At 38.2% G+C, this 72,089-nt stretch overlaps 1 protein-coding gene across 1 annotated transcript; it reads left to right on the top strand.

Moving 5' to 3' along the window:
• Positions 1 to 30,336: 30,336 nt before the first annotated feature.
• On the top strand, positions 30,337 to 43,448 carry GJA1 (gap junction protein alpha 1). Its single transcript, XM_043889950.1, has 2 exons — positions 30,337 to 30,533; positions 40,538 to 43,448. The coding sequence occupies exon 2, from the start codon at positions 40,554 to 40,556 to the stop codon at positions 41,700 to 41,702; it is 1,149 nt and encodes a 382-aa protein (XP_043745885.1). The 5' UTR covers positions 30,337 to 30,533; positions 40,538 to 40,553; the 3' UTR covers positions 41,703 to 43,448.
• The last annotated feature ends 28,641 nt before the right edge of the window (positions 43,449 to 72,089 follow it).

Below are 72,089 nucleotides of genomic sequence, written 5' to 3'. Positions count from 1 at the left end.
TTTCTAAGACCATTCTCCAGTAACAGTAACAAGAGATTGTGGGATAAATGGCTAATTTTAGGACTGGCGCAGGCAATATAAAACATGGAGTGGGTTTCTTGTAGTGTCAGGAAGTAAGGAAGTGCTCAAAATGAAACAAAAATCTGCAATAATACGGGTATGTCAAAGGAACACAGAAGCCAACGATAAGAGATCCTAATGGTCAAAACTGGCGCAATATGAACAACAACATAAAATAACGGATTATAATCCAATGTAAAATAAATAAATGTTTGTGGGTCCATAATAATATAAATTAATGATTGAATAAATAAATACACGGGGGACAAAAGACAAATCTCTCAGGCAGAATTCCAAATAATTCATATAGATCCTCTGCGCTCAAGGAGGGAGAACATGACTGCCACCTGAGTGTGACTGTGCATAGCGACATCCTTCCAAAAATTATAGTACAGAAAGAGAAAGAAAAGAGTGACTTTACTGTGTCGAAACCTGATAGACACTGACTCAGCTGGGTAATCAAGGTCAACATCCATAGTTTGTCACATCGATGGTACGTAATCTTGAAACGCTGTTATGAAAACAACACTTTAACTCTGTGGTCTTCCTCTCAAAAACTACATATCTGTCTAATAGTGAGAGAAACATGAGAGAGGCCATAATTGAGAAACATTCTACAAAATGCCTAAACAGTACTCTTTAAAACTGTCAGGGTCACCAGAAACAAATCTGAGAAAATGCCACAGCCAAGAAGAGCTTAATTAAATCTGACAACTAAATGTAATGTGGTACCCTGAGTGAGACCCTGGAACAATAGAGGGATATTTGATAAAAACAAAGAAAATTTGAATGAAGATTTTACATGTATATATAGACTTTTAGCTAGTAAAGAATCTGCCTGCAATGCAGGAGGCCTGGGTTCCATCTCTGCGTTGGGAACATCCTCTAGAGGAGGGCATGGCAACCCACTCCAGTATTCTTGCCTGGAGAATCCCCATTGACAGAGGAGCCTAGCAGGCTACAGTCCTTGGGGTCACAAAGAGTCGGACATGACTGAGTGACTAAGCATAGCACAGCATAGACTTTTTAAATAGTAATATATCAATACTGTTTCATTAGTTGTAACACATGCATCATACTAATGGAAAGATGTTAATAATGGGGGAGGACTTCCCTGGTGGTCTGGTGGCTAAAAATCCACCTGCCAATACAAGGAACACTGGTCTGATCCTTGGTCCAAAAAGATCCCACATGCCACAGAGCAACAAAGCCTGTGAGCCACAACTACCGAGCCCAGAAACTGCAATTACTGAACCTATGCACCGCAACTATTGAAGCCTATGACCCCAGCCCGTGCTCTGCAATAAGAGAAGGCACTACAGTGAGAAACTCATGCACCACAGCTAGAGAAAGCCCAAATGCAGCAATGAAGCCCTAGCAGAGCCAAAAATAAATAAATAAATTTTTAATTGCAAAAAAGAGAGGAAGCTAATTACTTTAACCATTATTCTCTCTGCGTGCTTTCAAGTAATTTGATTTCTATTCAGTGCAGGCCATCAACAAAGCTGTGGGGTCTTGTTATTAATACTTTGTAGTTTAGAACCTGTTAGGTATATTCTTTCCTCATCCTTCTCACAATGATCTGTGTGATAGATGATACAGACAAGGAACTGTGGTTCAAAGAATTAAAGTTATTTCTCTAAGGTCGTATAACTGTAACATAAGGAGCAGGAATTCAAAGCTGAGTCTTCCAACTGAAAATTCCTTTCCACTTGTATTCCTTCCCAAATTTATCTGATTTCCAGCAGGACAGTGACTCCCTAACCTTAACTCTGACCTAGCAAATTATTCATACTCCTTCTTCATCACCAGAAAGTAGTTTGTCAAGAATCACTGTCAAAAATTCTTAATCTGGTGAATTACATTGTCCTCCTAAATTTCACTCCATTCCAAATTATTCAGACACAGCTCCCATGGCCTATAGGCCTGAGATTCTGAAATTTTCTGTAATGTCTGATAGACCTTTTTGATCCATCACATTTAGTTACATCAATCTTACCATCTTGAAGAACACATTGTAAAGAAAATAATGCAGTGTGATTAATATGAACAGATGTGACATGGCCCAATTAAGTTTCAGTCTAAGGACCCAAGGAGAAAAACACCTGGTGCTCTGTAAGGTTCACTGAACAAAGACTCCATGGTAACAGAGTAAAGACAGTTTATAGGCTTTGTTTTCCCAAATGGGAGAGAGAAGAAACACAATATATGTAAATAATGTAATGTGTGTTTATCCACTCTGTGTAGGCAGAAAACTTCCTCTGTCTGAAATCTAATATTTCCCATTTCATTCCCGAGCCAAGTTTAACTTACCAATGCTAATCCACAGGGGAAAACATAATGTGTTTTTGGAATTGATTTATTATTATCATTATACATATGGATGAGAGAACTTCAAAATAATTCAACATATTACTTTCAGAAAAATAAAGAATTTTAATAGATTTGAAATGTAAATGATATTTTATCAAGAATATTCTTGCATCATTTTAGACGGTGAATTCTTAAAATGTGTTTACCAAAGATTGTGATCATTTCTTTGAAGGTCATCTGATCTGTTTAGTTTTACTTTATAATCTTTTTATTTTTTAGTATGTGGAATCATACCACCCCAATCAGGGATTGAACCTGTGCCCTCTGCAGTGGAAATTTGGAGTCTTAACCACTGAAATGACAGGGAAGTCCTGAGTTTTACTTTATAATTTAAGTCTATATAAAACAAAGATCAAAATAAACTGCGAAGTGCGTTCTTCAGAGTTTCTTTTTTTCATTATATATTGAGAGATGTAACATTTGTATATTTGTATATCTTGGTAGAATAATAACTTATAATGAACCCAATGCTTTTAAAGCATATCTTTACTATCTTTGTTACTGAACACAAGTTAATGTGTCTGATACATGTGCTTGCGTGTGCTCAGTTGCTCAGTCATGCCTGACTCTTTGAAACTACTGACTCTTTGAAACTACTGACTCTTTGAAACTACAGTCCACCAAGCTCCTCTGTCCATGGGATTTTCCAGACAAGAATTCTGGAGTTGACATTTCCTCTGCTAGTGGATCTTCCTGACCCAAGGATCAAACCTGTGTCTTCTTCGTGGCAGGTAAATTGTTTAACACTGAGCCACCTGGGAATCCTGTCCAATACACAGTGAGGCCAAATAAACCAAAACATCAGAGTCTGGAGCAGAATAAGGTTTATCATGAGGACCAAGAAAGGAGAACAAGTGGGTCATGCTCAAAACCCCCAAATTTCCCGATGGTTTGAGGGGAGGTTTTTATGGGCAAGATTTGGGGTGAAGGCTGCAGGGTACATGACTTCTTCTGCTTGGTTGGTGGTGAGGTAACAGGGCCCCTTTTTAATGTTTCTCTCCTTCTTATCTCCATTTCTTTTTCTATCTTGCTTTCCTCTCTTCCCCTCCCCATGCCCCATGCTTTCTTTTACAAAGAGAAGCTGTGAAACTGAGAAGGACCCTGTGGGGCTCCCAGGCACAAACATCTTTGTGTATCTCCCATTTCTTGTTTGTAGGAAATAGGCTTCATTTAACCTCCTTGACCTTCCCTGAGTTCCAAAAGGCAGGTTGAGATGGTTTCTAATCAGGGAAGGGAGGGAATGCAGAAAGAAGGGAGGAGTCATCAAGAATTAATAGTGCAAGCTTGGGGCAGGATCCTGCTTCCTCTTCAAGGAATATCAGTCACTCAGTCATGTCTGACTCTTTACGACCCCATGGACTGCAGCACACAAGATTTCACTGTCCGTCACCAATTGCCGGAGCTTGCTCAAACTCATGTCCTTTGAGTCAGTGTTGCCATCCACCCATCTCATCCTCTGTCATCCCCTTCTCCTCCTGCCTTCAATCTTTCCCAGCATCAGGGTCTTTTCTAATGAGTCAGTTCTTCGAATCAGAAAGTATGAGCAAAGTATTGGAGCTTCAGCTTCATATCAATCCTTCCAATGAATATTCAGGATTGATTTCTGTTAGGATGGACTGGTTGGATCTCCCTGCAGTCCAAGGGACTCTCAAGAGTCTTCTCTAACACCACAGTTCAAAAGCATCAATTCTTTGGTGCTTAGCTTTCTTTATAGTCCAACTCTCACATCCATACATGACCACTGGAAAAACCATAGTCTTGACTGGATGGACCTTTGTTGGCAAAGTAATGTCTCTGCTATTTAGTAGGCTGTTTAGGTTGGTATATAGCTTTTCTTCCAAGGAGCAAGTGTCATTTTATTTCATGGCTGCAGTCACCACCTGCAGTAATTTTAGAGCCCAAGAAAATAAAGGAATATATGTAACAGGAAATATGTGTTACATCATCTTTGAGTTCTTCTGTAGGAACTCTGGCCCCCACCCAGGTGGAAAATGGTAGCTTCAGGTTGAGTACAGCATTCCTGGGGCACGGGAGACATGGGTTCAATCCCTGGTCCAGGAAGATTCCACATGCCACAAAGCAATTAAGTCCATGTGCTACAACTACTGAGTCCAAGCACTAGAGCCCACGAGCCAAAACTACTGAGCCTGTTTGCCTCAACTACTGAAGCCCGTGCACCTATAGCCTGTGCTCTGCATCTGGAGAAGCCATGGCAACTGGCCCACGTATCACAGTTCAAGCATCACCCCCCCCCCACCGCCCCCGTTGGGTAACAGCAACGAAAGGCCCAGCACAACAGCAACAACAACAACAAAACTTCTTCTCCCCCCGAACCGTTGGGGAGTTTGGGGTTTTTGAGCATGAGCCGCCTGTTCTCCCTGCTTGTCCCTGTAATAAACATTTCTTTGCTCCAAACTCTGATGTTTTGGTTTGTTTCGTCTCACTGTACATTTGGCACATGAACTGAGCTTGTGTTTGGTAACACTCGTGTAACATGGATGTACCTAGAGATTATCATACTCAGTGAAATAAGCCAGACAGAGGAAATCATATATGTATGGCTCATATGTGGAATCTAAAGAGAAAAAAAGAAAAAATACAAGTGAACTTATTTACATGACAGAAATAGACACACAGACATAGAAAGCAAACTTAGGGTTACCAAAGGTGAAGAACGGAGGGATGAATTAGAAGGTTGGGATTAACATATACACACTACTATATATAAAGTGGGTAACCAACAAAGACCTACTTCATAGCACAGGGAACTATACTCGATATTTTGTAATAACCTATAAGGGAAAGAACCTGAAAAAAAAACTTTGTGTGTGTGTTTGTGTGCATGTGTTTGTGTAACTGAATCACTGTGCTGTAGGCCTGAAACTAACACATTATAAATCCATTTTGTCTGTGTGTGTGTCTGTTAGTTGATCAGTTGTGTCCAACTCTTTGCAACCCCATGAACTGTAGCCTACTAGGCTTCTCTGTCCATCAAATTCTCCAGGCAAGAATACTGGATCGGATTGCCATTCCCTTCTCCAGAGGGTCTTCCCGACCCAGGGACTGAACCCTGGTCTCCTGCATCGCAGGCAGATTCTTTACCATTTGAGTTACAGGCTTCAGTTAAAAAAAAAAAGAAGAAAAAAGAAAGGGACTTCCCTGATGATATAGGGATAAGAGTCTGCCTGCCGATGCAGGGGACAAGAGTTCAATCACTAGTCGGGGAAGATTCCACATGTCTTAGACCAATTAATCCTGAGAGTCGCAACTTCTGAAGCCCATGCCCTAGAGTCTGCTCTCTGCAAAAAGAAAAGCCAATCCATGGCAATGAGAAGCCCATGTACCACAACGAAGAGCAGACCCCTCTGGTTGCAACTAGAGAAAGCCTGTGTGCAGACTCAGCACAGCAAAAAATTTTATAAAGAAAGAAGGGAAAGGAAGTAAAAAGAGAAAGAAAGGAAGGAAGGAAGGAAGAAAGGTAGAAAGGAAGGAAGAAAGGAAGGCGGGAAGAAAAGGAACCCTTAGGATTCCAGTACTTGACTCTCAGCAGCTGCTTCCTGGGAAGCCTACAGCCAAAGATGAAACTGTTCAGAGTGCTCCATGTCAAGGTAGTTCTGTGACGTTGGACATGTGACTGGATTCCTAAACCTGAGATTTCTTATTTTTATACCTGAGATAATTACAGTCATATATCTCTTGGAGTGATTTGTGAGAATTAAATTAGGCAATTCTAAGGTTAAATTGAAGAAAGTGGGGAAAACCACTAGACCATTCAGGTATGACCTAAATCAAGTCCCATATGATTATACAGTGGAAGTGAGAAATAGATTTAAGGGACAAGATCTGATAGACAGAGTGCCCGATGAACTACGGATGGAGATTCGTGACATTGTACAGGAGACAGGAATCAAGACCATCCCTAAGAAAAAGAAATGCAAAAAAGCAAAATGACTGTCTGAGGAGGCCTTACAAATAGCTGTGAAAAGAAGGGAAGCAACAAGCAAAGGAGAAAAGGAAAGATATACCCATTTGAATGTAGAGTTCCAAAGAATACCAAGGAGAGATAAGAAAGCCTTCCTCAGCGATCGAGGCAAAGAAATAGAGGAAAACAATAGAGTGGGAAAGACTAGAGATCACTTCAATAAAATTAGAGATACCAAGGGAATATTTCATGCAAAGATGGGCTCGATAAAGGACAGAAATGGTAGGGACCTAACAGAAGCAGAGGCTATTAAGAAGGGGTGGCAAGAATACACAGAAGAACTCTACAAAAAAGATCTTCACAACCCAGATAATCCCGATGGTGTGATCACTCACACTCACCTAGAGCCAGACATCCTGGAATGTGAAGTCAAGTGGGCCTTAGGAAGCATCACTACAAAAAAAGCTAGTGGAGGTGATGGAATTCCAGTTGAGCTATTTCAAATCCTGAAAGATGATGCTGTGAAAGTGCTGCACTCAATATGTCAGCAAATTTGGAAAACTCAGCAGTGGCTACAGGACCGGAAAAGGTCAGTTTTCATTGCAATACCAAAGAAAGGCAATCCCAAAGAATGCTCAAACTACCACACAATTGCACTCATCTCACATGCTAGTAAAGTGATGCTCAAAATTCTCCAAGCCAGGCTTCAGCAATACTTGAACCGTGAACTTCCAGATGTTCAAGCTGGTTTTAGAAAAGGCAGAGGAACCAGAGATCAAACTGCCAACATCCGTTGGTTCACTGAAAAAGCAAGAGAGTTCCAGAAAAACATCTATTTCAGCTTTATTGACTATGCCAAAGGCTTTGACTGTGTGGATCACAATAAACTGTGGAAAATTCTGAAAGAGATGGGAATACCAGACCACCTGACATGCCTCTTGAGAAACCTGTATGCAGGTCAGGAAGCAACAGTTAGAACTGGACATGGAACAACAGACTGGTTCCAAATAGGAAAAGGAGTACGTCAAGGCTGCATGTTGTCACCCTGCTTATTTAACTTACATGCAGAGTACATCATGAGAAATGCAGGGCTGGAGGAAGCACAAGCTGGAATCAAGATTGCCGGGAGAAATATCAATAACCTCAGATATGCAGATGACACCACATTTATGGCAGAATGTGAAGAGGAACTAAAGAGCCTCTTGATGAAAGTGAAAGAGGAGAGTGAAAATGTTGGCTTAAAGCTCAACATTCAGAAAACTAAGATCATGGCATCCGGTCCCATCACTTCATGGCAGATAGATGGGGAAACAGTGGAAACAGTGGCTGACTTTATTTTTTGAGGCTCCAAAATCACTGGAGATGGTGATTGCAGCCATGAAATTAAAAGACGCTTACTCCTTGGAAGGAAAGTTATGACCAACCTAGACAGCATATTAAAAATCAGAGACCTTACTTTGTCAACAAAGGTCTGTCTAGTCAAGGCTATGGTTTTTCCAGTGGTCATGTATGGATGGGAGAGTTGGACTAAAGAGAAAGCTGAGTGCCAAAGAATTGATGCTTTTGAACTGTGGTGTTGGAGAAGACTCCTGAGAGTCCATTGGACTGCAAGGAGATCCAATCTGTCCATCCTAAAGGAGAACAGTCCTGGGTGTTCATTGGAAGGACTGATGCTGAAGCTGAAACTCCAATACAGTGGCCACCTGATTCGAAGAGCTGACTCATTGGAAAAGACCCTGATGCTGGGAAAGATTGAGGGCAGGAGGAGAAGGGGATGACAGAGGATGAGATGGTTGGATGGCATCACTGACTCAATGGACATGGGTTTGGGTGGACACTGGGAGTTGGTGATAGACAGGGAAGCCTGGCGTACTGAGGTTCATGGGGTGGCAAAGAGTCAGACACGACTGAGCGACTGAACTGAACTGAACTGAAGGTGCTTATGTGGGGCTTCCCAGGGGCCACTAGTGGTAAAGGATCCTCCTGTCGCTGAAGGAGATGCAAGAGACTCAGGTTCAATCCCTGGGTTGCCTGGAGGAGAAAATGGCAACCCACTCCAGTATTCTTGCCTGGGAAATCCAGGAACAGAGGAGCCTGGCAGGCTACAGTACATGAGGTCACAACAAAGCAGACACAACTGAGCATCTGAGCACAAAGTGATTACATACTTGGTAGTGATAGCAATAATTAATAGTAGGAGTACAAAGTCAACGTGTCAGTTTCTTTTCTTCATTAATTAAGGAACTGACAATTTAGCCTTTTTGTCGAAGCAACAGTTTTATCTCCTGATTTGGTCTCATTTCTCTTCATTAACACCCAAGAAAGGAGATCAAGATGGCAGCATCAGGTGGTAGGGGAGTTTGGAGATGGGTAAGTGTATGTTTGTAAGACTGAGTCACTCTCCTGTGCATCTGAAACTCTCACGACATTGTTAACCAGCTATGCTCCAATACAAAATAAAACGTTTTCAGAGAGAGAGAGAAGATGACGGGTGCTGGTTTCCTTTTTTCCCTTCTCTCATTTAAGTGTATATTACAAAGCATTCAGCATGGTGCCACATCCTATGAGAACTAAACAAAGAATAGAACAATTTATGGGGAGAGGAAAATTGGGATGGAGAGGCTTTATAATCAAGTGACAAAACATTATGTCCGGTATCCCAGAGCCTTCACAGCAATCGTTTCCGAACTGTCAAGCTCCTAGCCTCTCTTCCTGAGATATACCTACTTCAGCCATGCGGGAAGGCTTTCCATACCCCAGACTTTCTAGTCTCTGTGCTTTTGATCTCTCTTCTCTACCTATCAAAATTCTACTCACTCTTCCAGAACTATCTCAAATGTTACCTCCTCTGGGAACCGTTCCCTGGTTATGCTGGGTGAGATTAATTACCACTTCTCTCTGGTTCCACAGCTTGCTTATAACACTAGAGTAGCCCCAACACTTCCTGAAGATGGGATCTTGTCTTATTAATGTATTTATCTTTAGCAAGAAAATTCAGTTAATTTTTATAGAAGAATAAAAAGTAAAGATCTATGTATTATAGTAAGCATCCTATAGTCACATTGTTCTTAAATTTATTCAAGTGATATTTTATGGATGTTGAGTGCTTAAAAGGTATTTATTCCACTTTGCCTGCATAGCACCCACTTTTTAAGATTGCTTCATGTAGGCAAAGTCACTAACAAGATACAGAGATGTGTGGAGAGAGCACTGAAATGGAAGATTGGAAACCTGGTTAACCTGGTTCCATTCCCACTTTGCCACTCGCTAACTGTATCACCCTGAGAAGATCATGTCTTCGGGCCACAAGCAATTCATTTGTAAAGTAAGAAGTTAAGCTAGATGATTTCTAAGATCCTTTGCAGCTGTCATATTCTACCATTCTACAAATACAAGTCCTGAGGTCTTTCATTACATTGCTTTCACCCAAGGACTTATTGATAATACTGAATTTAAATAAAAGTTTAAAACAAGATGAGGGTGGTGACTTCAAAACAACGGGACAGTACTTAGCTGTGGGACTTCTTGGCAGTCCAGAGGTTAAGACTCCACGCTTCCACTGCAGGGGACACGTGTTTCATCCCTGGCCAGGGAATTAAGATCATGGTGCAGCCAAAAAAGAAGAGTTATCTGTGATTAGGATGCTGTGACATTCTTTTTTTATTTTTCTGAAAAAATGTGGGAAAGATATCAGTGCTGACATGTGGTCCTGATAGCTCTGAGTATGCAATCCATGAACCTTAGATCATGTTTCCTAGAAGAAGAGCCAGAAATGGAGATTCCTGTTCAAATGACTTGCTGGAGGAGTGTTCTCAGAAGGTGAGGGGGTGGGGGGTAGATTTTTTATTTCTTAGTAGTTAAAACTCAGAGCCCCTGGAGGATAGGTACTTCATCTAACAAAAGTAATCTAGGCAACCACAGGCACCATCCTATGATTAAATTCCTTTAAATCTAAGTTATCCTTTCTGCAAAGGGAGAACTGAATGGATAGCTGTCCACCAAAGGGAGGGCCTAAGCCTACCAGGAGAAACAATAACTGACCTGTTGATGTCAAGAACCAGGACACATGGATAATACCTTTGATAAAAACAGAGCTCTTGGCAGTATATGAACCTCTATATAACAGAAAAGAACACACGGGGCTTTGGATTCATTTGCTCTACAAGTTTGGTACTTCCTCCTGCGTAATGTCTTTTTCCTCTTGACTAAACTTCTCAGGTTATTTTTGGACTGGAGAATTCAAAGGACTGTATAGTCCATGGGGTCACAAAAAGTCAGACACGACTAAGCGACTTTCACTTTCACTTGCATGCTTGCAAGTAAAGAAGTTATTGCCAGCCTACTGGGATGTGCAGAGTGTTCACTACAACTGTCAGTATAAGCTAGGTCCTGTGTGTCAAGAATGTGTCTAATAGATAGGCAAAGTCCTATTTAAATCACCTCCTTCCTGAAAGAGACAGTCTGCAAAGGATGACTCCAGGGCTTCTAGCCCTGGAGAATAGTACTAGCAAGTGAGACAGAAAATACTGGAAAAGAAAGCTTGTAGGACAAGCATTTGAATTTGTTCAAAGAACTTAGTCCTTAACTGTGCATACAGATGTCTCTTAAGAGTTCTCCCCTTGTGGAAGGCTTTGCCTCTTTTTTGTTGTTGTTTGCTTTGGCTTTGCTTCTTGAATCTGATAACTCCTTCTTGCCTAACATCATCTCTGTAACTCCTCTGGATTCAACTCTTACTCTTTTCTCCCTAATTGCAAAGTTTCAAACTGTTTCTTGCATTCTCAGCCACTCTGATGGGTGTTACAATATGTGCTGTCCTTTATCCATATGTCTTTTAAGAACAGAGACCAACCTCATTTTTCCATGCATAGCCTTGAATTGAGGAACCCCAACCAAGAAAAAGCCCAGATTTCCCAGTCACCAGGGAGAAGAAATATTTTATCTTTGAGGACTCAAGTCTTCAGGAAATTTTGGATCTCTAAGACAGTGGTTCTCAATTAGGGGCAATTTTGCCCCAGGGACATCTGGCAATGTCTGTACATTTTTGATTTTCACAGTTGGGAAAAGAGTGCTACTGGCGTCTAGCAGGTAGAGGCTGGGTCTCCCTGGGGACTCAGCAGTAAAGAATCTTCCTGCAATGCAGGAGACACGAGTTCAATCCCTGGGTCAGGATGATGCCCTAGAGAAGGAAATAACAAATGCCTGGGAAATCCCTTGAACGAGGGGAATGGTGGGCTATAGTCCATGGGGTCGCAAGGGTCGGCAACGACTTAAGCGACTAAACAACAACAGGAAGAGGCCAGGGATGCTGCGAAGCATCTTATGATGCACAGGACAAGCCCTAAGAATGAAGAATTGTCTAGTCTAAACTGTTAACAGTACAGAAGATCAAATCTAGAATACTAAGCATATTAGCCTCTCTCACTTCAAGGTTCCACAACTTGGCTCTTCTCTTTACTGGAATTGCAAAATCATCTCTTGCAGATAACAAGAAGACATCTGTTTTTATCAACAAAGGGCTCCCCAGTTTCTTGCTCAGGCTACTTCAGCTGCCCATGCAGGAGGTGGCCGAGGATTTCCTTAGTGGCCTTGCTGCTGCTCTCCGGTCTGATCCCTCCCTCTAGCGGTAAGCATTGAAAATGCAGCTCAGTTCAGTTCAATCGCGTCGGACCGACTCTGCGACCCCACAGACTGCACACGCCAGGTCTTCCTGTTCATCAGCAACTCCCAGAGTTTACTCAAACTCATGTCCATTGAGTAGGTGATGCCATCCAACCATCTCATCCTCTGTCGTCCCCTTCTCCTCCAACCTTCAATCTTTCCCAGCATCAGGGTCTTTTCAAATGAGTCACCTCTTCTCATCAGCTGGCCAAAGTACTGGAGTTTCAGCTTCAGCGTCAGTCCTTCCAATGAATATTCAGGACTGATTTCCTTTAGGATGGACTGCTTGGATCTCCTTGCAGTCCAAGGGACTCTCAAGAGTCTTCTCCAACACCACAGTTCAAAAGCATCAATTCTTTGGCACTCAGCTTTCTTTGTGGTCCAACTCTCACATGCATATGTGACTACTGGAAAACCCATAGTTTTGACTAGATGGGCCTTTGTTGGCAAAGTAATGTCTCTGCTTTTTAATATGCTGTCTAGGTTGGTCATAACTTTTCTTCAGCTGGAAGGACAGAATTCCCCAATTGCTGGCATCAATGCAAGAAGAGTGGTATTGGGAATTAGTTTAAGATATTTTCATAGATTGTGGCGCTAGTGGTAAAGAATCTGCCTGCCAATGCTGGAGACATAAGAGACATGGGTTCGATCCCTGGGTCATGAAGATTCCTTGGAGGAGGGCATAGCAACCCACTCCAGTATTCTTGTCTGGAGAATCCCATGGACAGAGGAGCCTGGCGGGCTACAGTCCATAGCGTTGTGAAGAGTCGGACACAACTAAAGAGACTTAGTGTGCACATTTAATAGACTGGAATCCCCATGCCTTCAACTTCCAAAAACAAACAAATTTTTTTAGGCCTCACGGAGGGGCATGCGAGATGTTAAGTTCTCCAATCAGGGATCCAAGCTGTGCCCCCCTGCATTGGGAGAATGGAATCTTAACCACTGGACTGACAGGGAAGTCCCAAGAATATATATTTTAAAAACACACCAGAACTTAAAAAAAAAAAAAACACCATGAGATCAGCTTGAAAAAAATTTATTTATTCAGTTACAGTGTAAAAATTGTTCATTTTTTATGATGAACCCCTTGGATTCAGAGCACGAATATGAGCTCAGACATTTAGTAACTGTATGATCTTGGTCAAGTAACTTTTCAAAGCCTCAGTTTCTTCATTTGTTAAAAAAGAAAGAAAGAAAGAAAAAAAGTTCCTTTTCCTGTGTAATAGTACCTATCCTATATGGTTTAGTTACAAGTGAGTGAACTGTTGTGTGTGAATCACTAAGAATGGTGTTTGGCATTCAATAAATGGCAGATATAATGCACATTAAGTTATTTGGACAGGCAGCATTTGTCACTTTCTTGCTTTGCATTATGTGGGAAAAATAAGACGTATACAGTGCCTCCCCTCTGGCCTGCTCAAAAACTACCCCCGGCCATTGTAACACAAAGGTGCCTGGTTGTGACATTATAGAAACATCCCACGGTTACTGTTAGCAATCCCATTGGAGGTCTCAAGCTGGAAACCTATGCCTATTATCTTTTTCTTGTGAGATTGGCCACAGCAGTCTCCTTGGAGGTTTTGGATGCACAGCCTCCCCAAATAATGTCCTCTCATGATCTGAAATTTCCGGGTGTGCAAGCCGTAAAATCCGACCAGAAGATCCTTTAGTCAGACAACTTTGTAACCTTTTATTCCCTTTGAGCCAGCAGGTGGAATGAAAATTATTCATAAGTAAATGTGTTGTTGTTGTTCAGTCACCAAGTCGTGTCCAACTCTTTGCAACATCATGGACTGCAGCAGGCCAGACTTCCATGTTCTTTACTCTCTTCCAGAGTTTGCTCAAGCTCATGTCCATTGATTCGGTGATGCCGTCCAACCATCTCATCCTCTGTTGCCGCCTTCTCTCCTGCCCTCAATCTTTCCCAGCATCAAGGTATTTTCTAATGAGTCAGCTCTTTGCATCAGGTGGCCAAAATATTGGAGTTCCAGCTTCAGCAACAGTCCTTCCAATGAATATTCAGACTTGATTTCCTTTAGGACTGACTGGTTTGATCTTCTTGCAGTCCAAGGGACTGTGAAGAGTCTTCTTCAGCACCATAATTTGAAAGCATCATTTCTTTGGCACTCAGCCTTCTTTACGGTCCAACTCTCATATCCGTACATGACTACTAGAACTATAGCTTTGACTAGCTGTACCTTTGTCAGCAAAGTAATATCTCTGCATTTTAATACACTGTCTAGGTTTGTCATAGCTTTTCTTCCAAGGAGCAAGAGTCTTTTAACTTCGTGTGTAGAAAATAAATTAACTCTGAATATATTTAACATATAATGTATATATGCATTAGTAATACATTTAAACATTAATAATACAATATAATAACTCCAAAATCTTGCAGAAAGACCATTTACACAATAAATGAATTCTATGATTGCAACTGAATGCTACTATGCATAATCATAATCTCTTTACACACAGTAACTTTGACAAAATTGCTGACATTCATGTAACTATTTACTTAAAGCAAAGAATAATTAGTATCTTGTAATCACAGCAAAAATCTGTTCACTGACCTATGATAATTTAAAGGCTTTCTTACCTTTCCAATTTTGGGAAATTTCTTCAGGGGTTATTTTCTAATCCCTTCAATAACTTATAGGTGGTGACTGGATAAGTGAACAAATGAATCACTCTGCCAATCAACAGATTTATGACTCCTTTAGAAGGAAAATACTCCTGTGGAGCAAATAGACCTGACAACTAATTTCATAAGGAACACACCAATTGAAACAGTGTACCTGGAAGCACCTTAGAATGATGTTTGGAACATAATAAGGATTTAAGCAAAGTCATTAGAATTTCAATCTAAATGTAATGCACCTCTCAGTTGCTTATTTTAACATATATAAAAATACAGAAATTATAGAGACAATCATAGTCAGAATAAAAATTCTTGCATAAATTATTCTAAAAATATTTTTTGAATAAGTGAATTTCAAAAGTTTCTTAGAGCTAATTATTATTTTAATAAGTTTTTCCTCATTTTTTCTGCACAATTTCTTAGAGAGGTGAGATCATGTTCTAAATTATCTTATTCTGCCACTATGGCTTTCTATTATAAAATATTCTTTTCTTATAAGCACTAAAAAACATTTTAAAATATAATTTTAATAGCTCCCTAAAGCACTTAAGTTCATTTACAATTTCCCTGTTCTTGGGCAATAAGTGTATTTTATTGTTTGTTTGTTTCCTGTTTTTTAACATTATCAGTTCAGTTCAATTGCTCAGTCATGTCTGACTCTTTGTGATCCCATGGACTGCAACATGCCAGGCTTCCCTGTCCATCACCAACTCCCAGAGCTTGCTCAAACTCATGTCCATCGAGTCAGTGATGCCATCCAACCGTCTTATCCTCTGTCATTCCCTTCTCCTGCCTTCAATCTTTCCCAGCATTAAGGTCTTTTCCAATGAGTCCATTCTTTGCATCAGTTGGCCAAACTACTGGAGCTTCAGCTTCAGCATCAGTCCTTCCAATGAATATTCAGGACTGATTTCCTTTAGGATTGACTGTTTGGATCTCCTTGCCATCCAAGGGTCTCTCAAGAGTCTTTTCCAACAACAAGGTTCAAAAGCATCAATTCTTTGGCGCTCAGCTTTCTTTACAGATAACTGAAGCTGTAATAAACACTGATGCAAATCTGCATCTTTTATTTCTTTTTTATATAATTTTATTTATTTTTGGCTGTGCTGGGTCTTCACTGCTCTTCAGGTTTTCTCTAGTTGTGTGAGCAGGAGCTCCTCTCTAGTTGCAGTGGACGGGCTTCTCATTGTAGTGGCTTCTCCTGTTGTCGAGCTCAGGCTCCAGGTGCACGGGCTTCAGCAGTCACGGCACATGGGCTCAGCAGTCGCAACCCCCAGGCTCTCAGAGCACAGGCTCAGTAGGACTGGTGCACACGCTTAGTTGCATGTGGGATCTTCCCAGACCAAAGATGGAACCTGTGTCTGCTGCATTAGTAGGCAAATTCATTACTACTTGAGCCCCTGGGGAAATCCATAGTTGTGGTGCACAAATAGATATATAATGCTTGCCAAACTGAATTAATATGATTAAATAAGACAGCATATTAACATGGTGAAAGGAAAAAGGGATCATGGTCATGTATTACACAGCAATCTTTCTAGATTTCATTGACATCAACTTGTCATTGTTCAATAATGCCAGGACTTCAGTGAAAGCATCAAATACATGATCAGACCACTAAGTTATAATTAACAATCAACTGATAAAGATTTGTGGTGGTGAGGGGAAACTTTTATTTATTTTTTTAATAAAAATATTTTTTATGACCATCCTGGTCTTAAAAAAAAGATTCATGATTATTCTTAACATGAGACAGCCTCTCTTTTAAATGCTCTGGTTCTAAATATTCCATTAGCTCAAGATATGTAATAGATGTTGTATACCAAACAAACAAATGTAATTTTTTCAGCTTTAAAACAGCTTTTAATGGGAAAAGGCAATATTTTTTAAGTTTAATGGGAGCAGTTCTACTTCTAATGATGATGGAAAAGGTCAAACAAGACTGAATCCTCCACAGAAAACAATAATAAAAATGAACCTAATACAAATAGTAACTAGCAAGGAAATTAAAAGATGCTTGCTCCTTGGAAGAAAAGCTATGACAGACCTAAACAGCATGCTAAATAGCAGAGACATTAGTTTGCTGACAAAGGTCTGTCTAGTCAAAACTATGGTTTTTCCAGTAGTCATGTATGCATGTGAGAACTGGACCATAAAGAAAGCTGAGCACCAAAGAATTGATGCTTTCGAATTGGGGTGTTGAAGACTCTTAAGAGTACGTTGGACTGCAAGGAGATCAAACCAGTCAATCCTAACTAAAAGGAATCAATCCTGAATATTCATTGGAAGGACTGATGCTCAAGCTTAAGCTCCAGTACTTTGACCACCCGATGCAAAGAGCCAACTCATTGGAAAAGACCCTGATGCTGGAAAGATAGAAGGCAGGAAGAGAAGAGGTCGACAGAGGATGAAATGGTTGGAGGGCATCACCAACTCAATAAACATGAGCTCAGGCAAGCTCTCGGAGGTGGTGAAGGACAGGGAAGCCTGGTGTGCTGCAGTCCATGTGGTTGCAAAGGGCTGGACGCAACTGAACAACAACAAAAGCACTAGAAAGTAAAGAGAAGGAGAGATTATGATGGAGCATACTCCTCTGGAAAAGTGGAGTTCTCATTTTTTGAAACTTTCATCCTAAGGCCAAGTGCAAATGGTGCTGAAAACAGTGAAGACAAGATTGAAAATAGTCAGGTAAACCAGAAAACTGAAGGTCATGAAACTGAAGTTCTTCTGTCTGCTCATGAAACAGAACAGGTAAATTTTGGAAGGAAAAAAAAATCAGAAAGGGGGCTCTGAAATTGTTCCCACACATATCTTTGACCCATTAATCACATATGTGTGAAACAGAAAGTGTCTTGGCCAATAGTAATCCATCTGAAAGGAGACTAGAGCTGCCACCCAAGAAATAAAGTTTGTAATTCAATTTTGCATAGATTGATAATTGAAAGGATTTACAAGACTCCACAGAGGTCACAGTTGGTCTCTGTATCTGTGAGCTCCACATGTGTGGAATCAACCAATCATGGATCAAAAGTATTCAGAAAAAGAGAAATTCCAGTGAGTCCAAATAGCAAAACTTGAATTTGTCTTGCACTAGCAACTATCTGGCTTCCCTGGTGGCTCAGAGGGTAAAGTGTCTGCCTGCAATGTGGGAGACCTGGGTTCGATCCCTGGGTCAGGGAGATCCCCTGTAGAAGGAAATGGTAACCCACTCCAGTATTCTTACTTGGAGAATCCCATGGACAGAGGAGCCTGGTGTGCTACAGTCCATGGGGTTGCAACGAGTCGGACATGACTGAGTGACTTCAGTTTCACTTTCACTTTCAGCAACTATCTGCATAGCATTTACATGTTGTTTATAACTATTTACATAGTGTTTACATTATATCAAGTATTAGAATAATGTACAGGTGATTTAAAGTATAGGGGAGAATATAGGTAAGTTATATGCAAATACTATGTCACTTTATATAAAGTCCATGAGTATCATTGGATTTTGGTATCTGCTGGGCCAATCCTCCAAGGATGCTAAGGAATGATTGTACTCATATACAACTTTTATTAAAGGCAAAGATATAGTACAGTAAGAGAAAAAAGGTAAAAAAAAAAGAGAGAGGGAGAGGGAGAGCCCTGAGGGTGCTTGAAACCTCCAGGCACAGCTCCCCAGGGTCTGTTATATTCACAAATGAATATGTATTTCACCTTGGGGTTGAATTGCCAAGATTTCTCTGATAAGTCTTAGTTTCAGGAGAGCTGCCCAAAAGTTTCCAGAAAGTCCTTTTCTGTTCTTCTGGGTATGAAAGCCAAGCCCAAAAGTTTAACTGGTCATGGCAGGTGTAATTTATCAATAAACAAGCCAGTCTTGGGTGCCTCCAGGGAGGCTTTGAACTTGGAATATTATAAATCATTAGTTAGCTCACTGACCTTTTCTTGGCCAAGATAAGGTGCCAGACTGCCAGATGTCCCTGGAGATAAACATAGAGCTGGTCTAGTCCAGCTCTAAAACAATTTTATCCTCACAAATTCCAATGAGAGAATTGCCTTCTAAAACAAAAGAAATAGCACACATCAGGGGAAAGTAATAGAATCCAGAATCTCAACAACTTAACATTTATAATTCCTAGAGTATAATTAAAATTTGCCTGACATATGAGAAACCAGCTAAATGGAAAACACTGCCAATAGAAAAGAAAATCGATTATGAGCAACTCTGAGATACAACACAGGAGACAAGTGTTTTATCCCTGTTCTGGGAAGGTCCTACATACCATGGAGCAACTAAGTCTGTGTGCCCCAAATATTGAGCCTGTGTTCTAGAGCCCATGAAACACAACTACTGAATCCCATGCATCTAGAGCCTGGGCTCTTCAACAAGAGAAGCCACCAAATGAGAGCCTGTGCACTGCAACTAGAGAGGAGCCTCTGAGCAGCAACAAAGATCCAGCATAGCCAAAAATAAATGAATACAAATTTATATATATATATAAGCTTTTGGGGAAAAAATGCTTAAAGAAAAAAAAGTGTCAACTCTAGACTATATGCACTAAAAGATATTCTTGAAACTAAAGGCAAACAAAGAATAAAATCTATAGAATTATCCCAATGTCATCTCAATCAAAGTCCTAAATTCTTTTTCATTGTTAATCTTTTGTGTATACATGAAAATGGAGATGATGATTCTTAAAAATCATATGGAAGTGCAGAGTCAAGTCCAGCCAATAAAATATTTTTTTACTGAATAAATGTTTATTTTAGAACATTTTGATAAAAAATTTACATGAGAATTAAAGAGGTAGTACAGAGCATCACCGTGTACTCCCAACTCTCCCACACAGTTCCCCTTATTGTCAACATCACTTTAGTATGGTAAATTTGTTACAATGAATGAACCAATATTGATTTAGTATTATTAGCTAAAAGACATAATTTAAATCAAGATTAATTCTTTGCATAGTACAGTTCCACAGAGTTTAAAGAAGACATAGTATCCTTTATCTAACTTTGCAGTTTCATATATAATAGTTTCACTGCCTTAAAAATCCCCTGTGCTTCAACTAATCATCCTTCTTCCCTCCCCCAAATCCCTGGAAACCACTGATCTCCTTAATATCTTTATAGTTTTGCCTTTTCTAGAATGTGATATGGCTGGAATCACAAAGATGTAGCCTTTTCAGATGGCTTCTTTCATTTAGTAATAATCATTTAAGGTTTCTCTATTTCTTGTGGTGACCTGATAGCTCATTTCTTTTATCACTAGTTAATATTCAATTGTATGGGTGAACCACTGTGTATATATGTTGACTCACCTATTGAAGGGCATCTTGTTTGTCTCAGGTTTGGGGCAATTATGAATAAGTCTACTATAAATAATGATTTTCAGGGTTTTGTGTGGGCAAAAGTTTTAGATGGTAAAAGTAAAACTAAAAGTAAGTAAAACTTTTAGAAGGAAATAGGAGAGAATAGCTTCTTGATTTTGGCTAGGTAGGCAAACATTTCTTAAAAGATTCTAAAAGGTGCTAATTATAGAGAAAAATTGATAATTTAGACTATATTACATCTATTTTTTTTTTAAATCAAAAGAAACAACTAAGCAAGTGAATAGGCAATCCAGAAAAAGAAAAGCTATTCACAATACACTTATCTAACAAAATACTCATAGAATAAATAAAGAACTCCTACAAAATGACAGACAACCCAACAGACCTGTACTAGCATGTTCAGAGGATCATCAAAGTAGAAATTACCCAAAGGTCCATTAACAGTAGAAAAGAAATTGTGACATACAGAGGAATATTCAGTTCAGTTCAATTCAGTTCAGTTGCTCAGTCGTGTCCGACTCTTTGCGACCCCATGAATTGCAGCACGCCAGGCCTCCCTGTCCATCACCAACTTCTGGAGTTTACTCAAACTCATGTCTGTCGAGTCAGTGATGCCATCCAGCCATCTCATCCTCTCTCGGCCCCTTCTTATCCTGCCCCCAATCCCTCCCAGCATCAGGGTCTTTTCCAATGAGTCAACTCTTCGCATCAGGTGGCCAAAGTACTGGAGTTTCAGCTTCAGCATCAGTCCTTCCAATGAACACCCAGGACTGATCTCCTTTAGGATGGACTGGTTGGATCTCCTTGCAGTCCAAGGGACTCTCAAGAGTCTTCTCCAACACCACAGTTCAAAAGTATCAACTCTTCGGCGCTCAGCTTTCTTCACAGTCCAACTCTTACATTGATACATGACCACTGGAAAAACCATAGCCTTGACTAGGTGGACCTTTGTTGGCAAAGTGATGTCTCTGATTTTTAATATGCTATCTAGGTTGGTCATAACTTTCCTTCCAAGGAGTAAGTGTTTTTTAATTTCATGGCTGCAATCACCATCTGCAGTGATTTTGGAGCCCCCCAAAAATAAAGTCCAACACTGTTTCCCCACAGAGGAATATTACATAACAATAATAATGAATGATCTATGGCTGCCTGCAAGAATATGGATGAAAATGAAAGAAGCCAGACACACAAAAAATTACATTCTTTTTTTTTTTTTAATTACATTCTTTAAGATTGAATTTAATTAAAGAAAGGAGAAAAATAGGAAAGAATGGATAGTGAGTACTCTTATGGGGGATGTATTAATGAAAGGACGTGTCTTCAAGGAAAGCTACGGGGATGCTATTGAGGTAATTTTTTATTTCTTGATAAAATCGCTGGTTGAACAAGTGTATTTTATTTGCAAAAATATATCAAACTGCACATTTGATATTTGTTCCTTCTTCTTTAAGTATGTTATATATTAAGAAGTTGGTATAAAACAAGAGACAGAAGGAATTATCCAAAGAAAAATTAAATAGCAAGTCAGTGGCAAAGGAAGAGTTCTAACTTCTAGCCTGGAATCCAGACTCTTTCACTCAGAGACTGGGAACACAGTAAGGGCTGGACAAAAAGGCCATTATTATGAAGGGTCTCCTGTTCAGGAAGGGTCTCAAATGAGAATTTTTTATATCATTTCCAAATAAGATTATATATACAGATAGGAGATAAACTGACAGTTTGAAGAGTATGTTCATCAAAAATCTTTAAACATTACCAGCTCATCCTGCTCATGATAGACTATTGGACAATTTTATATTGTTTTAGTAGATCCTATTACTTATGATATGAATAGCAAAATTATATATCTTTCGGGGGCTTATATTAAAATTATTAACTAATTTAAATTTTAAAGTTTATCAAGCATTTTATAATATGGTTTTGGCATGTCTTTGTTAAGAATATTGGAAAACCCGCTGCGCCCCCCCCCCACCCCCCCCGCCCAAACAGAGGGCTTATATTACCTGTACATAAAACCAAAGAAATACTAAAGAAATAATAGGCTTTACATAAATGTTTATTGAATCTGAATCCAAAATTAGTTTTCAATGCCTAATTAAGGTCTAAAATAAAGATTGATTTTATGTCCTATCTGGTTTAGCAGTCAATTCATTGAAAATGTCTATTAAAGCTGACTATATTTTAGAATTTAGTCTAAATACACAATATGCTATTTTTTTATAGATGCCAATTCTTCTGGCATCTTCTTTCAACTCAAGACTTTTGCTTCTGTCCCTTAACATCAGGAATCCAGGAGCTAATTCCATTTTCCAATGTACTAAATTGCACTATATAAGCAGTACACAGTTTCCCTGTTTTACGTCTGTAATTTACTTTTAAAAATTTCACCAAAGATGCAGTACTATAAATGTGTGTGTTGGTTCGTTGTTACATACACAGTCTGGATACTTAATCAGGAACACATGAAAAGATGCTCAACATCACTCATTATCAGAGAAATGCAAATCAAAACCACAATGAGGTACCTTCTCATGCCGGTCAGAATGGCCATCATCAAAAAGTCTACAAACAATAAATGCTGGAGAGGGTGTGGAGAAAAAGGAACACTCTTACACTGTTGGTGGCAATGCAAACTAGTACAGCCACTATGGAGAACAGTGTGGAGATTCCTTAAAAAACTGGAAATAGAACTGCCATATGACCCAGCAATCCCACTTCTGGGCATACACACCAAGGAAACCAGATCTGAAAGAGACACGTGCACCCCAATGTTCATCGCGGCACTGTTTATAATAGCCAGGACATGGAAGCAACCTAGATGCCCATCAGCAGACGAATGGATAAGAAAGCTGTGGTACATATACACAATGGAATATTACTCAGCTATTAAAAAGAATGCATTTGAATCAGTCCTGATGAGGTGGATCAAAGTGGAGCCTATTATACAGAGCGAAGTAAGTCAGAAAGAAAAACACCAATACAGTATATTAATGTGGAATATATGGAATAATATGGAATTTAGAAAGATGGTAACAATGACCCTATATGCGAGACAGCAAAAGAGACACAGATGTAAAGAACAGACTTTTGGACTCGGTGGGAGAGGTAAGGGTGGGATGATTTGAGAGAACAGCATTGAAACATGTATATTATCATATGTGAACTAGATCATCAGTCCAGGTTCAATGCATGAGACAGGGTGCTCAGGGCTGGTGCACTGGGATGACCCTGAGGGATGGGATAGGGAGGGAGGTGGGAGGGGGGTTCAGGATGGGGAACACATGTACACCCATGGCTGATTCATGTGAATGTATGGGAAAAACCACCACAATATTGTAAAGTAATTAGCCTCTAGTTAAAATAAATTTTAAAAAATAAATAAAGAAGTCATGGTTTGGCATGGGTGGCAAACATACATCAAAAAGGCAAGCTCAGAGACTACAAGCGCTTCTGTATTCATGTCTTTGAAAAACACCAGTTATTTTCTAATTAGCATCCTGAATGCCAGATACAGATTTTTACTGACAAAATTAAAGATTTGTTAGTTAGCATAATGAATGGTAGAAACAGGCTCTCCTTGGTAAAATGAGTGGTATTCAAGTTTTGTAGGTTGGCTTAATTTAGAGACCTTGGCATGAATAGGGTTTAAGAAATGAGTTACTTGACCCCCAAATGGCCCTGTACCCAGTTACTGGTTGGGAGGATAGCTGGTGGCTGAGTCTCTCTATAACAATCAAATGCAGTTTCTGGAATATTGTCACTTCTGCTTTAAGAGAACTTTTCATGCAAGGTGGTGGTCTCAGCACCTAAAAAGAACAGAGAGCTGGGACTTTGTAGAGAATGCAAAGCAAGTTGTATGAAAAGTTTAGGGTCTGCTTACTAATAAGTGTTTATTAAATAAATATTTAAATATGAAGTCAAACATGATCTAAGGCTTGTTTTATTTTGAGCTGGTACTAGTGTCATGAGGGAATAATTTTAATACACCTCAGGTTATTGTGATGATCACTAATATACGCCAAAAAGAACTAAAGGTCAGTTAGATCAAATTTAGGTGAGTTCCTAGGCCCCTTGATCTATTTCTGTGTATTCTGTAAGAATTTATATTTTCAGTCTTCTAAAACTATCTTTGTAAGTCACAATGGTAAACTAATTTTTGTTCATTTTTCTTTTACCTTCTCCAAAAAACACTTTCATTTCCATTTTCACCTTCTTAAAAACTCCAATGTCTTAGCCTAAAAATCAAACTTAATGATGGAAAATCCAGCCTCCAAACAGAATGACTAGGTCAGATGCTTTGGATCCGAAAGAAGCTTGGATGTCCTTAAGCTATACTTACTGGGTGATAATATTCTGACTTTATATTGGACTGACCCTGACCTCAAGAGTTTTGTTATAGGTGACCACATCAATCTCCAAAAATTAAAAAAGTCACATAAACCTTCCAAACATATTAAGTCTGCTATGACAGATCTGGATCTTGTTTTTATATCAGTCACCACTTGACACCTACTACTCATTTCCAGTAGCAAATAATTATTAAGAAAATAGGAGTCTGTCTTAAAAATCAACTGGGGTTTTTAAATTTCATCATTCTTAGAGCTCTGTGCACTATATTACTTTGTAACACATATAAACTTTATAATTACTAGGAAGCATGATGCCTTAAAGATAACTGTGCTGTTTCATGCTACTCTAAATAAAATTCTATGAAATTTTGTGATGGCTAAAAGGAGATGTATAAAGCTGTCCATAGGTACCTTTTCTTCTGCACCAAGGGACTTAGACATACAACAGAAAGGCATTTTAACGACTTTGGTAAGTGGTGCTTTAACTAAGCATATAAATATTTTTTTTATTTGAGAATTTTTATCTTGGCTGACTTTTGAAGCAATGTTAAGTCTTTTCTTTTTCTTTGGCATCAATTCAACAACTATGTAGGTTCATACATTTGTTATTATAATTATTTGTTTGTTCATGTTCTCGATTGTTTGCAAACATTTTGCACATAAAGAAATCACATGGACTTATAAAATGTTCTCTATGTTCTCCAAATTTCCACTGCATCTACTACAAGGCCAAACATAAAGTCATGGCGAATGATTATACTAATAAGATAACTACTTTATTGAATGATTTGCAATTAATTTTTATTCTACTTGTCCTAAAATAAATGTTTATTCTACTCATCCTAAAATATTATAATATTTTCTCATTTGGAAGATGATATTTAGCTGACTTAAATTGTTAGAGCAAACAATTAATTGTCAGTCCATACAAAAGCCACATTGTCTTTTCTAACATAATCAGAACTAACCTATGTGCAAAATCAAGAGTTTCAGATCCAAGACCTCCAGCTTTGCTTCTGGTAATATTTTCGTTGTTTGTTTTTTATTTTTTTTAAGTGGGCACACCATTAATAGGGTGTTTAAAAATGCAAGCTCCCTTCATGGTCAACATAGAGAAAAAGAATATGTCCTTTTGGAAAAAAGTCTTAAACAAGTATTATTTTTCTTACCATTATGTGCTTACTTTTTCAAAGTTCAGTTAAAGCAAAGCCAAAGCCTGAAGCTGAATAAAGTTCAACCTGATACTGTTTTTGTCTTTCTTGCATAACTAAAACACCCTCACTAGAATGGTTCTTGAGACAAAATAAATATTTGCTGAATAAATGAATGTAAACATTCACAAATGATCATAAAAATTAGCCAAGCTTAATAAAAAAAAAGGTGAAGAAATTTAAAGTGAAAGAATTAGATGCTGATTTTCACTCTGTACAGAAGGTGGAGCCAAAGACATATTCATCTACTGGCTGGGATTCTTTCCTGTTAAACAAAACAAACCAAATAAATCTTTTTATTGACCAATACTTTTTCTGTGTGCAGCCTCACAGTATAATTGACTTGGAAACAATTGTAGGCTACAGAATAAGTTCAGATTTTACCCAGGTAGAGACAATCTTTTATCTGAAAATCACTCACACGGATGATAGATAACTAAATGGTAACCAAGTTTCAGTTAAGTGAATATTCTGAAGTACATGATCAGACCCCAGAAATATTTATATATTGAAAAAGGATGCTAGCACAAGTCAGTAAAATGCTGGGAAATCTACACTATTCCAAGGGAAATATGATTGACTAACTATCACTTTAAGAACACATTTTCTAGCTAGTTTTATCAGTTTAGGTAGAGTATTTCTGAATATACATACTTTTGAGGTTGCAAATTAACTTTTCCCTTTCAGTTCAATAAATATTAGATAAAACGGAAATTTGGTGCCTGGATAGAATTACTGATGTTAATGAAAGGAAACCCATAAGACAATGCTATCTTAATCCAATACAAAATCATCCCAGACCACCCCCCCCCCTCGCCGCCCCCGCCCCCCGGCAAACCCCAGTTTTAGATAATCCTTTTATTCTTCTAAAGCTGACTTTGTATTCCTGCAGAGGTACTGCAAACTTCAACTCTGATCAATCTGTTCTATTCTGAGTCAGCTGATAACCTCACCTACTTTATTTGAGAAGTTACCTTCAAACTCTAGCTTCCTAAAGCACATACTCTCCACTTTAAAACTTTTTTTTTTCCTTTATGGTCTGCATTCACTCTCGATTTAAAGAAGTAATTGCCTTTTTCAAGCAGTCCCTGGTAGCTCAGTCAGTAAAGGATCTGCCTGCAATGCAGGAGACCAGGGTTTGATCCCCTGGAGAAGGAAATGGCAACCCACACCAGTACTCTTGCCTGGAGAATTCCATGGACAGAGGAGCCTGGCAGGCTACAGTCCATGAGGTCACAAGGGTTGGACATGACTTAGCTACTAAACCCATTCCCTTTGCAAAATTAAGCCTCCCCCAAGTACCAGGGTGATATTTTCCTTACAAATAAGCCCACTTTCCTTTACCTGATTCCACCTTGCCTCTTCTTTCATTCTTTTTCTTTGTCTTATTAAATGAGGAAATCCACTGAGTCTGTGTGCGTGCTCTTTTTGGTCGACTGCCTATACCCTACCTATCTCTTAGTTATATTATCCATACCTGTGGTTTCAAATATCAATTCTATGAATATAATCCCAAATCTTAGAACAATTTTAACCTGAACTTCACAACCCATGTTTTAAACTGCCAGTCAGGTATCTTCACCAAGATGTTTCAGTTCTTCGAACTAAATTTTCCAAACTGAAATCATTAAATCTCTTTCAGCAAATCAGTTCTTCCTACCAACTTACTTTTTTTGTGTTAGTAATATTTTCCCAATCAAAACTCCAAAATGAATTTTCACATTTCTCTCCCTTGTCCTCCCCATTCAATCTGTCATCAAGTTCTAGGGCTAGAAAGTATTTTCTAGAGTACTTTCTGATCCTTTTTTACTCCTAGTCCCCTAATTCAGGTTCCTCAGGTTCTTACAACTCACTCCTGTACTATTACAATATTCTCCTTACTAGTCTTCAATCTATGGCCATCAGTTGTTTTTTAATGTTCATGCTACTCATTGAAGTGGGAGAGCTGGTGTGAGATAAGCACTTAAAAGCCTTAAAAATTAATCCATTCATCTCTTAACATTTCAAAAATTGCTATTTCGAAACAATGGTAAAAATAAAAAAAATGCAGTTGGTTTTCACATTAAGAAATACTTCTCATGATTCTAAAAAATAGTGTGCTTATCATTGTGCAACATGGATAAAACAAGAATCCAAAGCCTGGCTCATTGTGGTGCCTAAAGAACTCTGCTGATGACAGAATTCTCAAAGGCATTGAGAATGCCTCTCATCCCTCATAAGGCAGCAGAGCCAGCAAATCGGGCCACATCCATTTCTTCTGCATTGACAAGGCAGGAAAATCAGAGAATATATAGTTCTATAAAGCCAGTGTTTATATTAATGAAATGGTATTTCTGAGAATTTGAGGAAAACATGTTTAAAAAAATTTATCCACAATTTTTGCAAAAGATGCCAATGGAGATAAACGTCTAAGGTCAGATAAATGGGATACTTTATAGAAAACATATTATCGGTCAAAATATAACTTACCAGCACTGCTACACTATGAAATATAATAGGAATTGCTACTAGACATTTGGAGAAGCTTCCAGGTGACCATGAAAGATAACTGTGGTCAAGGTTCTAACAGAGAAGCCATTCAGTGGCCTAGCTCTTCCTGAATACTATTACTCATAGGATCAAATCTTGGTGGTATTATTTCAAAAGAAGAGAGGATCACAGAGGATGTCTTCTTCTCTTTTATGAATGATTTTTGTGGAAATCACTCCAGAAATAAAAGATACAATACAGCCCATATGTTAAGAGAACTTATTTAATTACTGGCTAATGCTATAGCTAATCTCTTGGGCTTAGAAAACAGTTCAAGTGATTCTCATGAATAACTTAATTTGGTATAAAGAGGTTCTTTCTTTCTCTTTGCAGTTGGTCACATAAGCAATAGACTGAAAAGAAAAGGAACCAAAACACTTAGATAACAATATCCTTTTATACATCTAACAAAACAGAATTGGAAATAGACACAATTTTTCATTAAAAAAAAAAAAACCTGCTGTAAAATAGCCAATTGCAACTTTTCTATAATGTAACTAATTCTGAATTAGCATTTTAGGAAATTTTAAAACATAAAGTGGATGATTTCAGTAATAACTGGACTTGATAAGTCCTCTTACAAAAATAAGCTAAATAGTTACATAAATTAAAAGAGGCACAGATTTCTTCTCTTTTTTTTAAGAGGGAGGGAAAGCATATTTTCTTAAAATAAAAAGAGTAAATCATATTTTCATGAATGTGTTCTGAATCAAGGAAAGTAATTTTTAGTTAGGACAAAACAGACTCATTTGAAAGAAAGGACAATATAAATATAAGACTGAAGCAATAGTCATGGACTATTCAAGTCAGATCTTGAAGACCTGAAAATCAGATTATTATTTCTACTTCTTTGTTCCCTTTATTTAACATAAAGAAAAATGTACCCTTAGAAATAGCATAGTCAGCAAATAAGAGCAAAACTGTGTCTTAATACTACAACATTTCAGAAGGTGTTTTAGTAACACCTATTAAGGTGTCTTATTTTAATGAAATGAAATTTAGGGGAGGGTATCTATCAGAAAACACTTGTGATCATCTTCTATTCTGATATTTGTACTAGTGACAAAAGAGTAAAGAGTATTAAAGCTGGATCAGCTTGCTTTGTTTCCAGAGAATAATGGCCAATAATTTCCAGAGAATTCCCTGCCCAGTCTCAGGAGCATCACTGAAGCCAGTTTATGGGAAGTGTCCTACCGCAGCCTTCTAGCATGGCATCTGGAGAGTCCTCAAAGAATCTACCCACTCTAAGATTGAGGCCACATGACTCAGGCTATTATAAATCCTAAGCCAGAGGGCTGAAGAGGGAGGACCGTGGAAGTGGTGGGAAAGCACATAAAAACTGTATATGGAGCTCTGCTGTCATCACACAGAGAACTATCCAGTGGGTTTTAAAAAGGCAGATGGTCTCAAGAAAAGTTGAAAGTTTCGGGACCAACTCAATGTCAACTTAACATGTGTGTATTTCACAAAAAATAACCTGCCATCTCACTACAAAAGAGATTTCATTTTTTGTGAGTTGGCACGAATTGGGCTGAGAGAGTATAAATTTTCAGTTCCCTGGAGATCTGGTAGAGATCAGCTATCTAGATCTTCATAGTCAAAATGTATTACATATAAAGTAGTTATATCTAACGTTTTATAAAATGTTAAACTGCAGAAAACAATAAAATTCAAAGCTGTCAAGAGGCTGGAGGGCGGATTTGGGATGGGTATATCAGCATGAAATGTTCCTTTTTGAAATTTCTCTCCCATCTCCATTTCCTTTGTTCATTGTCCCTACTTAAACTAAGAAGAAAGGAATTCGCTCGTGAAAGTACTCACTCACACCCACCCAACCTTTAACTTCACACACCTTTGTCCAGTAAGAAGCAAAGTTTGCCCTGGCTCTATTCTTTTCCACCACTTTAACTTACTACAGCACACATACATTACAGGAAGTAAAATTTGAGAAAAGGGTGTATGATTCTAAAACACACTACTTTTATTATTATTTTTTTTTAATCCCCGGACTTTTGGTGAGAAAAGCACTAACTGAAACCCATAATTGCATCTGTAAGCAGTGACTTACGAAGTGGCACTCACGTCTCTATTGCTACTTCGTCTCGTCAGCACATTTCCAGCACAACTTTGTCTGGACCTCCTTCCCCCCACCCGGCCACGTTCTCCGGCCCGCTCTCCACCCCCTGCCCGCCTTTCCTCTTCTCCTCCCCTTTCTTCTAGCCCCTCCTCCCTGTTGAGTCCGTGGCTTGAAACTTTTAAAAGCTCTGTGCTCCAAGTAAGAAAAAAGCTTTTACGAGGTATCAGCACTTTTCTTTCATTAGGGGGAAGGAGTGAGGGAAGTGCTAAAGAGCAGCAGACTTTTAAACTTTAAATAGACAGGTCTGAGTGCCTGGGCTTGCTTTTTCATCTTACTTCATCCTCTGAGGAGTTCAATCACTTGGCTTGCCTACTTCACGTCTTTTAAGAGAAAGAGTAAGTTTTTTAAAGAACTTTACCTAACCGTGTCTTTTTCTAGCAGTAAAACTTTTCTAAAGTTTGTAAATGTGTTAAATGTAGCTTTCATATGACACAATAAAGGGAATGATGAACTTGAAAATGCCTGTTAGTTTTAAAATTAAAATTAAGCTTATGGTATTTACTTTTTGACTGCTGAAAAGTTTTTTAAATAATGCAACAGGTAAATAAGATTCAGATCTTTCTGATGAGAATAAAGAACTAATTTACTGAATATTTCGTTTTCCATTTTAGACTATAATTTTACTTTTGGGGGTGATCAGTAACAGTCTAGGTGCTTTGTAACTTCTGGGGGGGGCGAGGTTAGGGGCCTAGGTTGGGGGTTTGACTGACAACAATACAAAAATCAAAGTGCAAATTTGCTTAGCGTGCTTGCTATAGAAGTCTACGCTTTGTGCTTTTTCATATGGAAATCTTGATTGATGTTCTATAGCCTTGCAAAGCAAACTTCTTAACAAAGTGCTTTGTTAAGATCCTGCGGTTACTTGACTTCCACGTGGTTCCTTCCTAGAATTTTGCCCAGTAAACAAAAGGTATAAAAATCAGAGTTGTGATATTGAGGTTCTTAAAGCCACAGTAAAGGGTTACTTTATGTTAGCAGCACTATGGAAAAATCTTGAGACTCGCAAGAGAGCCACCACTGACTCGACCACGCTGGCAATTCAGGAGGTGAAATCCCTTGAATGGGTGATGGTTACTTACAAAGCATGAACAGAGGGAGAACAGAAATCTAGACAAGAGTGTATGCTTGGGTGCTTTCCTAAAGGTCTCGTAAGGCAGGGGCTCCTAGAAAGAATAGGAATCGAAATTTCTTAAAACAGCCCCTTGGAGGGAGCTCCCCCCACCCCACGCCACCCCACCTTCCACTTGTCCGAACCTGTAACAAACTTCAGACCTCTGGGGCAACTTTTTTGAGTCGCTGAGTGCTGCCAGTAGGCAAAGATAACGCGGATTTGTTATTTAAAAGGGTTCAATGTCTCACATGCTCTTATGGGCAACACACATTCTGTTAGCTAGAAATACAACCTTGCGTTTTCGTGTCCGTTAGGGGTTTTGTCTGATCTAACTCCACAGACTATTTAGTTTAAATTTCTGGTGTGACTCTGCAGTTTGAAGTATTTGCACCCGAGAAGGTTGAAAAGCAAAGAAAAATGAAAGCTTTGCGGAGGGAGGACGGGGGCCTGGGGCCCGGCGGGCGCGGGGTGCCTCCTGCCATCTTAGCATCCGCCCGGCTCGCCCGGGGCTCCTGCGCTGTCTGAGCCTTGGCGACTTGGAAAGGTTTGCTCAGAGGAGTTCTTCCGATCCTCTCTAGTCTAACTCGGCGCAGGTCCGAGTTCCGCCACTGGGAAGGAAGAGGGAGGGGGGGAGGGGGGAGAGCGGGGGTGGGGTACCGACTGTGCCAAATAGTAAAAAGAAGAGCAAATGATTAATTGAATTAACTGTATCAATCTAATTTCCCATCCAACACCCCCTCCCGCAGTGTCCTTTTTTTTTTTTCTTTTGAACTTGCTGAATCCTACTGTATAAACCGTAAGGAAACCTGAGTGCCTTGGGAATTACCTACCGTACCTAAATGGCACTTCTAACTCTTCTGTAAGTTCTCGAAACTTCTCAAGAATGGGGGTGGAGTGGGGACAGCGGAGGAAGCCCCATCATGAAATGAGTAAAGCGCTAATGACGTGTCCAGAGGCAAATCCGTTCCAGAATTCGGGAACTCAAATCTTCCTCGGTTCCTAGCAGCGGCTCGCCCACCCTATCCGTTTGGCTAGTCATCCAAATATTTACAGAGCATCTCTGATAAAGCTTATCAAAAGTTCTCCTTAAACCAACCTCATCCTCACCCTAGGGCGTGCCTATTTTTCTCTCTAGGGGTACAAAGTGGGGTTGGGAAGAGGAGAGCTATAAACTGTTGGAAAAACAGACATGGCTTTACTTGGAGGTGGGTTTAATTTCTTTTGCTTCCCAAACCAAGTTGGTAATGAAAAGATGCTTAATTTCCCCCTCTGAAAACTGGACACATATGAAGTTAGTCTAAAATGCCTTGGGCACTTTGAAGAATAGATTATGAAAAAAATTTTAAAGGCCTAACTTGTCCAGGAATTGCTGAGAATAAAAGCCTCTAGTAATGCAGAGATCTCATTAAATTAACTACATCTCAAAGAATGAAAAAATTCAGGGAAAAAAACACTTCATGGAAAAGAGTAATTAATTCTTCTATGTAGGCCAGGTCTCCTGAAATTTCCCCTGTTCTGGCAATGTGTGTCTGTGGTGCCTTTTAGTTTCCGAAGTCAGTATAGTTTTCACCTGTCCTTTGCCTGCAAAATGCAGTGATCCTAGTGTGTTGATCCTACTGCAGTAGCTTTGATCCTACCATGTTCCATATTTTTCTGCTACCTTTTATAGTTGATCACTGCTGCCCTGTCCACTCAGTTCCTGGCCTTTTACAGTGTAATTCTTACATTGCTCACCCCTCCTGGAAACACAGTATCAAAGCAAGCATCTGAAAGGGTGTGTTTTCACATATTGAGAGTTGTTTTGTTACTTAGATGTCTTCCATTCCTACCTAGAGGAGAATGGGAACTCACAATGAAGTGCATTCCTTCGTTTCTCTGGTGATGTCCAGAGATGCAGCTGGGTATGAGCCTCAACGCCTCTAAATATATGATACCCGAGGGAAGGGAATGATAGGAAAGTCACCAGTGATTAATACCTCCTACTCCACCTTTCCGGTTCTGACTTCCCTTCAAGATTCTCAGTTGTTGAGATTGTTGAAGCGTATTTACACACGTTAGTTCAGTTCTGGAGAGACAAGTTATTATCTAGTGTTTACCATTAATGTCAGTATTCAATATAGATAAGTCAGGTTTCCAAAAAATCCCTGGAGTTCTCCTCAGTGGGAGTTCTCCCACCCCCCACCCCCTTCAGACAACCACCTAAATTCTCTACTTTGTCTTCACATTGCCTGTTTAGGTTCACTATTTGCCTATGTATGTACATACTGTCTTTTGCCAAGGTAAAACACAGACCATGCTAAGCCATTTATATAGAAGTTTTATGTATATAAATTTTTCCATAAGAGTTTCTTAATTTTCAGTAACCTTCACATCCAAGTTTTCCTAGCTGTCTAAATACTTTCTTTAATATATGTGTTTTGGGACTTCCCTGGTGGTCCAGTGGTGAAAATGCCTCTCTTCCCCTGCAGGCGGTGCAAGTTCAATCCCTGGTGGGGGAACTAAGATCCCTCATGCCACGTGGCACTGTCAAAAAAAGAAAGTGTTTTATGGGATGTCTAAAATTCACAGTAATGTAGAAAATACGTAGTGTTTTTATTTTAGCAATTTCTGTAAGGCAGATGCATTCTCTAGTGTATGACTTTTCCCATGATTTAGAGAAGATGTCTCCAAATAGAAACACAAAGACAGGCAGACCTTTCTCATGGTCTTTTCTCTCCAATAATTGATAAAGGGTAAATTTGTTTCAGTCTCTTTGAGGTTGCTATTGTACTCATTTCAGGAGCTTTTGGTTACCATTAGGAACATGTTAATCACTTCTTAGTTATTATTTTGCTAAAGGAAAGAATACTAAAGTTAGAAAATAAAAGGGCTCTAGCTAGATCTAAAACTCATTTAAAGAGGAATGAAACTTTTTTGAGCTTTTACTAAGAGCTTCATGTTCATGAGTTACTCATTCAGTGTTCATTAAGGAAAGAAGATTTAATCCACTTGTGAGGGCTTCACCTCCATCCGATGGCAATCTAAGAACACAGCTTTTAGCCCACAGCTCTGACTTAGGCTCTTTCTTCTATCACCATGAGTGACCATGAGAAACTTCTGCTAGTGGGGAGTTGAGTGATAGCTGTTGGACTAGGGAGAGGATTATCTGTTTTGTAGGTGTCATCATCTCTTTGGATGGAGTTCCTCACTCCTCAACTCCCATCTCATGTCACTGTTCTGTGGAGGCTGATATAGATTGACTATGTGATGAAAAAAGGTGAGAGCCAAGGCAAAAAGGCACGTGTGTTCCCCACCCCACCCGAAGAAATGTAGCGGTATTTCATTCTTTACAAAAGAATCTAAGGCATGAAAAAAAAAAAAAAAAAAGAATCTAAGGCTAATCGTGGAGCCTTGGGCAGAATTTTAAATAGAATAGATGTTTACACGGAATAGGTTTGATACACCAGGGCTTCCCTGGTGGCTCAGATAGTAAAAAAAAATCTGCCTGCAATGCAGGAGAACCGTGTCTGATCCCTGGGTCGGAAAGGTTCCCCTGGCAAAGGGAGTGGCTAACAGCTCCAGTATTCTTGCCTGGAGAATTCCATGGACAAGAGGAACCCGGAGGGCTACAGTCTGTGGGGTTGCAAAGAGTTGGACGTGAGCAACTAACACACCTCAGAGTTAGGCTGACTCCCCACGTATAAGGAAGCAAAAGTTGTTTATTATCTGATGAATGTATATTTTTCGTAGTACCTGATTCAAATCACTGAACTGCCTAACACACCCTCAACCTATGTAGAGATATTACATTAACTGGAATTGATACCAGCTGTTACTCTTCTCCTAAGAGCCCCAATCTTTCCCCAAGATTTATCATTCTTGAAATAAACACAAGTTTTAACAGGTTATCTCTTGCACTGCAAGACACCGTGGGATCTCTCTCGGCAACAGTTGAATTGTGTAGTCCAGTCAGAATTAAAATCCTGCGGAATTGGACAAAAACACAAGTTTTTTTGTTGTTGTTTCTTTGAAAGCTTAACCTGTAAAACAGCATAATAGTGAAACTGCATAAATATCTATGATACCTGATACATTTTGCAAGAATTCCAAATCACTATGATCTTGTCTAATAAATTCAAGACCCTGTTTAACAAATTCTTTGTTAAAGAGCCTGTTTTCTTAATTTAATCATATTACTTGCTCAGGAATCATTTAAAATATATTGCTTCAACAGACAGTTCTCTGTTACAGCAATTATCACTTGAAAATTGAATAGTTTTTGTCATATGAGATACTGACAATACTTTTTTTAACTGTGTGAGTCCCTTTTTAATTAATTTGAAATTTCAGAAGTTTGGGATAGGTAACTGTAATTAAGAGAGTCCCAAGGAGGTAGTAAACAAACAAACAAAACTGGTGAAACCTGGTGACTTTTTTGTTATAGGCCCCTTTTAATTCACTCAATAGATGTTCGGTATCTCTCAACTCTCTTAAGCACTGGAGATACAGCAGTGGACACAAGAAACTCCCATATAGAATTCACATTCTAGTTGAGAAAAGTAGATATAAGTCCTTGTCATGGAGGCAGACAAACAATAAACAGATAAATATATATAATATGTCAAGTAGAGCTAAAGACCATTAAAAAACAAAAAAAGAACAGGGGGAGTAGCCAGTGACAGGCCTGGAGTACTGGCTGAAGAGGTGAGACCAGAACGAGCCATGGGGATGGGACAGAGCTGATCAAGGCAGATCAGCTTGTTAGTTTTTTCCAGGTTGTTTGAGGGGAGTAGATTGGCAAGCAGGGTAACAGGCTCTCGATGTGTAATCTGAAGAGAGGTGACGTGTAACCTGGTGATGGCTGAGATCAGGCTAAGAGCTGAGGTGGTGGTGAGACTCCTAGTCTGTTTTGGGGGGAAGACAAAGCCTATAGCATTTGCTGACAGATTGAACATGGGTTGTGTTAATTGAATGTGGGTGTGAATACTACCCAAAGCACATCTAGCTGTTGTTAATTATAGAGGAATGGTCACAACTGAGCCCACTCAAAGTCATTCACCACAGGGGAGAGGGGGTTCTTACAAAAGTTAAAGAAAAACATTAGAATTTACTGTTCAGTTTTGAAGTTTGTAATTTGGAGGAGGGGGCCCATACTGCATGGCAAGCTGGCATGCCAGATCCTAGTTCCCCAACCAAGAATGGAACCCCTGGCCCCTGCTGCAGTGGAAGCACCAGGGAAGTCCCAAGAGGCTTATAATTTTTGGCTTAGGATATTAGAAACACATGGCACTTCCTCCTCCCTGATTCCTGCTCCCCCCCCCCCACCCAAATCCATTAAATGATTTTATCAGGAAACAATCCTGTTTATTTTATTTCACTCACTCAACTGATTACAGCATCTCTTCTTAGGAAAAATCTTTAAAATTGAAAGTAAAATGTATTCTAATTCTCCTAATCATTATTAAGACATTAATGACACAGTATCTTCATTATAGCTTTGGCACAGTGATATGTTACTATGTCTCTGAAAAAGGGGACAGTCAAAAGTAAAATTGAAGGTTTATTTTCCATTTTGAATGAAGTATTTGAGTCTTTGTGTTCACCGGGAGCAGCCAATGGAGGTAGAGGGTCAGGGGCTGTAGAATAACAGGTAAGCTCTGTTCCCAGGTGCCCAGAGAGTTCTGCTCCTCACACTGAACCCTCCCCACACTGCAGAGAGTCCAAAAGGTGCTTGGGCAGGTCACCCTTAGGGTGACTGAGGTTTTGGCTTCTAGTGTAGAGGGCCGTGAAGAGCCATGAAAAATGTGATCTAACATGGTACGTAGAGGACATGGTCCAACTGCTGTCAAGCGTTTGCTTCTAACGAGAACTTTGTACAGCTTCTTAACCTAGACCTTAATCTACATATAAACTTCCACCTTGGGAACATAGCAGTGAAGAAATGAGCATACAGGATATATGCTCAACTGCCGTGATTTTCTAAAGTATCAAATGAGTATACTTATCTCATACTGTTGAATGTGAGTAAGGTATATAGTCTGTAAATCAATGCTAGGGGATTCTGTAAACATAATCATGACTGCTTCTTTTTTTTTTCATGACTGCTTCTTATAAAAAGGCATTAATTTTTCAACTATGACTTGGAAAAATTAAACCAATAATGGGGATGAGGGGATAAACAGTAGAATTTCTAATTCACAGCAAAGTGAATGAGTACCAAAAAGGTTCTGTTACCTCTCTTTGAAAATCAGAAGCGTTATAAGCCATCACATTAACCACTATCTGACAGTCTCTATGATAGTGCTAATAACAGGTATCTACATGTTACAGGATACAAGTTGTCCAACTGGATAATTCATATCAACAGATGAAAGAGTGTAACTCACTTAATTAATGTAAATGACAACTGTATGGCTCCTTAAATAAAAGACAACTTTGCTACTACTTGAAGAGCTGCCCAGTAACCAGTTCACACACTGGTGGCAGTATAGGTTATTTTTGTGGAATCTCAGAACTATATGGTAGTCAGGTTTTATTTTCCATAGAGTGTAAAGAAACTTAGTAATTATTTGCCACAAGCATCAGTATATTTTGTTTGAAATAGTAATGAAACATTGACTAAAATAACTTCTCATTATGCCTGAAACACTTTTTATTTTTTCTTGAGCTCAAGCGTGTGAATGTGTTGAGATTGTGCAGTTTATCATTTTATACTTGATTGTTTTTGTTGTTCATCTTCCCTATCCCCCCACAACTGGAGTATTGAGCAAAAGCAGATGACACTGGCAAAATAGTGAAATTCTCTACAAACAGAATCGGGGCCAATTTACACATCATCACATCGAAACTGTCTATTGATAGAGCTCCAAAAATTCTGCTGTATTTGTTTGACCCTCACGGACTGTATTTCTTCATTCCCAGTGCCGTGTCTTCTGCTAAATTGTAGGTTTTTTCTTTTACCTTCTCTCACATCAAACTGTCTGTCAAAGCTAAATTACTCCCTCTCACTTCAAGCCTTTCCCTGGCTATTTAACTCTTTGTCAATCCTACAAGCCTTTTTTCTTGCTTAACTGCTCATTCCTTACATCAGTTTCACTGTCACTTCACCATCTAAAATGGCCCTTCCTAGTGGGGAAGCTCCTTTTCTTTATGACCACTGACAGAAGGGCGTTATTTCCTATAACCTGCCCACTCATCTCCACTCATTACACCCCCCCACCTCCCCAGTCAGTCTTTGGCACCAGTCTCTGGATTGTCATAAAAAAATACACACTGACTGCTAATTTAGATAGCTGATAAGAGTTTCACTTTATGGATCAGCCATCTCCTCTTTGTTCCATCCAGGAAATCCCATGCCAGGTTTCCAATTCATTTTTTCTGGCCTTTATAGCCAGGAGGTACAAGCAGTAGACAGAAGTATAATATTGCTTAGTAGGGAAGAAGATTCCCCTGGATTTCATTTACTTCACATAAGGAGAACAGGCTCACAGTTTAATTCCAGCTGAAACACTTCTTTTTATTAAGATAGCAAACTTATTTCTAGGAAACCTATTTAATCCTACTTTTAGTTATACTCTTTAAAATTCAGTAAGTTCCCGGGAAGTCTTTGCTTTGCTTGTTTTTAATTATAAAATAATTTTTGACTGTTTCATCCTGTTCTGAACCCTCCAATAACTCTCTGCTGAAAATTAGACTGTATTTTCTTTTTTTTTTGTTTTTTTGTTTTTTTGTTTTTTTTTTTTGGACTGTATTTTCTATGACTGCCTCATGCAGTATTATTCATTTCTTCCCAGATTTTAGCCCCTGCTAAGATTGTATATATCAAAACATGAGAATGTTTCTAACTTTGACTCAGCTTAACTTTAATTTTAAGACCAGTGTTGTGCATTGGAAAGCCTTGGTCTTGGGATTGAAAGTCTTTTTCTGGCCTTACTGATAGGTGAATATTTCCAAAACTTCCCTAGTGGCCCAGATGGTAAAGAACTGCCTGCAGTATAGGAGACCTGGGTCCAATCCCTGAGTTGAGAAGATCCCGTGGAGAAGAGAATGGCTATTGGCTCCAGTATTCTTTCCTGGAGAATTCTATGGACAGAGAAGCCTGGCCAGCTACAGTCCATGGGGTCACAAAGAGTCAGATATGACTGAGTCACTAACACTTTTAAGGACCTCAGTTTTCATCAGTTGAATGGACTACTGGCAATTAAAAGTATAAATTGAACTAATAACTTTGGGGATTCCTGTCATCTGTATACACTTGAGGCTGTTTCTCATCCCCAGTAATGGGAAAGTCCTAGGCTTAAGATATCAAGGTAGTGATAGGAAGTTAAGAAGAGTGTGGGGCTGAGGGTTCAAAATCCAGTAAAGGAACTTGAAAGTATACAGCAATCCAAAGATGAAAAACAACCATTTTTACTACAGATAACAGATTACTTTTTATTTCGCAGGCCATAATTAGTATTGAGGTCAATTGAACTCTTACTTGAAATGTGATGTGCATTTAGTATTTGTTTTTCCAAGTAGGTTCCTGCATCTAGGGACACAGTATGTCACGATGGTACCTTTGAGTGCAACATATTTGCCTCTGGGTGGAAGACAGATATCCAAACCACATAAGTCAGTGCTTAAGAAAAAACAGAAGTATAAATAACCACAATATAGAGTATGCACAAAAACACTTGAGATACCAAGGAGAAACATTTCAGTTTACAATTAGGAATAACATGCTATATATAATAGGATTGAGGTTTGAAAACAGATTATGTACATGTGCATGGGTATGGGAGTTTTTACCTCAATTCTTAGGTACCCATAGGTTTTGAATATCACACATCAGCATTTTGCTTAGGTAAGCATGCAGATACAGGCCTATCAGGCAAGAAATATCCTCATTTTTCAGACAATAAAATAAGCAGAGACATTTAGCACTGACAGCTTCTCAAGCAACAAGGTGAGACAGTGGTTGAGCAAGTAATACCTCTTCACAAGGTTAAGATCTCACTTTACTTGGCACATAGGCTCTGCTGTTTCTAAAACTTAGCATATATCAAGAAAATCTGAGACCTCTTTTTAGGGGAAAATGGAATTATTTGCACTTGTGGGCTATTTTTTTTTTTTTGCTTTTGTGTTTGGAAGGATGCTAGAACGATAGGAAATATTTTATAATATTTTGATTGTTGGCTGAAAGAAACTGCATATTAAACTAATAATTTGGATCTGTGATTATTTAGTTGTCTTTTGGTTTCTTTTCAGGCGGTACCCAGGCAACATGGGTGACTGGAGTGCCTTAGGCAAACTCCTTGACAAGGTTCAAGCCTATTCCACCGCTGGAGGGAAGGTGTGGCTGTCCGTCCTTTTCATTTTCCGAATCCTGCTATTGGGGACAGCGGTTGAGTCAGCCTGGGGTGATGAGCAGTCCGCCTTTCGTTGTAACACTCAACAACCTGGTTGTGAAAATGTCTGCTATGACAAATCCTTCCCAATCTCTCATGTGCGCTTCTGGGTCCTGCAGATCATATTTGTGTCTGTTCCCACACTCTTATACCTGGCTCATGTGTTCTATGTGATGCGAAAGGAAGAGAAACTGAACAAGAAAGAGGAGGAACTCAAAGTTGCCCAAACTGATGGTGCCAATGTGGACATGCACTTGAAGCAGATTGAAATTAAGAAGTTCAAGTATGGCATTGAAGAGCACGGCAAAGTGAAGATGCGAGGGGGCTTGCTGAGAACCTACATCATCAGCATTCTCTTCAAGTCTGTCTTCGAGGTGGCCTTCTTGCTGATCCAGTGGTACATCTACGGATTCAGCTTGAGTGCCGTTTACACTTGCAAAAGAGATCCCTGCCCGCATCAGGTGGACTGTTTCCTCTCTCGGCCCACGGAGAAAACCATCTTCATCATCTTCATGCTGGTCGTGTCGTTGGTGTCGCTTGCCTTGAACATCATCGAACTCTTCTATGTCTTCTTCAAGGGTGTTAAGGATCGTGTGAAGGGAAAGAGCGATCCTTACCACGCTACCACCGGCCCACTGAGCCCCTCCAAAGACTGTGGATCTCCAAAATATGCTTATTTCAATGGCTGCTCTTCCCCAACCGCTCCTCTCTCGCCCATGTCTCCTCCTGGGTACAAGCTAGTCACCGGAGACAGAAACAATTCTTCTTGCCGCAATTACAACAAACAAGCAAGTGAGCAAAACTGGGCCAATTACAGCGCAGAACAAAATCGAATGGGGCAGGCAGGCAGCACCATCTCCAACTCCCACGCACAGCCTTTTGATTTCCCAGATGACCACCAGAATTCTAAAAAACTTGATGCTGGCCACGAACTACAGCCTCTAGCCATTGTGGACCAGCGGCCTTCCAGCAGAGCCAGCAGTCGCGCCAGCAGCCGACCCCGGCCTGATGACCTGGAGATCTAGGTCCAGTCGAGATCCCACTCAGTTGTGGAGAAGAAACAGGTGCTATAAAAAATGCACCTTAGGTGTTCATTTTGTTCCATTGGAGGTGGTACTCAACAGCCTTGTCATGAGGCTTAGAAAACAGGAAGACATTAGAATACCTGGTTCATTGGGGGTGTTAGGGATAGGCGGGTGGAGAGGGAGGGGCTGAGGGAGGTACATGTCGGTATTTAATGTAGTTGATTCAAAAAGCTTAAGTTCTAAGTAAAAGTTGCATTAGGTGATCCATAGGTAAGGCCTTTTTCTTTCCCACACACCCCTAAGAATAGTTCTGTGTATGTGAAAGAGTCAGTGATATTTTTGGCTAAATATTTTTTTGTTCTACCAAGAAACTGAAATAAGTTTGACCAGGAGAAAATACTTTCTGAACATTTAACTTTATCAAGAAAAAGACAGATGATTGTCTTTCTGTCCCTGCTAAAAACATTCCATTGTTAAAATTTGCACTTTGAAGGTAAGCTTTGTAGGCCTGACCCTCCAGGTGTCAATGAACTTGCGCTACTAGATTTTTTCTTTGTGGTATCAGTTAAGAGTTCAGATAAGGCCCACAAAAGAAGACTTTCCATGCAATTGCAAATCTCAGCCGGTTATCTGTACATTCTTTTTTTACATTCACTTGCATATAGTATTACCATCACTTTGCATCATTCCTCAACTACTATTCATATTCGTTTAATGATTTCTGTAAACATTTTAAAAGCAGTTGGGACATCACTTAACATTTTTTGAGTTAGAGTCAGGGAAGCAAGCCATGCTCAATATTTAACAGTCACTTGTCTGTGAATGTGTGTGGAAGAGTGTGTTTTATTTGTCATGTATTGGTACAAACAGATGCAGTATAAACTCACAAACACAGATTTGAAAATAATGCACACATGGTGTTCAAATTTGAACCTTTCTCATGGATTTTGTGGTGTGGGCCAATATGGTGTTTACATTTTATAATTCCTGCTGTGCAAATAAAGCACATTTTTTTTTTTTTCCCTAAAATGTTTTTTCTCCATGTATCCTATTAAGGATGCTGTTTTTTTTTTTTTTTTTAATTTAGATTCTTTTTTTTTTCTTTTTTCTTTTTTTTAGAATATAGCAGTAATGCTATTGCTGAAATGAGTGATTTTCTTTTCCTGAAATATAATCATTGATGCTTGAATGATAGAATTTTAGTACTGTAAACAGGCTTTAGTAATTAATGTGAGAGACTTAGAAGAAATGCTTAGAGTGGACTATTAAGTGTGCCTAAATGAGTTTTGCAGTAACTGGTATTCTTGGTTTTGTCCTACTTCTTAATACACATTAATTCAGAACTTGTATTCTATTTTGAGTTTGACAGTCTTTTGGAGTAACCATCAACTTTGATGTTTGCACTAAGATTTTATTTGGAATGCAAGAGAGGTTGAAAGAGGTTTCAGTAGTGCACATGTAACTAATTTATTTGAAGTCTATCCTAAAGAAATCTACCAGTTTCTTCAAATGCTTTTTAAAAATTCATCACAGATGATTAGGGAAAATACAAAATATCATACTTTTCTTGTTGCATGTCAGCTACATAAAGAGTTTTGTACAATGAGAAATACTAATTTGTTTGACATTCCATGTTAAACTACTGTCATGTTCAGCTTCATTGCATGTAATGTAGACCTAGTCCATCAGTCATGTGTTCTGGAGAGTGTTCTTTATTCAATAAAGTTTTAATTTAGTATAAAGATAGCCTTTCTAGCCCGTGTGATTTTTAAAACTTCTATTGCATCTATTCACAATTATCAAAGACAGTTCCATGGATTATGAGGATTTGGACAAAAAAGATTCACAAGATTCCAGAATCTTCTTGTGTAAGCCACCAGGGAAGCCCCTTTAAAAGAATAGTTTTTATTGTTAACTAGATTCAGTGCAACATTGATTAACATTTTTGAGTATTTATTCAACAGAGAAGATAAAGGGTAAGAATGATGAATTTCTAATATAAAATTAATGAAAGTGAAAGTCGTGTCTGACTCTTTGTGATCCATGAGCTGTATTATATAGTCCATGGAATTCTCTAGGCCAGAATACTGGAGTGGGTAGCCTTTCCCTTCTCCAGGGGATCTTCCCAACCCAGGGATTGAACCCAGGTCTCCCTCATTGCAGGCAGATTCTTTACCAGCTGAGCCACAAGAGAAGCCCAAGAATACGGGAGTGGGTAGCCTATCCTGTCTCCAGTAGATCTTTCCAACCCAGGAACTGAACCAGGGTTTCCTGCATTGCAGGCAGATTCTTTACTGAACTATCAAGGAAGCCCCCCAAAATTAATGAGATGTGTTTAAAGTAAGATAATAGTAATTTAGTAGGTCTATATATGACAGAAGTAATACTAGAAAGAGGGTGCTGAAAATTTAAAACTATAGGGCCTTCCAGGTAAAAAAGAGCAGGGTTCGTTTAAGTATGGTTATGCTCTGTGACAAAAGAATGAAACAGATTCTATTATCCCAAAACATTGTGAAAACACAGAAAAATTGATTTTAAAAATTCTTAACACCCAAAGAAAATTAAACCATTCAGAGGGACAAGATCAATTCTGGGCAACTGAAAGTATTGCTGTAATTTAAAATATAAAATGTGTTAGCACTTCTAAGTCACATTTCAAGAAAGTTATTTTTATTTTTTGGCCACACCGCATAGCATGTGTGATCTTAGTTCCCTGACAGTAATAAAACCTGTGTCCCATGCCATGGAAGTACAGAGTCTTAACCACTGGACCACCAGGGAAGTCCCAAAAGCTTTTTAACTTACTAAAGTTGTTTACCTGAATACTCACCGCAAAGCAAACTAGTAGATTTCTGAGCATAAAAATATTACCAGTTTAGATATAACCTGGTTAAATTTGGTGGCTAGATATGCCTAAAGTCAAAAGATTATCTAATCAGTCTCAGAGTCAATATAATTGGTAGTATCAACGTTTCTTCAAGTGTTACCATTCAGCTGGCTGAGAATCTGAAGGGAGAGGCAAATTTTCTCTGTGCATGTTTGTGTCTGCATTTACTGTGGAAAATAGAGAAACATGGTTTCTTTGAATGTGTGTGTATATTCAAATACAAACAGGGCTTTAAAAAATAATCTATTTTAAACTTTTCCCAAACTTTAAAGCTTGTCACTGTATATTATAAATGCACAGTTTAAAACTGCAAACGTATATGAAATGGAAAAGCAAATCTCACTCCTCCTCATTCTCCAACATAGACATCATAGAAGTTCTAATTCCATTGGAAAGCACTGTTAAAGTTTCAGACACCAACCATATATCAAATACTTTGTTAAGTAGTGGAGATTATTAGAATGACCCCATAGTCTCATGCCCTATGAAACTTACAATGTAAATCCTTTCAATGTAAATGCTATTTTACATATCTTAATTGGTCACTTATTTTCCACAACTAAAAATTGAATTGAGCTATGTTTTAAAATTATGAAAAAGCTGAAATTTCTTTCTACAAATATTTATTAGATACTCATTTTTGGCATAAAATTCCATGTTTACAAAGTTGGAAAATTTCGAATCTTCCAAGAGTAGCAGAACTTTCTGTTGTGGAAATGTTCTATTTTGTGCACTATGGTAGCCACTAGCCACATGTGGCTATTGAAGCACTAAAATGGCTAGTGAGTCTGAAGAAAAGGATTATTTTAATTTTAAATAGATGATGTGGCTAATTGCTATCAAATTGGGCAGTACAATTCTAGAGTCTCCTAGGAGAAAAAAAATATTGGGTCGAAATGGGGAAGAAGTTGGTCATGTTATAAAAAGAGGAAAGAGAAATTTTGGGGTCCTTTTTATAGTCTTATAATAGTATGTCTTATTCTGTAAACATAGAAAAAACTCTTATGTTAAGAAAAGCCTCTATTGTTACATGAAATTTTCTAGTCTTGTTAGATAGTCATGTATTTTATATTACCACTGTTTTACTTCAGAATTTCATACACAAATTTGTGCTGCCTATTTTTAAAAGTGGTAAGATTGTCTAAAGTCTTTAAATATCGACGTTCAGTGCCCTTTTTTGGTTCAGTACATTTGCACCCTAGCCCCTGTGTGTCTTCACGAAGCTTCTAGGCCACGGATTGTTCTTTCACCTTATTTTAGGAGACTTGCTGAAGCTCTACCTGCCCAGGGTGCTAGTTCCCTGCCTACACACTGCCTCTCCTAAAAATTCCAAACTTCAAATTCCAGCATGCCAAGACATCTGTGCTTTGTACTTAAGGGAGAGAAAAATAATGAAGTTTGGGGGCTTATTAAAGTCTTCAAGTGAGTTATTTTTATAAACAGCACACCAACACTGCAGAAACATGTTTATAATCTTTACTGGCTCCAAGATTCTGTTTTTACCTTTTCTCAGTTGGGCAAATATAGCTGAGCCCTTGGCAGGTCAGAATTTGCAGCTGGCAATTTTCAGAACTCAAGAGCAGATGTGGAACTTTGCTTCAAGGAGAAGAGAGTAAGAAGAATATCACGTAAAGAAGAAAGCAAATTTGGAGGAAAAAGTTTGCGTTTGTTTCCTGGTCTTCAGAAGTGTTGAAATTTTAAGTCAGATGATTTCTTCTGGTCTCCGGATGTTTCTCTCCAATGACCAAATGCTTATTTGGGCTGTGACGTGTAGAGTAATTTCAATGCCCACACACTTTCCTGTTGAATATAAAAACTGTCTCAAGAGGAACCCACTTTAGAAAGCAAACCCTGGGCTCAAGTCTTATTTAATACAACGAGCCATCTGTCCCTATGAGATATGGAATGAAACAGCTTGGGGGGTGGGGGTGGGGGGGCATTTGTGCTGGAATCTCTTAGCCAGTTGCTTTTTACAAAACTGTTCATCAGAATTAGTATAGACAGTAAGAGAGATTTTAGTTGCTATGGTAGCAGAAATCATGAGGGTTATTTTATTTTGGAAAGTAAATCTAGAGAAATCTAAGACTGCCTTCTGCTTTGAACAGAATGGGTCAGAGTTCTGTATTTCATATATTCAGGTATATTTATTAACTTTGAACACAGTTAACTAATTTAGAAACCCTTCCCTGCAAAAATGTAAACTAACCTTAAGCTTAAACTGTGAGAAAAAAGCTTCAACTGAGGTTAACTAAAAGAACTCTGAAGGGTAAAGGGTAAAAGGTTGAGATTCTTTAAAACATTACTTGAAGGCTCAACTCTACCAAGTCGTAGAGTATAAATTGGATATTGCTTTTGATGTGACTGTGGCTTGTATTCAAGTTTTTCTCAACTCAGAGCAACTGGAATTAAATCGACATTTATAATTTACTAGCATATTACTTTCTAATCATTCAGACTACTCACTATAATCAAAGATAGACACAACCAAAGAGCTAGTTAAAGAAAATGTTTACTCTGAGACAATTTTCCATATGTTGGCCAAGCTTGTCAATGACTGCCTTTTCTTGGGCAGGTAATTTAAAAATATTTGGGGGGAACCACTTTACCTTCATGAGTTCCAAATTTCGGTGACTAAAGTAATTTGGAAGTTAAATGTAACTATATCCAGCATCGTATCATCTGTAATTCAAGGTAAATATAAAACTATAATAGACTTGCCTGTCACATTATTTCTGTATACTTGAAATATTATATAATTTTTATTTATGATTTATAATTTTTTAAGTTAAATTTAAGTTAAATTTATAATTTAACAAAAATTATAATATGATTAAAGTTATTTCTTTCAGTTTAGAATTTTCAATCATATTTCTTCTCCATTTTCACAAATTCCTTTTCTTCTTATTCTTACACACATTTAGAACAGTTTTGTTATTGGGTTCTGTTTGTTGATTTGTGGTATCAAATATTTCTTTTTTCTCATATATACCTTATATCTTGCTCCCCTAAATATTTACTTTTTAACAAGCCAGTGCCAAGTTAAACATTTCGATAGTAACTCTGGAATAATCTAGCAGGAGTTAACATTTGTAATTAAAGAGTATCATCAAAAACGATCAAAAGAATTGTTTAATTTTCATCTTTACTCTGGTCCTCACTCGTCTGGAGGACTAGAAGCACTTTGTGATTAAAGAGGGTCAGTGCTGTAGGTGATGGTTACCCAAAACTCCAAACGTGGCAAATGTGGGACTCATGGAGTCATTTGGCATTTGGCCAGTCTTTTTGGTCAGCATTACAGCCAAGCTCTGCCTCTATCCTGATGATTCTACACGATGATTAGCTATTATGCATGACAGAAAAAGAGCTAAAGAAGCTATAATGTGTCATAAGTAACATCAAATGAGAGAAAGGTTTCAGAGTGGGAACATATCCATATAAAAGTATGCTAACCTTGTAAGATAAAAAACAGTAACTCTAATAGGAAAAAAAGTGTAGTTAGCTAGTTAGTTAAGAAATTTACAGCTTTTCTTATTTGTTCGCAGCAGCACTTAAGCTTTGGAAATAAAGCATGGAAACAAACAAAAATTCACTCTTTAAGTTTGTTATGAGTCAGTCTACTAAAGTGCTAATCCCATAGTTTGTGATGACAAAGATAAGCTGATTGATTCAGGTATTTAGACAGGGTTTTGTTTTTCATTTAAAAGATATTTTTAAAAGTCGTCTCAATTTGTGGTTAAATACAAGATGACCTTTAAAAAGCAGGCACTGTTTTTAAAAGCCATATTACGATAAAGCTGCAAATGTTTTCAAGAATTAGAAACATGCACGTTTTAAGATTTTCCAAAAATCCCAGGACTTCTGGGGAATTTCCAATATTTGTGAGACAGAAACTCTGTTGCCTCTTAAAAAGTGTGCACAAAACTCAGATAATCAATAAAACAGTGCTCTGTGCTGAAATAATATGTCAAGCACAAATGATGTAAGTGGAGCTAGATGAGAGATTTAGAGGAAAAGGGTATCTGAAAAAATTCTTGCCATGTTAAATAAGATTTGGTCTTATGTTCATCCTTACACATTACACATTTTTAAAAGATGGTGCTTTAAACAAGACTCATGCCCTTTCTTGTTATTTTTAGTATCTCCCCAAACCATAAACACAACCATATGTCAGGGCAAAGCTGTATTGATGGTTTGGATGTGGAGTACTTACTTTTATTTTTAGCATTAAGTTCCATTATAGCAAGTAATGTGTATTTTCCATCAATGATCAGATTTTGCATATTTTTAGTTGTTTGTGGACTAAAGGTTTGAGGAGTAGAATACTCTTCCTCTCACACTCTTCAGTGCCCATAAATTCAAACATGAATTATTTGAGAGTCTACCTAGGTATACTTTAGAAGAAAAAACATTTTTACATTCATGGTTCTAGGAATCTTTGAGGTTGGAAGAAGTAAAGGTAAACTGAAACTGACTATTTGGGGAAGTACTTGTCACCTATTCTTCATGTGACCTTGAACAAAATATATAACCTCTGAGTCTCAGTTCTCCAACTCTAAAGAAAATAGAAATTCATCCCTTCAAGTTTATTGTGATGATTAAATGAGATGTTAGTGAACTGTATAGGACAGTCCTTGATAAATTGGTGGTATTAACTAACAGCTATGATCTCTCCCAAGGAAAATGAACAAAGGGAAAAGTCGTACTGTCAGGAAAAAAAAAAAATCCAGTATAGTCAAATTCTGAGTGTCAAAATATACCTCTGTGTTTTCTACTTCTGTAAACACTGTAATAAGTAAAACAGTGATAGGACAATTGGTGTGATCACAAAGCCATTGAGAAACAAACCTTAGTGTCTAACGCCACATTTAGTAATACACAGAAGGACTAGAAAAGACCATTATAAATACAAAAAGACACAAGGTGAGAATACTTTAAATAAATTCAGTTCCTACAGTAGATTGGGACACGTAATCCCTTCCAGAACTCTGAGAATCTTATGAATAAATATTAAGCTTATAAAGAATAAGGGTCAGAATGCATCCCCACCATAAGACAACTAGGAGTACTATTACTATCAAGGAAAAGAATGGAGAAAGGAGACAGAATGAATTTCCAGTTTAGAAATCTTTAATGACTCCTTTTGTCTTTGTGGAAATAATGGCTGCAATCCTTTAGTGTGTCTCTAAGACATGACATCAGCTGGATCTGACTTTTTTGCAACCTCATCTCTCTTCATAGCCTTCTGAGTCACACTGTTCTTGACTTTCCCGAGTACCTCCAAAGCTCTCAGTTTCTGTCACCTGTGGCCCTTGCACAAATGGTTCCCTGTGAGTCACATTCTTCTTTCTCTTTGTTGACCTAAAACAGATGGACTGCCAGTTATTTCTCCAGCAAAAATGAGTTTGTTTGGGATCAGCAGAGAATCGCAATTTGAAGTCTGCAACCATAGCAAGTCACAGGCAAGGCCCACACAGCAAGGAAAGGAGAATGCTTTCATAAAGGGGAAAAGGAAGTTGGGAGGGCTATAGTAAACAGAGTCCATGGCTTTTCCTTGTCTGAGTTGTTGTCAGGAAAGAAGAGGAATCTTTCTTCTTCCTATTGGGCTTTGCTATTACAGCTAGGTGTGACAGTCTTCTTCTAACTCTATTTAATTGAGGTTTCTGTTTATTAATTTTTTACATCTTTTACTAACTCCTACTCACCCTTCAGTTCTCAGCTGAAATCTTGCTCCTTCCTGGGACCTCTCTCTGATTTTCTGGGGCTGCCCATTTTATATTCCCATGGCACCTTGCTCTCTTCTTTACAAGGACTGAATGGTTTAGTGTTTGGCTTCCCTAATACAGATCTTCCTTGGCTTAAGATGGGGTTATGTCTTGATAAACACATTGTAAGTAAAAAATGTATTTAATATGCTTAACCTACTGAAAATCATAGCTTAACCTAACCTAACATAAACATACTCAGCACTCTTTTGTTAGCCCAGAGTTGGTCAAAATCATCTTTACACAAAGCCAATTTAAGATAAAGTGTTGAACACCTCATGTAGTTTTTTGAATACTGAAAGTGAAAAACAGAATGTCTGTACAGGTATAAAATGTTTTTAAGTGTATCTGCTCTTTAATCTCATGATTGCAGAGCTGACTGCAGCTGCCCATTATCATGAGAGAACTTTGTACTGTATATCACTCACTGAGGAAAAGCTCAAAATTCAAAATTTGAAGTATGGTTTCTACTGAATGCATTTCATGAAGTAAAAAAATAACTCCAACTGTTGTAAGTCAGGGACTCAGTGTGAAAACAGGAGCCTTTTTTCCTTTTTCTCTGCTGTATCAATAATGACTAGTGTTTTGTCTGGCAAAGCAATATATTGACCACTAATTAATATATGCAGTTGTAGCAGACACAATTCTCTGGCTCTAAGTCAAATATATCTCCATTAGGGAAATAGATACATACAATGAAACTAGCCATCCACATCAAATTCTTCCCCCATTTTCTATGTTCATCAAACTACCTCCTCAGTACACTCATATACCCTCTTCTGCACAACAAACCTGAGACAGAATTATTATCTTCATATTACAGAAGTGTAAACTGAGGCTAAGAAACGTGACCAAAGTCAGTAGCAGCAAGTGACCTGATTAAGTTCTGTAACCGTGTCTGCATCTTCACCCACTCTGCTCTCCCAAATGCCCTTGTTAGTGAGAGGATCAGGCTGATGAGAGAATGTGAGGCTCTGGTCCAATATTTACATCTATTTTTAATTGTAAATATGTGCAGTGATTTCCTAATTTTTACAATTGCCTCATATTTGGAGAAAACCCTTAGTCCTCCATTCAGGAGATAGATCAGCTCTTGGTAAACTGACATTTGAGTTGAAAAAATGTAGAACCATACCCTAGACTACAGGGATTTCCCTAAGACCCTGCTGTGGTATGACACCCTCTGTGGATAGTCAAGACCAACTCTAGAGAATGGCTCTATATCCTACGGCGGCATCAGTTGCAAATTTTCCTTCTTTTTTCCTTCCTTTCTTGCTACTGCTCCTGTTACTGTTGATTCTTCCTCTCTTCCTCCTCTTCTTACCCCTCCTTCATTTTTTACTTATAGAAGCAACTATATCTTCTCATCACAAATGCAAACAAAGGCAGAAGTATATAAAAAATGAAGTCCCCTTCTGACCCACTCTCTAAAGGGAAGCAAACTACACACAGATATACATACAACTTGTGAATTATTTGATTTATTTTTATAATAAATTTCCATGTGGACCTACATCTTTTTTAATGGCCTTATAATATTCCATAAGAATGAATAGTCAATACTATAATTATCCCTGTACTGTTGAGCATTTCAGTGTTTTCCCAATATGTCATTTTTACAGATATTACTGCAATACTTGTATTCATATCCTAGATATGTTTTTAAAATTAAAAGAAGAAACTTTAGTAGGCAGAATATTCTTTTTTCCCTCAATGGCATATCTCAAATATTTCACTGTGCTCCATAGTCAGTATATGGTTGTTAACATTATTGACATATGTTTGGCTCATGATAGAAAATGTCTTGATCATGATGGCAATTTTTGGTTTAGTATAATATGAAGCATTATCTTTCATAATGTCCAAGAATTTTTGTCAAGAACTCTGCCAGAGACCTTTATTTCATCTGTGCTCAGCAATTTCTTTTCACTTTCTGCCTAGCTAGCTGCTTTGATACAAAGATCTATAATTAAAGGACAAGATAAACTTCAGTATGACATACTATACCACTGTGAAAATCAAGGAACAGTTCAGACTGCCAAACTTCTATGTCATTCTTTCCTAATAAACACCAGTTGTTTATGTTGCAAATAGAGCACACATCTTTTCCAAATAATATTCAACAAACTTACAAAAGTAATGGATATTTATTAGAGAAAATCTGAGAGAGATTTAAAAGTTAACAACAACAACAACAAAAAAAAAAAAAGAAAGAAAGGAATGACTTAACTTCAACATCCAAAGGAAAAAAATGACTAAACATGGAGATTTTATTCTAAATCTATGAAAAATTTAGTCTTTATTTTGAAAACATTTGTGATAGTTTTTATATTAAATCTACAACCTTCAATTTTTTTAGACTTAACCTTAAAATGTAAACATGTTTGCATTAACAGAATCTTTTTAAATGTCATTAAGCATTTAAATCATTGTTTAGCTAATCATTCTATTGTTGAACATTTAACTTGTTTTCAACTTTTTACTCTAAGTAACATTTAATGAACAAATTTATTTTTAAGTAAGATTTGTTTATTTATGATAAATTCTAAGAGAGTCAAAAATTAGAATATTTTAAAGACTTTTTTTGAACTGAGTGTGAATTATATTTGATACATTTTTATTGCTGTTTCAGTAGGTGAAAATTCTCTTTTTTATTTCAATTTACATTATATTAGTTAATGGTGACAAGAATAATATAGATTTTATATAGAGATGCCTATGATATTTTTCTCATATGAAATGACTATTTATGAACTTTGCCTTTTGCTCTTTTGTGATCTTAGCACTTTTAAGAGTTTTTTTTAATAATAAAAAGTTTAACTACTTGTCTTTTTATGCAATGGCTCTTTTTCTAGCTTATTATGTGATTATTTTTCTAGCTTATTATGTGTTATTATTAAGTCTTTAAAATACTTGTCTGTTTTGGGAATGAAATTTCTCAGATTTTGTGTAGTAAAAATTTTGATCTTTACTTTCAAGGTTAGAAAACCCTATCTTTCACCAGATATCTTTTACCTTGATAGTCAATCACAATTTTACTTTAGCTGATCATTTTACACTTTTTATTTTACAAATGATTTTTTCCTACTTGTATTTTTGGAGTAGAATGTGTTTTAAGGCATCCTTTGCTTTTTATCTGAATAGTCAATTGATTGCCTCTATTCTATTTTCTTTTAAAAAACATCCTTTATTAAGATGAAAACTAAGGTTATTCCTATAATAAAAAATATTCTACATATACAAACAACAAATCAAAAGATGATTAACACATTTACCAAATTCTCAGGCACCAAGAGCAAGGGAAGGGTTGAAGTCAGAGTGTATACAAGGGAGATCCTTACCTGGGCAGGTGAGAAGAGGGTTGTGCCTGGAGGTGAGTACTCCTATAAAAAGGTGGGTTGGTGGGGGACTTCCCTGGGATCCAATGGTTAAGGCTTCGCGCTCCTAATGCAGGGGCCAGGGTTCAATCCCTGGTCATGGAACCAAATCTTGCATGCTGCAGCTAAGACCAGCGCAAACAGGTTAGCTGTGGGATGGGAAGAGCCACCTTGGACCCTGTTGTGCTTGCCATCCATCAGCTGAAGGCTGCCCGCTTCCTTATACCAGGCTCCACAAAGACATTCCAGGGACTCTCTTGGAAAAGGATGAAGAAGTCGGAGTTTGTTAACTCTCTTCTCTATCTTCAGCAAAGCACTCTGCTCTTTTTCTTGTTTCAACGTGAGATTTCTTTGAAGAAATGATTGCAGTGTTGTTTTTTTTAAAATAACTTTTTGTAACAGAAATTTTAAAAACTACTTGAATTAGCAAAAATAATATAATGAATGCCCATACTTTTCCTAATGATTATTTTGCCTTTCTAATTTCATCTTTCCTTCACTCCATTTTTCTTTTTTTATCTTGAACATTTTAAAACAGATCCCAGATATCTGATCATTTCATCTATAAGCAATCTAGTGTGTTTCTCTACTCAAGAAGGACACTTCTTTTTCCAAATATAATCACCATGCCTTTATTACATGTAACAAAGCTAACAGTAATTTCTTAATATCAGCTAATACTCAAGCTAGAGCTCAAGGTTGTCTCTTTACAATTGATTTCTTTGCGTGGGAGACAAAACAAAGTTCATATGTTGCATTTTGTTGTGTTTCTTAAGTCGCTGTCTCTTCCTAACTTTCTATGGCATTGAAATTTTTGCCAAACAATTTTTAAATTGTCCATCTATTTCTGATTGACTTGATGCTTCTTGTATTATATTATAATTTATATATAATAGAGTCAGTTCTGGTCCATCAAATCTGTTTTACTGAACTGTATCTAGTCTTATGTTACAATGGTGTCATAAAAGTTATTTTAATTTCAGATAGGTTTTATTATCTAGAAGGACATTTTAGAGCTCAGTCTACTATTTCACAATCTATTTTTATTAAATGATCTTACCTATTTGTTCTTCCAAACATTACCCTAGATCCTTAAACTTTCTGAAAACAAAAAATGGATTTCTAAATCCAGAGATTTGGGTGACAGGCTCTTACCTAAAAGATTCACATAAGCCAGTAATTTCTGCAGTTATCTATTTTCAATTTTTCTCTGCATAAATATTTTCTGAAACAAAATCTAGAAACCATATCTGTTCAGTACCTTCTTTTTCATTTAGTTCAAAAAGTAATATTGAGTAAAGAAATTATTTTCTAATAAACCAACTGGGCTTAATGCAAAAGAAAAAAATGCCACGAGGGAGAACTCAGTTTGCTGTGGTTTAAGCAACAGATGAAAACATTTTTCTCTGCTGAATTGAGTCCAGGGTAAAAGTGAAAAGGTGAGAAGCTAGAGATAATAATGTTTATGAAATCAAGGTAAGAGTTTAAAAACATTTGACTGATTTAATAGTCTTGATCAAGAAGTTGAATAAGAATGAAAGGCAAGGGGTTAAGCATATGCCTTTTCATTCATACTCTAAAAAATAATTTTCTTTGAGATCCACCCCCACTGCAAACAGAAATTTAGATGACCAATTATTTTCATTTTACCCTCTATCTTGGTGTGCCAAGTCTACATTCTACTGCTACATGTACATATTATGAGGATGAAATCTCAAGCTTTTGCAACCTGTTTAACTTGTTTGTAGGATGAAATCAGTTAGATTTTGACATCCAAAATTGCTTAGGGATAACTGGCTGATTTCTCAACTTAAAGTAAGACACTCTGTATCTAGGAGAAAAGTCAATTAAAGATAAATTAGGTATATTTTCTGAGGATACCAAAATGTGGGATCCTAAAATATGAACCTCAAAAATACAACTGACTGTTTTACTCCTGGCAAACATTCTCCTTATTAGGCCAGCAGGATGACCAACCTGAAACATGTAATCATCAGATATTTTCTGGATCCGTTTTTGCAGCAAAGAAAGACAATTCAATGAATTGGCTCACATTAGGAAAGCTAGCACCTGTTATTTCAGTCAATTGCTGCCAAAGGCTTGTGTTTTCTCATATTTTAATTTGACAGTTATTTGCGTCCCTCACAAATCACAAATACACTAGTGCAAATTTCTTCTACTTGGCATGATGGATGGTAAACTATCTCCCCACTCTAGTTCTTGGCCCAGAACCAACCAAATACCTGGAATATGGTACCTCCTGACATTTTGTAAGACAAGGAAGTTAGATTTTATCTCTTTTCTTCTTATTTTACCTTTCATATTCTCTTTTAAACAGTGTGATTGATTTTTACTCAGACATGATTCCATTGTGCATTTTAACTATTAACCCTCAGTTTAAGAAACATCCCTGAATGTCTGGTGGATTAACATGCAGGTCCAGACAAAGGTCACATGGTAAAAGGGAGCAAGGAGTCTTCTGGAAAGTAAATTATCCTAAGAGTGCCAGCACAGCCCTGCAAATGTCAGACTTTCTCCCATTTCCATGTTTCTGCATGTGGGATTCACATTGTCTACAGCGTGTTTCTTCACCTAACTAACACTTTGCCATCTTTCACAAACTGTCTTGATCATCATTTGTTTTCTAGACAGCCCTTCCAGTCTAGGTTAAAGACTTCTACCCTGTGCTTCTATGGTCATATACTCCTCTCTGTCATAGCATTCATTATATTATATTGTAACTCTCTTTTTTTGTTCCCTACCTCTTCTAGTGGAATGTTAACTTACTGATGGCAGGAACTGGGTTTATCATTTTCTCTCTGTTTATATATACCCATGGTGGTGGTGGTGGCTTAGTTACTGAGTTGTGTCTGACTCTTACAACTCCATGGACTGTAGCTCGCCAGGCTCCTCTGTCCATGGGACTTCCCAGGCAAGAATAATGGAGCTGGTTGCCATTTCCTTCTCCAGGACACATACACATACAAACACATTTATATGGTATTTGTATATTTTTTTCTGAACCATGTGATAGAAGATTAGTAGCTTATCATAACTTTTAAAAATTCCATGGTAGTTCACACTAATTATAGTAAGTGAAATGATACACAGATATTTAAAGAAAAAAGTTAATCTCCCACCTACAAAACCAGGATATTTCTTACAGAGCAACAATATCACATTCTGTCAGGGAGTATATGCTATCAGCATAATTTGTCATTGATGATGATAACCTTGATTTACTTGATTAATACCATGTTTATCAGGTCTTTCCTCCTCAGGGAACCATTTTACCTTCCTGAATTTCTTTTCCTTAGGGATGTTTTGATCACTGCAACCTCGACAATATTAAGAACCTCTGTTCATAGTTCTTCAGGCACTCTGTCTACCACATCTAATCCCTTGAATCTATTCATCACCTTCACTGTACAATCATTGATTTAGGTCATAACTTATTGGCTTAGTAGTTTTCCTTACTTTTTTCAATTTAAGCCTGAATTTTGCAATAAAAAGCTCATTATCTGAGTCACAGTCAGCTTCAGGTGTTGTTTTTGCTGACTATAGAACTTCTTCACCTTCGACTGCAAAGAACATAATCAATCTGATTTTGGTATTGACCATGTGGTGATGTACATGTATAAGGCTGTCTCTTGGATTGTTGGAAAAGGATATTTGCTATGGCCAACATGTTCTCTTGAGAAACCTCTGTTAGCCGTTGCCCTGCTTCATTTTGTACTCCAACGCCAAACTTTCTGTTATTCTAGGTATAACTTGACTTTCTACTTTTGCATTCCAATACCCTATGATTAATAGAGCATCTTTCTTGGTGTTAGTTCTAGAGTTGTGGTAGATCATCATTGTACCAGTCAACTTCAGCTTCTTCAGCATCAGTGGTTGGGGCATAGACTCGGATTTCTGTGATGTTGAATGGTTTGCCTTGGAAACGAACTGAGATCAATCTATAATTTTTGAGGTGGAAACTAAGTACTGCCTTTTGGATTCTTTTATTGACCATGAGGAAATGCAAAAGAAATGGAAGAAAGCAAAGTTGTTGTCTGAGGAGGCTTTACAAACAGCTGAGGAAAGAGGAGAAGGGAAAGGCAAGGGAGAAAGGAAAAGATATATCAAACTGAATTCAGAGTTCCAAAGAATAGCAAGGAGAGATAAGAAGACTTAAGTGAAAAATGCAAAGAAATAGAGGAAAATAGTAGAATGGGAAAGACTAGAGATCTCTTCATGAAAATTGTAAATATCAAGGGAGTATTTCATGCAAGGATGGACACGATAAAGTGCAAAAACGGTAAGGACATAACAGAAGCAAAAGAGACTAAGAAGAGATGGCAACAATACACAGAACCATACAAGAAAGTTCTTAATGACTCAGATAACCATGATGGTGTGGTCATTCACCTCGAGCCAGACATTTTGGAGTGTGAAGTCAAGTGGGCCTTAGGAAACATTACCATGAATAAAGCTAGTGGGTGATGGAATTCCAGCTGAGCCATTTAAAATCCTAAAAGATGATGATATTAAAGTACTGCACTCAATATGTCAGCAAATTTGGAAAACTCAGCAGTGGCCACAGGACTGGAAAAGGTCAGTTTTCCTTCCAATCCCAAAGAGGGCAATGCCACAGAATGTTCAAACTACTGTACAATTGCACTCATTTCACATGCTAGCAAGATAATGCTCAAAATCCTTAAAGCTAGGCTTCAGTAGTACATGAACCAAGAACTTCCAGATGTACAAAGGGGGTTTAGAAAAGGCAGAGGGTCCAGAGATAAAATTGCCAACATTCACTGGATCATAGAAAAACCAAGGGGGTTCAAGAACAACATCTATTTCTGGTTCACTGATTATGTGAAAGCTTTTGACTGTGTGAATCATAACAAACTGTAGAAAATTCTTCAAGTGATGGGAGTACCAGGCCACCCCACTTCTCCTTTCCCCAGAAATATGTATGTGGGTCAAGAAGCAACAATTAGAACCAGACACTGAACAGCTCACTGCTTCAAAATGAGGAAAGGAGTACATATATCCAGGCTGCATATTGTCACCCTGTTTATTTAAGTTCTATGCAGGGTATATCATGCAAAATGCTGGGCTGGATGAATCACAAACTGGAATTAAGATTGCTGGGAGAAATATCAACAGACTCTGATATGCAGATGATGGTAGAAAGGGAAGAACTAAAGAGCCTCTTGATGAAGGTGAAAGAGGAAAGTGAAAAAGTTGGCTTAAAGCTCAACATTCAAAGAACTAAGATCATGGTATCCACCTCTATCACTTCATGGCAAATAGAAGGGCAAAAAGTGGAAGCAGTGGCAGATTTGACTTGCTTGGGATCCAAAATCTCTGCAGACAGTGACTGCAGCCATGAAATTAAAAGACGTTTGCTCCTCGGAAGGAAAGCTATGACAAACTTAGACAACTTATTAAAAAGCATAGACATTACTTTGCCAACAAAGGTCCATATAGTCTAAGCTATGGTTTCTTCACTAGTCATGTATTGATATGAGAGTAGGACAATAAAGAAGGCCTAGCACTGAAGAACTGATGCTTTTGAATTATGGTGCTGGAGAAGACTCTTGAGAGTCCCTTGGACAGAAAGGAGATCAAACCAGTCAATCATAAAGGAAATGAACCCTGAATATTCGTTGGAAAGACTGAAGCTGAAACTGAAGCTCCAGTACTTTGGCCACTTGCAGCAAAGAGCAGACTCATTGGAAAAGACCTTGATACTGGAAAAGATTGAAGGTCGAAGGAGAAGGAGGCATCAGAGATGATTAGATAGCATCGCCAATTCAATGGACGTGAATTTGAGCAAACTCTGGCAGCCAGTGAAGATCCTGGAGTGCTGCAGTCCATGCGATTACAAATAGTAAGACATGACTTAGGGACTGAATAACAACAGGTTTCTTCACTGTAAAATAACTATCCATACTCTGTTGCTTGGCAGTGAGTCATTATATCCAGCCCACACTCAAGGAGAGAGGGAATTAACCTCTATCTCCTAGAGGAGGATATCTACATATTTTTAATTCTCCTTTGAGGAGGATTAGTCCACTCCCTCTTTTATTTATTCCCTCAATTATTTATTTGTATTAGTATGAACTCCTATTTTATGCTTTGGATTATGATCCAATAGTTTGATGTTTATTGTATTGCTCAAATTGTTCTAGGTTAGGCCAGTGCGAGATCTTTCAGAATGACTCGCGTGTACATTTCACATGCCTCTTCCCTCTTGTGTTTTGAGCATTTATTTACTTTCTTCTGTTAAAGATGCTCCAGGTCCATCCTGTATGAGGCTTACCTCTGCCGCAGTCCTAGAAAAGCCATTTCTCTTTTTATTGAGTATATTAGAAATAAGAACTGGGTGTCAGAGTCCTGGGTGTTATTTGCATAGCCTTGCTTTAAGTGACGGAGAAGGCAATGGCACCCCACTCCAGTACTCTTGCCTGGAAAATCCTATGAATGGAGGAGCCTGGTAGGCTGCAGTCCATGGGGTCGCTAAGAGTTGGACATGACTGAGCAACTTCACTTTCACTTTTCACTTTCATGCATTGGAGAAGGAACTGGCAACCCACTCCAGTGTTCTTGCCTGGAGAATCCCAGGGACAGGGTAGCCTGGTGGGCTGCCGTCTATGGGGTCGCACAGAGTCGAACACGACTGAAGCGACTTAGCAGCAGCAGCAGCAGCTTTTAGTGAGGAGTACTGGGGAATATACATTAAGTAATGTATTCACACAACCTATAATCATTTATTTATCTATGATCAATTTATCTGTAAAACTACACATGAGTTCATATTGATGTCTCAACTCTAAACTGTTATCACATGGTTTGTTCTAGACTTTTCTAGTTACTTTAACTTCTTTCTACGATAGTGAGAAGAAGCCTGGCTCTCATAATCTAACATTAATTTACCTATTTATTAATCCTTAGTATAGATATACTTTCAGAATTGTTAAAACATACTCCAGTGAAAAACAAATTTGAAAACCAGAGTACAATGTTTATGCCCAGTTCTTTTGTCTTTAGCCTTACAATATCTGGTTAAAATATGGTTTTCCAAAGTTACCTGGGTCAGTTCCTTCTACTGCACCTACTTCAGAGAGGTCATGTCCATTTATAATGCAGTTAAATTCATTTGTCACAATCTGAATTTGATAATCAGATTGTTTCAAAATTGCCCTGTGGTTTTACTTCAAGCTGTCTTCTGTGTCCTTGAGTATCTCTTATCTTTTCTGAGTACTTCCTTACTTTCTGGCATCAAAAGATATTTAAGGGTCATATTTAACTCTGCCTATACCAGCCCCAGAATCAGTCATTTATTCAAGGGTTCCTGGGGATGTCATTGCTTTAGGCTCCTTTAGTGGACAGATTTCAATTTAATTAAATTAACTAATTAAATTAAATTAAATTTATAGTCATCAGCTTTACCTATATGAACCATTCTTAGCTTTTAGGAAGATTTCAAACCAAAATTTTATAAACAGAGCAAGGTCATTTTGGTTTCCTACATATTATTAACTCTCTCATTACTCTTTTATTAATGCTCAGATGCTTCAGTTGTGTCTGACTCTTTGCAACCTCACAGCCCAATAGGCTTTTCTGTCAATGGAATTTTTCAGGTAATACTGGAGTCGGTTGCCATTTCCTCCTCCAGGGTCTTTTATTAGTGCTTCTTTAAAAAAAAGTTTTTGCATGATTTCTTTTTCTAAAGATATAGTCTGACTTGGAGTTAGCTGTTCTTGGATTTGGCTGCCTTTTGCATCTTCATATAATTGGATTTCAAACTTTAAATATGGGTTCTGTTCTTTAGAAAACTGAAGGAATAAAGTCAAAGTAAAAGGCTTCTTGTTTTTTTATTTCAGTCACTCCCTTTAACTTTCTTTTTCTTTTTCTCCCATTTTTTAAAGATAAATTGATATACAGCACTGTTTAAGGTATACACAGCCCAATGATTGACTTACAACATTTCTTAACATGATTATAACATTAAGTATAGTGAATATCCATCATCTCATTAAGATGTATATTCAAAGAAATTGAAAAAAAGTTTGTCCTTGTGATGAGAACTCTTCAGATTTACTTTCTTGACAATTTTCATGTGTAACATACAGCAGTGTTGATTATCAGAGGCTTCTTTGGATGACTACCCAAGGTAAGTGAAAATTATCTGGGCAGCTGAAGCTCAGTCTACTTCCACAGTCAGTGTAAACCCACCCTGATACAATAAAACAGCTCCAGCCACGACACCTGGAGCCCTTGAGCAGCCCTTCTGAATTTACCATGGTTGTTGCTCTGGTTTGGTTTGGTTTTGTCTTTAAAAAAAAAAAAAAGGAAAAAAAAATCCTGTTTAGAAAACATCACATGATTTTGCTTTAGATTTGGGTAATGCATAAAATGTCATCAATTGGTTTAGTCTCTGTGTAAATATTTGAAATATTAATATTTCAAGATACTGCCTACAGTATCTTTAACATCTTTTCTTTAGGCTTTCATTCAGCATTTGAACATGCCCAAGTCTCTCCCACAAAGAACACAAAACAAAAACAACACAACAAAAAGTAAACTTTCCCATGTCAGCATCTGTCAAGCAAAAACCTGCTTTTTTTCCTACCCTTCACAGTCAAACTTCTTGAAAGAATCTCTTCTATATTCTGTTTAGATATGTCCCATTTACTCTTCTACCCACTGAAATCTTATTTCTGCTGCATGTCCAATAAAAGTCATTCTCATGTGGTATTCCATGACATAAAGTGTCAAAACAAGGGGATAGTTTCTATCCTTGCTCAGTCCTTGGGGCGCATATGTCACTATTAACAGTTCCCTCCTTTGAGCTCAGAACTGTCTTCTGGAAAATACTTGGGTGTCTCAAAGGAAAGCAAAACATAACATGTTCAAGAAAAAATTAATCTCTTTCCCCCAAAACTGTTGCTTAACTGGAATTCTATAGGTCAGAAATGGTTCCACTATCTATTCCATGGGTGGGTACAACTTCAGTCATTAATATTTACATTTTCACTACTTCACAGCAGGTTGATATATTGATTTGGGGGACACAACAATATTTCATGAAGTAGAATGCAAAATTACTAACTAAATAAGAAAAATGTATTCCTTTTTGTCCCAATCACAATCTACCTGAGACCTTGTTATGCAACCAAAAGTAAAGTTTTTGAGTAGAACTTGGAAAGAATGTGTGCTACTCCAAGCACTTAGAAATTCGGGAAGAAAATGGCATCTAAGAGTTAAATTCGTAAAATCTACACTTATTCAATATGAAATATCAACAACCTCAGATAGGCAGATGATACCACGTTAATGGCAGAGGAACTAAAGAGCCTCTAGATGAAGGTGAAAGAGGAGAGTGAAAAAGCTGGCTTAAAGTTCAACATTCAGAAAACTAAGATCATGGCATCTTGTCCCATTACTTCATGGCAGATAGATGGGGGAAAAGTGGAAACAGAGACAACTTTTATTTTCTTGGGCTCCAAAATCACTGTGCACAGTGACTGCAGTCATGAAATGAAAAGACACTTGCTCCTTGGAAGGAAAGTTATGACAAACCTCAGTTCAGTTCAGTTCAGTCGCTCAATCGTGTCTGACTCTTTGCAACTCCACAGACTGCAGCACGCCAAGCCTCCCGGTTCATCACCAACTCTAGGAGTTTACTCAAACTAATGTCCATTGTGTCGGTGATGCCATCCAACCATCTCATCCTCTGTTGTCCCCTTCTCCTCCCACCTTCAATCTTTCCTAGCATCAGAGTCCTTTCTTTCTTTTAATTACTTTACAATATTGTAGTGGCTTTTGCCTTACATTGACATGAATCAGCCATGGATTTACATGTGTTCCCCATCCTGAATCCCCCACCCACCTCCCTCCCCATCTCATGCCTCTGGGTCATCCTAGTGCACAAGCCCCGAGCACTTGTCTCATGCATCCAACTTGGACTGGTGATCTGTTTCACACTTGATAATATACATGTTTTGATGCTGTTCTCTCAGATCATCCCACCCTCACCTTCTCGCATAGAGTCCAAAAGTTTGTTCTATATATCTGTGTCTCTTTTTCTGTCTTGTATATAGGGTTATCGTTACTGTCTTTCTAAATTCCATATATATGCGTTAGTATACTGCATTGGTGTTTATCTTTCTGGCTTACTTCCCTCTATATAATGGGCTCCAGTTTCATCCATCTCATTAGAACTGATTCAAATGGATTCTTTTTAATAGCTGAGTAATATTCCATTATGTATATGTACCACAGCTTTCTTATCCATTCGTCTGCTGATGGGCATCTAGGTTGCTTCCATGTCCTGGCTATTATAAACAGTGCTGCAATGAACATTGGGGTACACGTGTCTCTTTCAATTCTGGTTTCCTCAATGTGTATGCCCAGGAGTGGGATTGCTGGGTCATATGGCAGTTCTATTTCCAGTTTTTTAAGGAATCTCCACAGTGGCTGTACTAGTTTGCATTGCCACCAACAGTGTAAGAGGGTTCCCTTTTCTCCACACCCTCTCCAGCATTTATTGCTTGTAGACTTCTGGATAGCAGCCATTCTGACTGGCGTGTAATGGTACCTCATTGAGGTTTTGATTTGCATTTCTCTGATAATGAGTGATGTTGAGCATCTTCTCATGTGTTTGTTAGCCATCTGTATGTCTTCTTTGGAAAAATGTCTGTTTAGATCTTTGGCTCATTTTTTGATTGGGTCATTTATTTTTCTGGAATTGAGCTGCAGGAGTTGCTTGTATATTTTTGAGATGAATCCTTTGTTTCTTTGTTTGCTATTATTTTCTCTCATTCTGAAGGCTGTCTTTTCACCTTGCTTATAGTTTCCTTTGTTGTGCAAAAGCTTTTAAGTTTAATTAGATCCCATTTGTTTAGTTTTGCTTTTATTTCCAATATTCTGGGAGGTGGGTCATAGAGGATCCTGCTGTGATTTATGTTGGAGAGTGTTTTGCCTATGTTCTCCTCTAGGAGTTTTATAGTTTCTGGTCTTACATTTAGATCTTTAATCCATTTTGAGTTTATTTTTGTGTATGGTGTTAGAAAGTGTTCTAGTTTCATTCTTTTACAAGTGGTTGACCAGTTTTCCCAGCACCACTTGTTAAAGAGGTTGTCTCTTTTCCATTATATATTCTTGCCTCCTTTGTAGAAGATAAGGTGTCCATAGGTTCGTGGATTGATCTCTGGGCTTTCTATTTTGTTCCATTGATCTATATTTCTGTCTTTGTGCCAGTACCATACTGTCTTGATGACTGTGGCTTTGTAGTAGAGTCTGAAGTCAGGCAGGTTGATTCCTCCAGTTCCGTTCTTCTTTCTCAAGATTGCTTTGGCTATTCAAGGTTTTTTGTATTTCCATACAAATTGTGAAGTTATTTGTTCTAGTTCTGTGAAGAATACCGTTGGTAGCTTTATAGGGATTGCGTTGACTCTATAGATTGCTTTGGGTAGTATACTCATTTTCACAGTATTGATTCTTCCAATCCATGAACACGATATATTTCTCCATCTATTTGTGACCTCTTTGATTTCTTTCATCAGTGTTTTATAGTTTTCTATGTGTAGGTCTTTTGTTTCTTTAGGTAGATATACTCCTAAGTATTTTATTCTTTTTGTTGCAATGGTGAATGGTATTGTTTCCTTAATTTGTCTTTCTGTTTTCTCATTGTTAGTGTATAAGAATGCAAGGGATTTCTGTGTGTTAATTTTATATCCTGAAACTTTACTATATTCATTGATTAGCTCTAGTAATTTTCTGGTAGAGTCTTTAGGGTTTTCTATGTAGAGGATCACGGAGAAGGCAATGGCACCCCACTCCAGTACTCTTGCCTGAAAAATCCCATAAATGGAGGAGCCTGGTAGGCTTCAGTCCATGGGGTCGCGAAGAGTCAGACACGACTGAGCGACTTCACTTTCACTTTTCACTTTTATGCATTGGAGAAGGAAATGGCAACCCACTCTAGTGTTCTTGCCTGGAGAATCCCAGGGACAGCGGAGCCTGGTGGGCTGCCGTCTATGGGGTCACACAGAGTCGGACACGACTGAAGTGACTTAGCAGCAGCATGTAGAGGATCATGTCATCTGCAAACAGTGAGAGTTTTACTTCTTCTTTTCCTATCTGGATTCCTTTTATTTCTTTTTCTGCTCTGATTGCTGTGGCCAAAAGTTCCAAAACTATGTTGAATAGTAGTGGTGAGAGTGGGCACCCTTGTCTTGTTCCTGATTTCAGGGGAAATGCTTTCAATTTTTCACCATTGAGGATAATGTTTGCTTTGGGTTTGTCATATATAGCTTTTATTATGTTGAGGTATGTTCCTTCTATTCCTGCTTTCTGGAGAGTTTTTATCATAAATGGATGTTGAATTTTGTCAAAGGCTTTTTCTGCATCTATTGAGATAATCATATGGTTTTTACCTTTCAATTTGTTAATGTGGTGTATTACATTGATTGATTGGTGGATGTTAAAGAATCCTTGCATTCCTAAAACTGGTTTTTGAAAAGATAAAACTGACAAACTGTTAGCCAGACTCATTAAGAAGCAAAGGGAAAAGAATCAAATCAACAAAATTAAAAATGAAAATGGAGAGATCACAACAGACAACACTGAAATACAAAGGATCATAAGAGACTACTACCAGCAGCTCTATGCCAATAAAATGGACAGCTTGGAAGAAATGGACAAATTCTTGGAAAAGTATAACTTTCCAAAACTGAACCAGGAAGAAATAGAAGATCTTAACAGACCCATCACTAGCATGGAAATCGAAACTCTAATCAGAAATCTTCCAGCAAACAAAAGCCCAGGGTCAGATGGCTTCACAACTGAATTCTACTGAAAATTTAGAGAAGAGCTAACACCTATCTTACTCAAACTCTTCCAGAAAATTGCAGAAGAAGGTAAACTTCCAAACTCATTCTATGAGGCCACCATCACCCTAATTCCAAAAGCAGACAAAGATGCTGCAAAAAAAGAAAACTACAGGCCAATATCACTGATGAACATAGATGCAAAATATCCTTAACAAAATTCTAACAAACAGAATCCAACCATATATTAAAAAGATCATACATCATGACCAAGTGGGCTTTATCCCACAGTCCTTTCAAATACGTCAGTTTTTCGCATCAGGAGGCCAAACTGTTGGAGTTTCAGCTTCAACATCAGTCTTTCCAATGAATATTAAGGATTGATTTCCTTTAGAATGGACTGGTTGGATCTCCTTGAAGTCCAAGGAACTCCCAAGAGTCTTCTCCAACACCACAGTTCAAAAGCATCAGTTCTTCGGCACTCAGCTTTCTTTATAGTCCAACTCACACATCCATACATGACTACTGTAAAAGCCATGGCCTTGACTAGATGGAACTTTGTTGGCAAAGTAATGTCTCTGCTTTTTAATATGCTGCCTGAGTTGTCATAACTTTCCTGCCAAGGAGAAAATGTCTTTTAATTTCATGGCTGCAATCACCACCTGCAGTGATTTTGGAGCCCCAAAAAATAAAGTCAGCCACTGTTTCCACTGTTTCCGCACCTATTTGCCATGAAGCGATAGGACCAGATGCCACGATCTTAGTTTTCTGAATGTTGAGCTTTAAGCCAACATTTTCACTCTCCTCCTTCACTTTCATCAAGAGTCTCTTTAGTTCCTCTTCACTTTCTGCCATAAGGGTGGTGTCATCTGCTTATCTGAGGTTATTGACATCTCTCCCAGCAGTCTTCATTCCAGCTCGTGCTTCTTCCAGCCCAGTGTTTCTCATGATGTACTCTGCATATAAGTTAAATAAGCAGGGTGACAATATACAGCCTTGACGTACTCCCTTCCTAATTTGGAACCAGTTTGTTGTTCCATGTCCAGTTCTAACTGTTGCTTCCTGGCCTGCATACAGGTTTCTCAAGAGGCAGGTCAGGTGGTCTGGTATTCTTATCTCTTGCAGAATTTTCCACAGTTTGTGGTGATCCACACAGTCAAAGGCTTTGGCGTAGTCAATAAAGCAGAAATAGATGTTTTTCTGGAACTCTCTTGCTTTTTCGATGATTCAGCAGATGTTGGCAATTTATGTTCCTCTGCCTTTTCTAAAACCATCTGGAAGTTCATGGTTCACATAGTGTTGAATCCTGACTTGGAGAGTTTTGAGCATTACTTTACTAGCATGTGAGATGAATGCAACTGTGCAGTAGTTTGAGCATTGTTTGGCATTATCTTTCGTGAGATTGGAATGAAAACTGTGGCCACTGCTGAGATTTCCAGATTTGCTGGCATATTGAGTACAACACTTCCACAGCATCATCTTTTAGGATTTGAAATAGCTCAACTTGAATTCCATCACCTCCAGTAGCTTTGTTTGTAATGATGCTTCCTATGGCCCACTTGACTTTGCATTCCAAGATGTCTGGCTCTATGTGGGTGATCATACCATCGAGATCATCTGTGTCATGAAGTTCTTCTTTTGTATAGTTCTTCTGTGTATTCTTGCCACCTCTTCTTAATATCTTCTGCTTTTGTTAGGTCATACCATTTCTGTCCTTTATCGAGCCCATCTTTGCATGAGATGTTCCCTTGGTATCTCTAATTTTCTTGAAGAGATCTCTAGTCTATCCCTTTTTATTGTTTTCCTCTCTTTCTTTGCATAGATCACTGAGGAAGGCTTTCTTATCTCTCCTTGCTATTCTTTGGAACTCTGCATTCAAATGGACCTATCTTTCCTTTTCTCCTTTGCTTTTCACTTCTCTTCTTTTCACAGCTATTTGTAAGTTCTCCTCAGACAATCATTTTGTTTTTTTGCATTTCTTTTTCTTGGGAATGGTCTTGATCCCTGTGTCCTGTATAATGTCAGGAACCTCTGTCCATAGTTCATCAGGCACTCTATCAGATCTAGTCCCTTAAATCTATTTATCACTTCCACTGTGTAATTATAAAGGTCATACCTGACTGGTCTAGTGGTTTTCCCCACCTTCCTCAAATTAAGTCTGAATTTCACAATAAGAAGTTCATGATCTGAGCCACAATGAGCTCCTGGTCTTGTTTTTGCTGACTGTGTAGAGCTTCTCCATCTTTGGCTGCAAAGAATATAATCAATCTGATTTCAGTATTGGTCATCTGGTGATGTCCATGTGTAGAGTCTTCTCTTGTGTTGTTGGAGGAGGGTGTTTGCTATGACCAGTGCGTTCTCTTGGCAAAACTCTATTAGACTTTGCCCTGCTTCATTCTGTATTCCAAGGCCAAATTTGCCTGTTACTCCAGGTATTTCTTGACTTCCTACTTTTGCATTCCAGTCCGCTATAATGAAAAGGACATCTTTTTTGGGTGTTAGTTCTAGACGGTCTTGTAGGTCTTCATGGAACTGCTCAACTTCAACTTCTTCAGCATTACTGGTTGGGGCATAGACTTGGATTACTGTGATATTGAATGGCTTGCCTTGAAATTGAACAGAGATCATTCTGTCATTTTTGAGATTGCATCCAAGTACCGCATTTCAGAATCTTTTGTTGACTATGAGGGCTACTCCATTTCTTCTAAGGGATTCCTGCCCATAGTAGTAGATATAATGGTCTTTTGAGTTAAATTCACCCATTCCAGTCCATTTTAGTTTGCTGATTCCTAAAATGTCAGCACTCACCCATCTCCTGTTTGACCACTTCCAATTTGCCTTGATTCATGGACCTAACTTGCAGGTTCCTATGCAATATTGCTCTTTACAGCTTTATACCTTGCTTCCAGTCTCATCTACAACTTGGTGTTGTTTTTGTTTTGGTTCCATCTCTTCATTCTTTCTGGAGTTATTTCTCCACTGATCTCCAGTAGCATATTGGGCACCTACCGACCTGGGGAGTTCATCTTTCAATGACCAACTAGACAGCATATTAAAAAGCAGAGACATTACTTTGCCAGCAAAGGTCCATTTGGCCAAACTATGGTTTTCCCAGTAGTCATGTATGGATGTAAAATTTAGACCATAAAGAAGGCTGAGCATTGAAGAATTGATGTTTTTCAATTGTGGTGTTGGAGAATACTCTTAAGAGTCCCTTGGACAGCATGGAGATAAAACCAGTCAACCCTAAAGGAAATTAGCTCTGAACATTCATTGGAAAGACTGATCCTGAAGCTGAAGTCCAATACTTTGGCCACCTGATGCGAGGAGCTGACTCATTGGAAGAGATCCTGATGCTGGGAAAGATTGAAAGCAGAAAAAGAGGGTGACAGAGGATGAGATGGTGTGGATGGCATCACTGGCTCAATGAACATGAGTCTAAGAAAACTCCAGGAGACAGTGAACTACAAAGAAGCCTGAAGTGCTGCAGTCCATGGGATCACAAAGAGTCAGACACAACTTAATGACTGAACAACAACAGTGAAAGTAATACAATCTGCTCCAATGGAGACAAAGTTTACTCCTTCCTTGCAGTTTTACTCCTTCCTTGTAGTAGTCCCTCCTTCCTTGCTATTTTGCTTCCTTTGGTTTCAGTTTGGGACCTTAGGTCAGCTGTGGTCCCAAAATATTAAATAGAAAATTCCAGAAGTAAACAGTTCATAGGTTTTAAATTGTTCTGAGTAGCATGATGATATCTCTTGCCCTCCTGCTCTGTGCTTCTCAGGATCCCCAGGCATCATATCATCTGCTCCCAACATTCAACTATTTACATTCTTGATCTTAATGATCCAGGATCACCTGAAGTTAATGATCCTCCTGACATATTGTCAGAAGGTCAGTATATCCAGTGCTATGTCACAATGCCTTCATCCTTCATCTCACCTCGTCAGGTAGGCATTTTTATCATCTCATATCATCACAAGAAGAATTGTAATTACTGTACAATAAGATTTTTAGAAAGGCCATATTCATGTAACTTTAATTATAGTATGTTGTTATAATTATTCTATTTTATTAAGACTTATTTTTATTAATCTTTTGCTGTTCTTAATTTATAAATTAAACTTCATCATAGACATGTCTGTATAGGAAAAAAGTGATATATATATATAAGATTCCATACTATTCTCAGTTTCAGGCAACCACTGGGGGTCTTGGAATATATTCCTTGTGGATAAGTGGGGGTAAGACTACTGTACTCCCGAAATCCTTACACATTTGTGTAATTTATCAATCTTTAACCAATGTTTTGCTTTTGAAACTCTAAAAACAAATATATATTATTAAATGTTACTTAATTGACTTCCTCCTTTGCCACTTCTACCTTTGACAGTACTTTTAAGAAAGAAAGTGAAGTTGCTCAGTCATGTCTGACTCTTTGCGACCCAATAGACTGTAGCATACTAGGTTCCTCCATCCATGGAATTTTCCAGGCAAGAATACTGGAGTGAGTTGACATTTCCTTCTTCTTCAGGAGATGTTCAGGAGGAGGAACTTTTAATAGGAACTTTAATTAGTTTTGAACTTTACAATTTCCTTATTATATCACAGTATATTCACACACTTCACATTTGTTACTCATATGGGAACTATGCCTATTCTTCTTGCCCCACCATTGTTAATTACCAACATGACCTCATTTCATTCCACTATTCAACATGAATTACTGGGAGAGAGTGAAGCCTAAATATTCTATTTCAGAACACATCCTTTGGTCTGATTCTAATCTCTTGACTTCTCTGGACATTTCATCTTGTATTTCTCATTATTTATTTTCCAAAGTTAGAAACTGAGATTTTAATCTTTCTTTTAAACACATCAATGTCCAATAAGCATGATTATCAAAAACATATAATTGTTTTCTCTTTTATATTATTCCCAAGTCTAAATATACTTGTCAGCTTGGATTACTGTTTTGTTTGTTTGTTTTTTCTTTTTTCCTCTCCTAGTAAACTATAGTTTTACATTCTTTTCTTTCTTTCTCCGGAGAAGGCAATGGCAACCCACTCCAGTACTCTTGCCGGGAAAATCCCATAGATGGAGGAGCCTGGTAGGCTGCGGTCCATGGGGTCACAAAGAGTCGGAGACGACTGAGCAACTTCATGTTCACTTTTCACTTTCATGCTTTGGAGAAGGAACTGGCAACCCACCCCTGTGTTCTTGCCTGGAGAATCCCAGGGACGGGGGAAGCTGGTGGGCTGCCGTCTATGGGGTCGCACAGAGTCGGACACGCCTGAAGCGACTTAGCAGCAGCAGCAGTTTTCTTTCTCTTTACTCTTTTTCTTTTCTTATTTTGATTTTCTTCTGAGTTATCTCCAATATTTAACATAAAGAATGTCATTACAGTTGCTAAAGATGCAATTTCTATACTGTTCTTTGATACATAAACAGATGTTAGGACTTCCCTGGTGGTCTAACGGTAAAGAATTCACCTACCAAATCAGGGGACACAGGTTCAATCGTTGGTCCGAGAT

Source organism: Cervus elaphus, chromosome 28 (genome assembly GCF_910594005.1).
Source record: "Cervus elaphus chromosome 28, mCerEla1.1, whole genome shotgun sequence".
Taxonomy (NCBI): domain Eukaryota; kingdom Metazoa; phylum Chordata; class Mammalia; order Artiodactyla; family Cervidae; genus Cervus; species Cervus elaphus.
This window is presented reverse-complemented; position numbering and strand designations above follow the sequence as displayed.

Bases quoted from the DNA above. Each gene is read 5' to 3' on its own strand.
- GJA1 (XM_043889950.1), top strand. From the start codon at position 40,554: ATGGGTGACTGGAGTGCCTTAGGCAAACTCCTTGACAAGGTTCAAGCC.